We start from the raw sequence: 71,879 nt of genomic DNA, 5'->3' as shown, positions 1-71,879 counted from the left end.
TAAGTACGCCACCCCGGCAAATCTTCAGAGTTCGACTCCTACAGCCAGCACCGTGGATCAGATCAGCACGATCCTGAGGGACCAGTTCGGCATGGTGCCGAAAAGAAGGACGATCGGCTATTCCAAGCCGTATCCCGACGACTACGAATTGGTCCCACTACCACCTAAGTATCGGCTCCCTGATTTCTCCAAATTCAGTGGAACGGATGGCTCTAGCTCCATCGAGCATGTAAGCCGATACTTGGCGCAGCTTGGAACGGCTTCAGTGTCGGATCCACTACGCGTGAGGTACTTCTCACAGTCCCTCACGGGATCGGCTTTCGGGTGGTACACCTCGTTGCCACCGAACTCGATCCAGACTTGGAAGCAGTTGGAAGAACAGTTCCACATGCAGTATCACTCAGACGCTGCCGAGTCTGGCCTAGCCGATCTAGCACAAGTACGTCAGAAGCGTGGAGAAACCGTGGCAGAGTACATCCAGCGCTTCAGAAATCTGAGGAACCGATGTTATTCGGTTCGTGTGACTGAAAAGGAAGCGGTCGAGTTGGCAGCAGCGGGCCTTGCCTCACAAATCAAGGACATGGCCTCCCAAGCAGAATATCCTTCGCTGGCACACATGGTTCAGAAACTGTCAGCATATGAACAGCGCCACCCGGACCTGTACCAGGACAAATTCAAGCGTGCAGTGGTCCTGGTCGATGCAGAGGAAGACGTGGTTTCTGCGGGAGATCAAGAGGTAGCAGTGGCTGAATGGACTCGGGGGGCAACCCCCGTGTCCTGCAAATGGGTAAAGCCACCAGGCCCGCCCCGGGGGTTTGATTTCGACGTGACCAAGACTGAACAAATCTTCGACCTGTTACTCAAGGAGAAGCAGTTGAAGATACCTGAAGGTCTCAAATTCCCCACGGTACAGGAGCTGAATGGAAAGCCATACTGCAAATGGCATAATTCGCTCTCCCATGCCACCAACGACTGCAGGGTGTGGCGTCAGCAGATCCAAATGGCGATAGAACAAGGACGGCTGATTTTCAACCAGTACGCCATGAAGGTCGACACTCACCCCTTCCCCGCCATCAACATGGTGGGATGTTCTTACCCTGAAGATTGCCAGCCAGGACCCTCATTCAGCATCAACATGGTAGGACCTGGGAACCACTCTGGCAAAGATGGAGATGAGGGCAGCAGCTCTCATAGCAAGGACGCAGAGGAGGCCACTCCACGCGATCGGCTCCGTCATGATGGCAAGCGCTACGTTACGGAGGGAGAAGTGAAGAATATAAGATATCAACGACCCCTCTCTGATCACCTCCTCAACAAATATGTAAGTCAGTATGACCAACGCCGACGGTCCAGCTATGATTATGAAGAAGCTCGTCTGGCTAGAGAAGCTAGAAGATATCGTCGGCATGATCACGATGAGGAGGAGCACGAGCGCCGTGCCATAGGAAAATCAAGGGAGCAAGACGACAACGACAGGCACTGGGACTGCCCCTTCTTCAGACACTGCTGGGATTCAGGAATGAGCCGATTGCCCACAATCGGCAACTGCCCAGAATGCAACCAGAAGAAGGAGGAGGCAGCCAACGTGTCTGTGTTCAAACGCCTAGGGCCTCTCCCGCCACAAAGCAAACGCGCTGAGTCACCTCGTTGGGCAGATCTTGAGGATTCAGAAGACGAGGAAGAAGAAGAGGACAGGTACCACCGTCCAAGGTGGTGCCCTGACGGACTCAGCCGTTCCCAGAAGCGTAGGGTTCAGCGATTGCGCGGCTTGGAGGAAGCCGAAAGGTTATACTTGCATACGCTAAGGAAGGCGCGACCTGATCTAGCTGCAAAAGTTCAACGAACCCTGGATGGAGAAGGTCGTCCACAAAGAATGGAGTGGCGTCCCAAGCAAAGGAAAGCCGACGGTGAAGCATCGGCTGGTACAAACATGGTGCTCGTCCTTCCAACGGAGCTTAGTGCTCCACGATTCTACGATGCACTCAAGGTGGACGACAGCAGGCGCATCAAGTCAGAGGTTGGGCTGGTTCTATCCACCAGCCTGACCGAGTAGCAAGGACAAACCAATGGGCAAACAAGGCGAGGCTGATCCTTGGGATCGGCCCCAAAAAATTATGAAGGGACGTTACAGAACCTTCACTGAGCGCTTCAATCAATGTGGAGGCCGATTCCAGTAATCGGCCAAAATTATCCTCACCACATGGTCTGAGTGTGTTCGTCCTTGGTCCTATCAGGAGCTGACGTACAAGTTACAGAGCCGATATCTGCCGTTCCCTGACAGATTCGGCTCGGGGGGCACCTAATCAGGAGAACATGTCCAGATGGAACATGTGCGATATATGCGCAGTACCATACATATTGGGGCCGATAAAAATCGGCCCGTAAAAAAAAATTTAGACCTACTGGCTATGGGCTCAAGGCTCACTTTTTCGCCAAGATGGTTTTCGGTTTGGTGTTCCTCTGCGACATCGACGTTCCTGAGATTGATTTGTGTTGCCGATGCATCCTCGCCGGTATTCTCGCCTTGATTAAGGCTCGGGGGGCAGCTCGCCCTAAAAAATCTTTGCCCTGAAGGGCCGATTTGGTCAGAATCGGCTGGTCCTGCGTTATAACTGGGAGGCCAATGGCAACTCATCCCGAAAGTTCTTGGCCCTGGAAACCCAATTTGGTCGGAGTCGGCTGGTTCTACATCGCAATTGCCCTGAAGAGTGGTGCTGTGATTACAGGAGTGCCAGTCTCAGCACCTAAGCTGATTCAGCAACAGTCCCGGGGTTTTCTTGCAGATCATCGTCAGGGACCGACGCGTTGCCGACAGTCCTCGAGCATTGGATAAACTAATGGTCGTCGAAGTCAGAGGAGGTATATCGACTTTCGAAGAAAGGAAGGTAATCGACTTTGGTGCATCCTTTTCTGACGAACTCGCCTCAAGTAAGGCTCGGGGGGCAGGCCTGTTGGATGCTCTATTCAGGAGCCGATTGGGGTACCATCGGCTAAACCTTCATTACAACCTTCTTCACAAAATGATGAGTGTTTGAGGAAGACTGTTGGGTCTGGTTGGAGGAATTCAAAGGCGTTCCGGGAGACTTTGTTTTGTCCACCAAATCTCAGGATCATCAGTGAAGAATTGATGGATAGTAAAATGTGGAGGCTAGTACATGAAACTGGCCAGTAGGAAAATTTTCTTTTGACGGAGCCGATGCACAGACATTGACTTTAGAGATTGCAAAGGTTGTGGTCAGATATCAAGTTACAGTTCGAGGAGTGTTTACCTGGATATCTGTCCGATTTGTGATTTGAGTTCGGCCTTATTAGCATGCGAGGGAGAAAAGCCGATACGTTGTTATCGGTTCTTAGTGCATTGACTTGTTTTGGCAGTCGGAAGATTTGAAATTGAACAAATGGAGAATCGCAGCAGAAGGATGATTTTCATTGATCGAAGAGGGATTCTTTACAAGAAAGAGCCGGTGGCTCTCAAAAGATCATCCGATGCCTAATGCACCACCACTACTACTAGCCCTATGCTACTCCCTAATCTAAGGGCCGTCGCTGCCCTCGTCGCCGTCATCGAAGCTGCCGGCGGCGCTGCTACCAGCAGGCTCCTCGTCGCTGCTGATGAAGCCGCTGGCAGGGGCTTCATCCTCCTCGTCGTCATCATCGTCATCCGACCCGGCCCAGCCACGGAAGCGCTTGGCCGGCGGGTATCCCGCGGAGGAGGATTCGTCCTCCGACTCCTTAGCCTCTTCTTCCTCCTCGTCGGAAGAGAGGACTGCCTCCCATGGGAAGAGGTCGTCATCACTCGCCGGTACCAATTCCCCGTCGACGAGGAACTGGAGATCCTCCTCCCCATCAGTGAGAGGTTCGTCGTCTTCCAGTTCGATGGAGAAGTCCCAGTCCCGCGCGTCCCAATACTCTGGGGCGCGGGCCTCGTAGATGGCCGTCAGATCGACCTCCTGCTCGAGATCGCTGGAGGAGGAGGACTGGAAGGACAGGCTGGAGGAGGAAGAGGAATCCATGGCGGCTGAGGAGGGTTTTTTGTTTGCCGATGGCTACTGCGGAGCTGGAGGATGAAGAAGTAAACCGCTTTGCGCGGTTAAAAATAAAAGGGGCGAGGAGATTTAATGCTGTGGTGATTTCCGAGGGGGTGGTGCCAGGACTGTCGAATCGTGCAGAGAAGTTGAGAAGGCAAGGTGTCATGATGAAAGCTGCTGCGACAGTTTTTGCTCTGCCACGACATGACCCGACGAAAGGAAAGCGTAATGATTTTGGAAATGTCATTTCCAAAACCAGGGGGGCATGTGTTATCACCGGAATTTGACCGAGTCAGAGGTGGGCCGCGATCAAGATGGACTTGAAGATTATGTATTGAAGAATATACGTGAATCGGCCTTGAATAGCAAGTTTGGGCTAGTTGGCCCTTGTATCTGTAACATAGTAGGATACGTGTCGGTTTTAGTTAGAGTTGGGCCCGTGCCCGGTTGGGACTTTTCCCACGTTAGAAAGTCTACGGACTATAAATATGTATCTAGGGTTTATGAAATAAACAACAACCAACGTTCAACCAACACAAATCAATCTCGGCGCATCGCCAACTCCTTCGTCTCAAGGGTTTCTACCGGTAAGCGACATGCTGCCTAGATCGCATCTTGCGATCTAGGCAGCACAAGCTCCACGTTGTTCATGCGTTGCTCGTACTGAAGCCTTTTTGATGGCGAGCAACGTAGTTATCATAGATGTGTTAGGGTTAGCATAGTTCTTCGTATCATATGCTTGCGTAGTGCAACCCCTAGCATATCTCGCCGCCCTTACACCTATCTTAGGTGTAGGGGCGGCACCCCGCTTGATCATAGTATAGTAGATTCGATCCGTTACGGTTGCTCCTTGATTCTTCAAGGATTAGTTTAATATCTGCAATAGTTAGGCCTTATAAGGGGCTGGAGGATCCAGCGGCACGTAGGGTGTCGTTCGCAAGTCCTAGACAGGACGTTCCGGGAATCAACCTCGTGTTGGTTTTTAGGCCTTGTCTAGGATCGGCTTACGATCACCGTGCGTGGCCGCGAGGCCCAATCCTGAGTAGGATGTTCCGATTATGCGGTGAAAACCCCAAATCGTCGTAGATCTTATCAGCTGTATCTTGATAAGCAGGACCACCATATATTCGTGCACCTCGTACGAATCATGGGTGGATCGGCTCCCATGAGCCGATTCACAGGATAACCTGAGAGCCGATCGAGGCTCGTATTTAATGTTTACGTGTATGCCATGCAGGAAACTAAGCGAGGCATCTCCATCACCTTCCTGACCAGGTATAGGTCAGGTGGCACGCCCTTGCATTCAGCATCGGACGTGTGACCAGAAAGCTTTGCGGGCCGTCGCTCGGAGGGACCAGGGCCAACCGAAGCCCTAAGTTGTTCCCGGCTCTACTGTGTTGCCCGTCGCTGCTCACCGGTGGGTTTCGACCGCAACATCACTAGCAAATTTAGTCACAATTTTCTCTTTCTTGCAATCTATAACAACTCCACAATTATTTAGAAAAGGTCTACCAAAAATGATAGGACAATACTTACTAGCAGAAGAACCAAGTACTAAAAAGTGTAGGGATTCGTTGCATAGAAAACAAAAAAATTCCAAGCCAAGATGCAATCTAGAAGACGGGAGCAACGAGGGGATGATCAAGACTCACCCTTGAAGATTTCCAAAGCCTACAAGAGTAGGCTCTTGTTGCTGCGGTAGATGTTCAATTGCCGCTTGCAAAAGCGCGTAGAAGATCTTGATCACGGTGCCACGATCGGGCAGCACCTCCGTACTCGGTCACACGTTCGGTGTTGATGAAGACGACGTCCTTCTCCCCGTTCCAGCGGGCAGAGGAAGTAGTAGCTCCTCCTTGAATCCGGCAGCACGACGGCGTGGTGGCGGTGGCGATGGAGATCTCGGGCAGAGCTTCGCTAAGCGTATGCGGGAGAAGTGGAGGAGAGGGGGCGGCTAGGGTTTGGGAGAGGGGGTGGTGGCCAGCCACTATAGGGGGTGCGGCCACAATGGCTTTGGTGTGGCCGGCCCCCTCCCCTTGGCCCTCATTATATAGGTGGAACACCCAAGAGTTGGTCTACAAGTCTTCGAATAAGACCCCAAACCAAAACCTTCCATATGGCATGAAACCTACCCAAGCTCGGACTCCCACTTGAGGTGGGATTCCCACTTTTCCTTGGGAGGGGGTGGCCGGCCACCTTGGTGGAGTCCACCTGGGACTCCACCCCTCTAGGGTTGGCCGGCCATGGTTGGTGGAGTCCCTTCGGGACTCCGCCTTCCAAAGTGATTTCTTCCGGACTTTTCTAGAACCTTCTAGAACCTTCCATAAATGCACCGGATCATTTCAAAACTTGGAATATGACTTCCTATATATGAATCTTATTCTCCGGACCATTCCGGGACTCCTCGTGATGTCCGGGATCTCATCCGAGACTTCGAACAATACTTCGAACTCCATTCCAAATTCAAGTTCTACTATTACAACATCAAACCTTAAGTGTGTCACCCTACGGTTCGCGAACTATGTGGACATGGGTGAGAACTCTTCTCCGACCGATAACCAATAGCGGGATCTGGAGATCCATAATGGCTCCCACATATTCAACGATGACTTTAGTGATCGAATGAACCATTCACATACGATACCAATTCCCTTTGTCACGCGATATTTTACTTGTCCGAGGTTTGATCATCGGTATCACTCTATACCTTGTTCAACCTCGTCTCCTGACAAGTACTCTTTACTCGTACCGTGGTATGTGGTCTCTTATGAACTTATTCATATGCTTGCAAGACATTAGACGACATTCCACCGAGAGGGCCCAGAGTATATCTATCCGTCATCGGGATGGACAAATCCTTTGTTGATTCATATGCCTCAACTCATACTTTCCGGATACTTAATCCCACCTTTATAACCACCCATTTACGCAGTGGCGTTTGATGTAATCAAAGTACCTTTCCGGTATAAGTGATTTACATGATCTCATGGTCATAAGGACTAGGTAACTATGTATCGAAAGCTTATAGCAAATAACTTAATGACGTGATCTTATGCTATGCTTAATTGGGTGTGTCCATTACATCATTCATACAATGATATAACCTTGTTATTAATAACATCCAATGTTCATGATTTATGAAACTAATCATCCATTAATCAACAAGCTAGTTAAGAGGCATACTAGGGACTCTTTGTTGTTTACATATCACACATGTATCAATGTTTCAGTTAATACAATTATAGCATGGTATATAAACATTTATCATAAACATAAAGATATATAATAACCACTTTTATTATTGCCTCTTGGGCATATCTCCAACAGTCTCCCACTTGCACTAGAGTCAATAATCTAGATTACATTGTAAGGTACCTAACACCCATGGCATTCTGGTGTTGGTCATGTTTTGCCCTAGGGAGAGCTTTAGTCAACGGATCTACTACATTCAGATCAGTGTGTACTTTGAAAATCTTTACTTCTCCATCTTCGATGTACTCGCGAATCGAGCCATAACGCAGCTTGATATGCTTCAGCCCCTTGTGTGACCTTGGTTCTTGTGCATTGGCGATGGCACCCATGTTGTCAGAGTAGATGACTAGTGGGTCCAATGCACTAGGAACCACACCGAGCTCTACGATGAACCTCTTCATCCATACCGCTTCTGATGAAGCCTCTGAAGCCGCTATGTACTCTGATTCTGTTGAAGACTTCGCCACCGTGCACTGCTTTGAGCTTGCCCAGCTTACTATAGCACCATTCAATATAAACACGTACCCAGACTAAGACTTAGAGTCATCAGGATCAGTGTTCCAACTTGCATCGGTGTAACTTGTTACAACGAGCTCTTGGTCACCTCCATAACAAAGAAACATATCCTTAGTTCTTTTCAAGTACTTCAGGATATTCTTGACCGATGTCCAGTGTTCCATCCCTGGATCACTTTGATATCTGCTAGTCAAACTAACAGCATGTGCTATATCCGGTCTAGTACATAGCATGGCATACATGATAGAGCCTACTGCCGAGGCATAGGGGATCTTACTCATCCTTTCTCTTTCTTCTGCCGTAGCCGGACCTTGAGTCTTACTCAAGACCTTGCCTGGTAACATAGGTAAGAATCCTTTCTTACTTTCGTCCATTCTAAACTTCTTTAGAATCTTGTCCAGGTATGTACTCTGTGATAGCCCTATTAGGCGTCTTGATCTATCTCTATAAATCTTGATGCCTAATATGTACGATGCTTCACCAAGGTCTTTCATTGAAAAACTATTATTCAAATAACCTTTTACACTGCTTAATAGTTCTATATCATTCCCAATCAATAATATGTCATCTACATATAATATCAGGAATGCTACAGAGCTCCCACTCACTTTCTTGTAAATACAGGCCTCTCCATGACACTGTATAAACCCGAAGTCTTTGATCACCTTATCAAAGCGTCGGTTCCAACTTCTTGATGCTTGCTTCAGTCCATAAATTGAACGCTGAAGTTTGCATACTTTGTTAGCATTTTTAGGATCGACAAAACCTTTGGGTTGTACCATATACAACTCTTCCTCAATGTCTCCATTAAAGGAACGCCGTTTTGACATCCATCTGCCAAATCTCATAATCGAAAAATGCAGCTATTGCTAACAAAATCCTCACAGATTTTAGCTTCGCTACAGGTGAGAAAGTCTCATCGTAGTCAACACCTTGAATTTATCGGAAACCCTTTGCGACAAGTCGAGATTTATAGACAGTAATATTACCATCAGCATCTGTTTTTCTCTTGAAGATCCATTTATTCTCGACAGCCTTGCGGCTATCAGGTAAGTCTACCAAAATCCATACTTTGTTATCATACATGGATCCCATTTCGGATTTCATGGCTTCTTGCCATTTGTTGGAATCTGGGCTCATCATCGCTTCTTCATACGTCACAGGGTCTTCATCATTGTTGTCCACAATCATGAAATTTAGACAAGGATCATACCAATCAGGACTGGTACGTTCCTTTGTCGATCTGCGAGGTTCAGTAGTTTCCTCGTTCGAAGTTTCATGATCATTATCATTAGCTTCCTCTGTTGCCGGTGTAGGCGGCACAGGAACAACTTCCGGTACTGCGCTACTCTGATCAACTAGTGAAGATTCATCAATCTCATTGAGTTCTACTTTTCTTCTAGTCACTTCTTTAGTGAGAAATTCTTTCTCAAGAAAGGTTCCGTTCTTAGCAACAAATATTTTGCCTTCGGATCTGTGATAGAAAGTGTACCCTATAGTTTCCTTAGGGTATCCTATGAAGACGCATTTCTCCGCTTTGGGTTCTAGCTTGTCCGGTTGTAACTTTTTTACATAGGCTTCGCAACCCCAAACTTTAAGGAACGACAGCTTAGGTTTCTTATTAAACCATAATTCATATGGTGTCGTTTCAACGGATTTTGATAGTGCTCTATTTAAAGTGAATGCGGCTGTCTCTAATGCATAACTCCAAAATGATAACGGTAAATCAGTAAGAGACATCATAGAACGAACCATATCTAAGAGAGTTCGATTACGACGTTCGGACACACCGTTTCGTTGAGGTGTTCCCGGTGGTGTCAATTGTGAAAGTGTTCCGCATTTCTTTAAATGCATGCTAAACTCATAACTCAGATATTCACCTCCGCGATCAGATCGTAGAAATTTAATCGTCTTGTTACGTTGATTTTCTACTTCACTTTGGAATTCCTTAAACTTCTCGAATGTTTCGGATTTATGTTTCATGAAATAGATATACCCATATCTACTCAGATCATCTGTGAAGGTTAGAACATAACGATATCCACCGCGCGATGCTACACTCATTGGTCCGCATACATCGGTATGTATGATTTCTAATAAGTCTATAGCTCGCTCCATTATACCAGAGAATGGAGTCTTAGTCATTTTTCCCATCAGACATGCTTCACATCTATCAAGTGACTCAAAGTCAAGTGATTCAAGTAATCCATCGGTATGGAGTTTCTTCATGCGTTTCACTCCAATATGACCAAGACAACAGTGCCACATATAAGTAGTATTATCATTCAATCTAATTCGTTTAGCATCAATGTTATGTATATGTGTATCACTACTATCAAGATCTAACAGAAATAAGCCATTCTTTTCAGGTGCTCGACCATAAAAGATATTATTCATAAAAACAGAACAACCATTATTCTCAGACTTGAATGAATAACCGTCTTGCATTAAACAAGATCCAGATATAATGTTCATGCTCAACGCGCGTACAAAATAACAATTATCTAGGCTTAAAACTAATCCCGAAGGTAGATGTAGAGGAAGTGTGCCGACAACGATCACATCGACTTTGGATCCATTTCCAACGCGCATCGTCACTTCATCCTTTAGTAGTCTTTGTTTATTCTTTAGTTCCTGTTTCGAGTTACAAATATGAGCAACCGAACCAGTATCAAATACCCAGGTACTAGTACGAGAACCAGTAAGATAAACATCTATAACATGTATATCAGATATACCTTCTTTCTTCTTCTTGACAAGGCCGCTCTTTAGATCCGCCAAATACTTGGAGCAATTACGCTTCCAGTGTCCCTTTTCCTTGCAGTAATAGCACTCAGCATCAGGCTTAGGGCCAGTCTTAGGTTTCACAGGAGGCGTGGCAGCTTTCTTGCCACCCTTCTTGAATTTGCCTTTAGACTTGCCCTGTTTCTTGAAACTGGTGGTCTTGTTGACCATCAACACTTGGTGCTCTTTCTTGATCTCAATCTCAGTAGCTTTAAGCATGGAGAAGAGTTCAGGTAACTCTTTGTTCATGTTCTGCATATTGTAGTTCATCACAAAGTTCTTGTAACTAGGTGGCAGTGATTGAAGGATAGGATTAATCCCCAGTCTGTTAGGAATAACTATTTCCAAGTCACTGAGTTTCTTCGCATGCCCGGTCATAACGAGCATGTGCTCACTAATGGAGCTACCCTCTTCCATCATGCAACTGAAGAAGTGTTTCGATGCTTCATAGCATTCCACAGCCGCATGAGTTCCAAAAATAGTCTTCAACTCTTTTATCAACTCATGTGGATCGTGGTGCTCAAAACATTTTTGAAGATCGACTTCCAGACTGCATAGGATGGCACACTAAACTTGAGAGTACCGATTTTTCCGAGTCGCGTAAACATTCTTTACTTCATCGGTTTCTGTTTCTGCAGGAGGGTCACCTAGCGGGGCATCAAGCACATATTGCAGATTTCCGCCAGCGAGGAAAATCCTCACATGACGGAACCAGTCGGTGAAGTTGCTACCGTTGCTCTTAAGCTTTTCTTTCTCTAGGAACTGGTTAAAATTGATTGGGGACGCCATATCTACAACATATATTTGCAATAGTTTAGACTAAGTTTATGACAAATTGAGTTCAAATTTTAATTAAACAAAATTAAAAACAAGGTGAACTCCCACTCAAAACAATATCCCTCGCATTGTCTTAGTGATCACACGAACCAAATCCACCACACCTAAGTCTGATCATCACGAGACTAGATGTAATTTCAATGGCGAACATTCAAAGTGTTCATCATATCAATCATATGATTCATGCTCTACCTTTCGGTATCACGTGTTCCGAGACCATGTCTGTACATGCTAGGCTCGTCAAGGCCACCTTAGTATCCGCATGTGCAAAACTGGCTTGCACCCGTTGTATGCACTTGTTGATTCTATCACACCCGATCATCACGAGATGCTTCGAAACGACAAGTCTTGGCAACAGTGCTACTAAGGATGAACACTTTATTATCTTGATATTTTAGTGAGAGGGATCATCTTATAATGCTACCGTCGCGATCTAGGCAAAATAAGATGCATAAAAGGATTAACATCACATGCAGTTCATATGTGATATGATATGGCCCTTTTGTCTTTGCGCCTTTGATCATCATCTCCAAAGCACGGACATGATCTCCATCATCCACGGGCATGATCTCCATCATCGTCGGCGTAGCGTCAAGGTCAATGGCGCCGTCTTCATGATTGTTCTCCCATGTAGCAACTATTACAACTACTTTGAAATACTACTCAACATGAAATTTAAAGACAACCATAAGGCTCCTGCCGGTTGCCACAGTACAATAATGATCATCTCATACATATTCATCATTACATTATGGCCATATCACATCACCAAACCCTGCAAAAACAAGTTAGACGTCTCTAATTTGGTTTGCATATTTTACGTGGTTTAGGGTTTTCGAGTGAGATCTAATCTACCTACGAACATGAACCACAACGGTGATACTAGTGTTGTCGAGAGAAGAGTAAATTGAATCTTCACTATAGTAGGAGAGACACACACCCGCAAAGCCACTTATGCAATACAAGTTGCATGTCGAGCGTGGAACAAATCTCATGAACGCGGTCATGTAAAGTTAGCCCGAGCCGCTTCATCCCACTATGCCATAACGATGCAAAGTACTCAAACTAAAGACAACATAAGCATCAACACCCACAAACCATTGTGTTCTACTCGTGCAACCATCTATGCATAGACACGGCTCTGATACCACTGTAGGGATTCGTTGCATAGAAAACAAAAATTTTCCTACCGCGAGAACGCAATCCAAGCCAAGATGCAATCTAGAAGACGGGAGCAACGAGGGGATGATCAAGACTCACCCTTGAAGATTTCCAAAGCCTACAAGAGTATGCTCTTGTTGGTGCGGTAGATGTTCACTTGCCGCTTGCAAAAGCGCGTAGAAGATCTTGATCACGGTGCCACGATCGGGCAGCACCTCCGTACTCGGTCACACGTTCGGTGTTGATGAAGACGACGTCCTTCTCCCCGTTCCAGCGGGCAGAGGAAGTAGTAGCTCCTCCTTGAATCCAGCAGCACGACGGCGTGGTGGCGGTGGCGATGGAGATCTCGGGCAGAGCTTCGCTAAGCGTATGCGGGAGAAGTGGAGGAGAGGGGGCGGCTAGGGTTTGGGAGAGGGGGTGGTGGCCGGCCACTATAGGGGGTGCGGCCACAATGGCTTTGGTGTGGCCGGCCCCCTCCCCTTGGCCCTCATTATATAGGTGGAACACCCAAGAGTTGGTCTACAAGTCTTCGAATAAGACCCCAAACCAAAACCTTCCATATGGCATGAAACCTACCCAAGCTAGGACTCCCACTTGAGGTGGGATTCCCACTTTTCCTTGGGAGGGGGTGGTCGGCCACCTTGGTGGAGTCCACCTGGGACTCCACCCCTCTAGGGTTGGCCAGCCATGGTTGGTGGAGTCCCTTCGGGACTCCGCCTTCCAAAGTGATTTCTTCCGGACTTTTCTGGAACCTTCTAGAACCTTCCATAAATGCACCGGATCATTTCAAAACTTGGAATATGACTTCGTATATATGAATCTTATTCTCCGGACCATTCCGGGACTCCTCGTGATGTCCGGGATCTCATCCGAGACTTCGAACAATACTTCGAACTCCATTCCAAATTCAAGTTCTACTATTACAACATCAAACCTTAAGTGTGTCACCCTACGGTTCGCGAACTATGTGGACATGGGTGAGAACTCTTCTCCGACCAATAACCAATAGCGGGATCTGGAGATCCATAATGGCTCCCACATATTCGACGATGACTTTAGTGATCGAATGAGCCATTCACATACGATACCAATTCCCTTTGTCACGCGATATTTTACTTGTCCGAGGTTTGATCATCGGTATCACTCCATACCTTGTTCAACCTCGTCTCCTGACAAGTACTCTTTACTCGTACCGTGGTATGTGGTCTCTTATGAACTTATTCATATGCTTGCAAGACATTAGACGACATTCCACCGAGAGGGCCCAGAGTATATCTATCCGTCATCGGGATGGACAAATCCCACTGTTGATCCATATGCCTCAACTCATACTTTCCGGATACTTAATCCCACCTTTATAACCACCCATTTACGCAGTGGCGTTTGATGTAATCAAAGTACCTTTCCGGTATAAGTGATTTACATGATCTCATGGCCATAAGGACTATGTAACTATGTATCGAAAGCTTATAGCAAATAACTTAATGACGTGATCTTATGCTACGCTTAATTGGGTGTGTCCATTACATCATTCATACAATGATATAACCTTGTTATTAATAACATCCAATGTTCATGATTTATCAAACTAATCATCCATTAATCAACAAGCTAGTTAAGAGGCATACTAGGGACTCTTTGTTGTTTACATATCACACATGTATCAATATTTCAGTTAATACAATTATAGCATGGTATATAAACATTTATCATAAACATAAAGATATATAATAACCACTTTTATTATTGCCTCTTGGGCATATCTCCAACAAAAAGTCAGCAGGATATTCTTACCACATAGAACTTCCACATCTCGAACATACCAATTGGAGAGATAGTCTCTCTATTAGCTAGCCGAATAACCACATCAATATCTTCAAGTTCACAAGAACCAATTTCATGCATGATCTCCGTGTAAAGCTCATAAGGAATAGCACTAATACTTGCACCAATATCGCATAAACCATAATAACAATGATCACCAATTCTAACAGAGAGCATAGGAACACTGGTTTTCCTAGACTTATTAGGATGCGAAACAATATTAGAAGCATCTTCACAGAAAATAATATGACTATCTTCCACATTTTCAGTCACAAGATCTTTAACTATTGCAATAGCAGGTTCAACTTTTATTTGCTCTTCAGGTTCTATAGGTTTCTTTGCACTTTTATTAACCGCACTATTTATAACAGAATACTCCTTCATTTTAGCAGGGAAAGGAGTTTTTTCAATATAAGCTTCAGGAAGAACATGATCAACAGTTTCAATTACAACACATTTATTTATAGATGAATCAATTTTATCTTTATACGGTTCATGATACTTATCAAAATTCTTCCTAGGCAATTCAAAATGAGAGGCAAAAGCTTTATAAAGATTTGCAACGACTTGAGAATCAAGACCATAAATAGTACTAATATTACGAAATTTATCAGTATCCATAAAAACTTCAATGCATTTATAATCATAGTTTATACCTGACTCTCTATCTTTGTCGTTCTCCCATCCTTCAGTATTCTCCTAAATCCGATCAAGAAGGTCCCTCTTAAACTCTTCTTTGTTGCGTGTAAATGATCCAGAACAAGAAGTATCCAGCAAGGTCTTATCTTGAAAAGAAAGTCTTGCATAGAAATTATCAATGATGATATTACCAGGAAGCTCATGAATGGGGCATTTGAGCATTAAAGACTTCAATCTCCCCCATGCTTGGGCAATACTCTCTCCATCATGAGGCCAAAAATTATATATGCGGTTCCGGTCTTTATGAATTTCACTTGGAGGATAGAATTTAGAATAAAATAGGGGCACAATATCATTCCATTCAAGAGAATCCCCATTCTTCAGTAATTTATACCAATGCGCTGCTTTACGAGACAGCGATATAGAGAATAGTTTCTTCCTAACTTCATCCATAGCAATACCTGCACACTTGAATAAACCGCATAACTCATGTAAGAACAGTAAATGATCTCCAGGATGGACAGTTCCATCCCCTTCATAGCGGTTATCCACAACACGTTCAATAATTTTCATAGGTATTTTGTATGGAACCTCTTTCTCACCTGGCGCCTCATCCACTACCTTTGCAGTAGTAGTAGATTTTCCAAATAGAAATTCAAGAGAAGATCTCTCCCAGCAGGCAGAAATAAAATCAGCACAAACAGTAAAAGTTTCCCTTACCAATTCCACTTACCAATAGCGCTTCACTCCCCGACAACGGCGCCAGAAAATAGTCTTGATGACCCACAAGTATAGGGGGTGTATCGTAGTATTTTCGATAAATAAGAGTGTCGAACCCAACGAGGAGCAGAAGGTGTTAACAAGCAGTTTCGATGAAGGATTCACTGTAAATGCTCACAGACAAGTATTCAGGGGGTTTTGATATAGCAGGTAAATAAAGTACGAGTAAGTAAAATGCGAGAGAAATAATTGCAGCGAGTGGCCCAATCCTTTTTAGCACAAAGGACAAGCCGGTTTGTTTACTTATAATGACCAAACGTTCTTGAGGACACACGGGAATTTAATCTAGTGCTTTCGCTTCATATAGATGATTAATCTTCATTGTTTTGATAAGTGTTGTGTGGGTGAACCTATGCAAATGCACCGCCCTCCTTGGACTAATACATACTTGTGATTATACCCCTTGCAAGCATCCGCAACTACAAGAAAGTAATTAAGATAAATCTAACCACAACCTTAAACTCTAAGATCCTGCTATCCCTCCTGCATCGATATACCAACGGGGGTTTAGGTTTCTGTCACTCCGGCAACCCCGCAGTTAGCAAACGAATACAAGATGTATTCCCCTAGGCCCATAAAGGTGAAGTGTCATGTAGTCGACGTTCACATGACACCACTAGAAGAATAACACCACAACTTAAATATCATAACATTGAATATTACCCAACATAATTCACTACTAACATTTAGACTTCACCCATGTCCTCAAGAACTAAACGAACTACTCACGAGACATCATATGGAACATGATCAGAGGTGATATGATGATGAATAACAATCTGAACATAAACCTTGGTTCAATGGTTTCACTCAATAGCATCAATAACAAGTAGAAATCAATACCGGGAGAGTTTCCCCTATCAAACAATCAAGATCCAACCCTAATTGTTACATCGGTGACGAGGTGCAGCGGTGGAGATGGCGGTGATGATGATGGAGATGATGGTGATGATGATCCCAATGATGTCCAGCTCGATGACGGTGACGATGGCGTCGATTTCCCCCTTTGGGAGGGAATTTCCCCGGCAGATTTCAGCCTGCCGGAGAGCTCTTTTCTCTCTGGTGTTTTCCGCCCCGCAGAGGCGGCTGTGACTCTTCGCGACTATCCTCTGGAGCTTAGGTTTTCGGGACGAAGAAGTACGCGAAGGAGAGGCGGAAGAAGGGGGCTGTGGGCCCCCTCCCCACAAGGCGGCGCGGCCAGGCCAGGCCCCGCGCCGGCCTATGGGGGGCCCATGGCGGCCCTCCTCGGTTCCTCCTTTTGGCTGGCTTCGTCTTCGGGAAAAATAAGATCTTCAGTGTAATTTCCGTCAATTGTTGATCTTCCGAAATATTGCATTCTGACGGTGCTTTTTCCAGCAGAATCCTGACTCCGGTGCGCGATTCTCCAATAATCATGAAACATGCAAAATAGATGAAATAACATAAGTATCATCTCTAAATATGAAATATATCAATGAATAACAGCAAATTATGATATAAAATAGTGGTGCAAAATGGATGTATCAAGGTTCCATACAAAATACCTATGAAAATTATTGAACGTGTTGTGGATAACCGCTATGAAGGGATGGAACTGTCCATCCTGGAGATCATTTACTGTTTTTACATGAATTATGCGGGTTATTCAAGTGTGCAGGTATTGCTATGGATGAAGTTAGGAAGAAACTATTCTCTATATCGCTGTCTGGTAAAGCGGCGCATTGGAATAAATTACTGAAGAATGGGGATTCTCTTGATTGGAAGGATATTGTGCCTCTATTTTATTCTAAATTCTATCCTCCAAGTGAAATTCACAAAGACCGGAACCGCATATATAATTTTTGGCCTCATGATGGAGAGAGTATTGCCCAAGCATGGGGGAGATTGAAGTCTTTAATGCTCAAATGCCCCATTCATGAGCTTCCTGGTAATATCATCATTGATAATTTCTATGCAAGACTTTCTTTTCAAGATAAAACCTTGCTGGATACTTCTTGTTCTGGATCATTTACACGCAACAAAGAAGAGTTTAAAAGGGACCTTCTCGATCGGATTCAGGAGAATACTGAAGGATGGGAGAATGACAAAGATAGACAGTCAGGTATAAATTATGATTATGAATGCATTGAAACTTTTATGGATACTGATAAATTTCGTAATATGAGTGCTACTTATGGTCTTGATTCTCAAGTCGTTGCAAATTTTTATAAAGCTTTTGCCTCTCATTTTGAATTGCCTAGGAAGAATTTTGATAAGTATCATGAACCGTATAAAGATAAAACTGATTCATCTATAAATAAATGTGTTGTAATTGAAACTGTTGATCATATTCTTCCTGAAGCTTATATTGAAAAAACTCCTTTCCCTGCTAAAATGAAGGAGTATTCTGTTATAAATAGTGCGGTTAATAAAAGTGCAAAGAAACCTATAGAACCTGAAGAGCAAATAAAGGTTGAACTTGCTATTGCAATAGTTAAAGATCTTGTGACTGAAAATGTAGAAGATGGTCATATTATTTTCTGTGAAGATGCTTCTAATATTGTTTCGCATCCTAATAAGTCTAGGAAACCCAGTGTTCCTATGCTCTCTGTTAGAATTGGTGATCATTGTTATTATAGTTTATGCGATATTGGTGCAAGTATTAGTGCTATTCCTTATGAGCTTTACACGGAGATCATGCATGAAATTGGTTCTTATGAACTTGAAGATATTTATGTGGTTATTCGGCTAGCTAATAGAGAAACTATCTCTCCTATTGGTATTGTTCGAGATGTGGAAGTTCTATGTGGTAAGATTAAATATCCTGCTGACTTTTTAGTACTTGGTTCTGCTGCTAGTAAGTCATGTCCTATTATTTTTGGTAGACCTTTTCTAAATACTTGTGGAGCTGTTATAGATTGCAAGAAAGAGAAAATTGTGACTAAATTTGCTGGTGGATCTTATGAGTTTAATTTCTCTAAATTTTCCAAAACTCCTTATAAAGCTGATTTTCCTAATAATGATTTTAGAGTTGAACAGTGTGCATCTATTGCTCTTGCTCCTAATAATCCTTTGCAGCAACATTTGGAGAATAGTGAGAGTGAAGTCTTTAGGGAAGAAAGGAATGATCTTGATGAAATTTTCCTTCGTCAACCTATTCTTAAACATGATTTACCGGTTGAAGATCTAGGTACAATACCACCACCAAAGGAAGATCCTGTTTTTGATTTAAAACCATTGCCTGATAATCTTAAGTATGCTCATATTGATGATAAAAAAATATATCCTGTTATTATTATTTCTAAGCTTTCAGAGTTTGTGGAAGAAAGGTTATTGGAAATATTGAAGAAACACCGAGGAGCTATTGGCTACACTCTTGATGACTTGAAGGGGATTTCTCCCTCTATTTGCCAACATGCCATTAATATGGAAGATGATGCAAAGCCTGTTGTTGAGCATCAGCGTCGTCTAATTCCTAAGATGAAGGATGTGGTAAGGAATGAGGTATTAAAACTTCTTGAAGTTGGTATTATATATCCTATTGCTGATAGTAGATGGGTTAGTCTTGTGCATTGTGTTCCTAAGAAAGGAGGAATAACTGTTGTGCCTAATGATAATGATTAGCTCATCCCTCAAAGAGTAGTTGTAGGGTATAGAATGTGCATTGATTATCGAAAAGTTAATAAAGTTACTAAGAAAGATCATTACCCTTTACCTTTTATTGATCAAATGTTAGAAAGGTTATCTAAAAATACTCATTTCTGCTTTCTTGATGGTTATTCTGGGTTTTCACAAATTGCCGTTAAAACTAAATATCAAGAGAAAACCACTTTCACTTGTCCCTATGGAACTTATGCTTATAGGCGTATGCCTTTTGGTTTATGTAATGCTCCTGCTACTTTTCAAAGATGCATGTCTGCCATTTTTCATGGCTTTTGTGAAAACATTGTAGAGGTATTCATGGATGATTTTTCTGTCTATGGGAATTCTTTTGATAATTGCTTGCGAAACCTTGATAAAGTTTTGCAGAGATGTGAAGAAACTAACCTTGTTCTTAATTGGGAGAAATGCCACTTTATGGTTGATGAAGGAATTGTATTGGGACATAAAATTTCTGAGAGAGGTATTGAAGTTGATAGAGCTAAAGTTGAAGCCATTGAGAAGATGCCCTATCCAAGGGATGTTAAAGGTATTCGTAGTGTTCTTGGTCATGCTGGGTTTTATAGGAGATTTATTAAAGACTTTTCTAAGATTTCAAAGCCTCTTACTAATCTTCTTCAAAAAGATGTACCTTTTGTTTTTGATGATGATTGTAAGGAAGCTTTTGAAACTCTAAAGAAAGCCTTAACAGTGCTCCTGTAGTTGAACCTCCTGATTGGAATTTACCTTTTGAGATTATGTGTGATGCTAGTGATTTTGCTGTAGGTGCTGTTCTTGGACAGCGAATAGATAAAAAATTGAATGTTATTCATTATGCTAGTAAAACTCTTGATGCTGCTCAAAGAAATTATGCTACAACTGAAAAAGAATTGTTAGCTGTGGTTTTTGCTTGTGACAAGTTTAGACCCTATATTGTTGATTCAAAAGTTACAATTCATACTGATCATGCTGCAATTAGATACCTTATGGAAAAGAAAGATGCTAAGCCAAGGCTTATTAGATGAGTGCTTCTTTTGCAAGAATTTGATTTGCATATTATAGATAGAAAAGGAGCTGATAATCCTGTTGCTGATAATTTGTCTAGATTGGAAAATATTGCTTATGATCCTGTTCCTGTTAATGATAGTTTTCCAAATGAACAATTGGCTGTAATAAAGGTGAGCTCGCGAGATAGTCCTTGGTATGCTGATTATGCTAACTTTATTGTTTCCAAGTACTTGCCTCCAACCTTTTCAGCTCAGCAAAGGAGGAAATTCTTTTATGATTTGAGGCATTATTTTTGGGATGACCCACACTTATATAAAGAAGGAGTGGATGGTATTATGCGAAGATGTGTTCCCGAATATGAACAACAAGAGATATTGAGTAAATGCCATGGTAGTGCTTATGGAGGACATCACGCCGGAGATAGAACCGCGCAAAAGGTTCTACAATCGGGTTTTTATTGGCCAACTCTCTTTAAAGATGCAAGGAAATTTATTTTATCTTGTGATGAATGCCAAAGGGTTGGTAATATCTCCAGACGCAATGAAATGCCTATGAATTATACTCTTGTTATTGAACCATTCAATTGTTGGGGATTTGACTTCATGGGTCCTTTCCCTTCTTCAGAAGGTAACACTCATATACTTGTCGTTGTTGATTATGTTACTAAATGGGTGGAAGCCATACCCACAAAAAATGCTGATGGTGAGACCTCTTTAAGAATGCTTTAAGATATTATTTTTCCTAGATTTGGAGTTCCTAGATATCTTATGACTGATGGAGGTTCTCATTTTATTCATGGTGGTTTTAGAAAAACTCTTGCTAAATATGGTATTAATCATAGGATTGCTTCCGCTTATCATCCTCAAACTAGTGGACAAGTAGAATTAACAAATAGAGAGATTAAATCTATTTTGCAAAAGACTGTTAATAAATCTAAAAGGAATTGGGCTAGTAAATTGAAGGAAGCACTATGGGCTTATAGAACTGCTTATAAAAATCCTATGGGGATGTCACCTTATAAAATGGTTTATGGGAAAGCTTGTCATTTACCTTTAGAACTAGAGCACAAAGCTTATTGGGCTGTAAGAGAACTAAATAAAGATCCTAAACTTGTCGGTAAGAAGAGATTGCTACAATTGAGTTCTCTAGATGAATGGATAAGTGAATCTTATGAAAATGCTAAACTCTTTAAAGAGAAAGTTAAGAAATGGCATGATAGAAGAATTATCAAAAGAGAATTCAATGTTGGGGATAAAGTCCTATTGTATCGGTCTCGTCTCAGATTTTTTGCAGGGAAATTCCTCTCAAAATGGGAAGGACCATATGTCATTGTGGAGGTGTATCGTTCAGGGGCAATTAAAATTAGTTCTCTGCAAGGCGATGCCACACAAGTGGTGAATGGACAAAGACTCAAGCATTATATTTCTGGAGATTCCCATAATGAAGATGTTGATGTTATTCAAGTGGTGACTCCGGAAGCTTTCATCAAAGGCCAAATTGACAGGTCTGCAGAGTTCGACTTTGAATAGGTAACAGTACTGGTAATAAAAAGTCCGCGTTTAACTTTCCGAACAATGTTTTTGCTGTTTTTGGAAAATATGAAAAGTTACGAGATCGAAACGGAGTGGAGGAGACGCACGAGGGCGTGCCCCCATAGGCCGGCGTGGGCCCCAGCCTGGCCGCGCCGCCCTATGAGGACGGCCCCTCGGTGTCCCTCTCCGACTCTAGTTCGACCTGGTACTTTCCTTCTGTCGTGAAAATTTCTGCTATATAATCCCCCGGACCCCTGGAGGTCCGTATATCGTTTTCTCGTCGTGTTTTGTTTCGAGCTATTTTCTGCCAGGATCTGTTTGATCTAGAGACACCATGTCTTCGTTGGGAACTCCGAAGGACAACTTCTTTGAGGACGTCGACAACCCGTACATGAACGAGCTGAAGATGCACCCTAAGGAATTGTTGCTCGTAGATGGAGAGTTGCAGATTGAAGATGTCCGGGGTCCTAAAGGAGAAGGAAGCTTGGAACACAGGATGGAGAAACTGGAACAAGAGGTCTTCAACTACAAGAAGATGGCTGAGCGTGAAGTGGACATCTTCCACAAGATTGTGTCTGAACTTATTGATGGACACAAGAAGGAGACTGCAAGGCTGTGGGATGACATCCTTTCGCTTCACGACACCACCAACAAACTCCAAGCTCAACTCTATGATGTTCAGAATCAAAACTGTGAGTATGAAAACAGGTTTAAACGCATAAGCTATGCTGCTAGTTTCAGGATTCCGGAGACCAAGATGTCGTTTGTTGATGGAGAACCTCTTCCTTGGAAGTCTGATGATGGGAAGAATTCATCACCACCGCCGAAGGAGTAATTCATCATTGGTATTGGCACCCCCTTTGGTTTGTTCCAAGCTTGGGGGGAGTGCCGCGGTATCACATCATCACTATCTTTTACCTTTTTATTATCAAGTAGTGTCATATCATGAGTAGGGAAGTTATCATATAAGATGGGTTGCAGTGTGGAAGTATCTCTCTTTTAGTTGGTTGTCTATGTATCCTTTGGTGTGAGTTTTTGTTATGGAATATTAATGAGAAGTATTATCATTTACACATTGCACATCTTATTTTAGTTTGCAATTTCTACTATATGATTGATCTTGTTGTTAGTATTGGTATCACTTTGGGAGCATTGAGTAAATCTACTTGGTTTTGGCAAACTTAGCATTGGTCAATAGCAACAACAACAATTTGAGTTTAAGTAGAAAAGAGAAATACATGTAGATATGTTGTTTCATTATCTTTCTTTCTTGTTAGCTCTTAGCTTATTATTCTGAAGTTAAAATTGTTTGTGCTTACAAGGAAGATGCATGATTGTTTCTATCACATGTGTATTTGTTTGTTTCCCTCAACTCTTATGCTTGCTAATCAACCTTGCTAGCCAAGGACCTGTACTGAGAGGGAATGCTTCTCGTGCATCCAAACCTTAACCCAAACCTATGCCATCAGTGTCCACCATAACTACCTACTATGTGGTATTTCCTGCCATTCCAAGTAAATACTTCATGTGCTACCTTTAAACAATTCAAAATTTATCATCCCTTATTTGTGTCAATGTTTTATAGCTCATGAGGAAGTATGTGGTGTTTTATCTTTCAATCTTGTTAGGTAGACTTTCACCAATGGACTAGTGGCACGTCCGCTTATCCAATAATTTTGCAAAAAGAGCTGGCAGCGGGTTTCCCAGCCCCCAATTAATTAACTTTCATTAATAATTCTCTTCACATGTTTTGCTCTGATTCATCAGTAAGCAACTTAATTTTGCAAATAGACACTCCTCCATGGTATGAGATTGTTGGAAGGCACCCGAGGATTCGGTTAGCCATGGCTTGTGAAAGAAAAGGTTGGGAGGAGTGTCACCCATAAATAAATAAAAACTAAAGTACATGTGTAAACAAAAGAGAAGAGGGATGATCTACCTTGCTGGTAGAGATAACGTCCTTCATGGGAGCCGCTCTTTGGAAGTCTGTTTGGCAAGGGGGTTAGAGTACCCACTACCATTCGTTGACAACAACAAACACCTCTCAAAACTTTACTTTTATGCTCTCTATATGATTTCAAAACTGAAAAAGCTCTAGCACATGATTTAATCACTGTTTCCCTCTGCGAAAGGCCTATCTTTTACTTTATGTTGAGTCAGTAAACCTATTTCCCTCCATCTTAAGCAAGCAATTGAGTTGTTGTGATCAAACCATTTATATTGTGATCTACTTAATCATGCCTTTTACTCTTCCTTGTTTAGTACAAGTTTTATCCGAATGAATATAGCTTTGAAAGTTATCAATGATTATGAGGAGATTATTATGATTGAGTATGCAAGTTGTGCCATATAAGCTTTAACATAAGAGCGCTGCTCGACAGATAAGTACAATCTGTTAATTGTTATCTGACCAAGAACGAAGTTTGCCATCACCAATTATGATTTCTTATGCACCTTTATTTGTGATTACCGTCTACTTGTTTCAAGTTGAATTATATGAGGAAGTTGTTCACTAGAATGTCTTGTGTGAATAATATGATGCTTCTTGTCCGTATTAGGTTTACCGACTCTTCACTCCATAAACATGTGGTCTTGTTTACTGAGTTCAGTTTCGCTTGGGGACAAGCGAAGTCTAAGCTTGGGGGGAGTTGATACGTCCATTTTGCATCACTATTTTATATCATAATTTACTGTTATTCATTGATATATTTCATATTTAGAGATGATACTTATGTTATTTCATCTATTTTGCATGTTTCATGATTATTGGAGAATCGCTCACCGGAGTCAGGATTCTGCTGGAAAAAGCACCGTCAGAATGCAATATTTCAGAAGATCAACAATTGACGGAAATTACACTGAAGATCTTATTTTTCCCGAAGACGAAGCCAGCCAAAAGGAGGAACCGAGGAGGGCCGCCATGGGCCCCCCATAGGCCAGCGCGGGGCCTAGCCTGGCCGCGCCGCCTTGTGGGGAGGGGGCCCACAGCCCCCTTCTGCCGCCTCTCCTTCGCGTACTTCTTCGTCCCGAAAACCTAAGCTCCAGAGGATAGTCGCGAAGAGTCACAGCCGCCTCTGCGGGGCGGAAAACACCAGAGAGAAAAGAGCTCTCCGGCAGGCTGAAATCTGCCGGGGAAATTCCCTCCCGGAGGGGGAAATCGACGCCATCGTCACCGTCATCGAGCTGGACATCATTGGGATCATCATCACCATCATCTCCATCATCATCACCGCCATCTTCACCGCTGCACCTCGTCACCGCTGTAACATCTAGGGTTGAATCTTGATTGTTTGATAGGGGAAACTCTCCCGGTATTGATTACTACTTGTTATTGGTGCTATTGAGTGAAATCATTGAACCAAGGTTTATGTTCAGATTGTTATTCATCATCATATCACCTATGATCATGTTCCATATGATGTCTCGTGAGTAGTTCATTTAATTCTTGAGGACATGGGTGAAGTCTAAATGTTAGTAGTGAATTATGTTGGGTAATATTCAATGGTTTGATATTTAAGTTGTGGTGTTATTCTTCTAGTGGTGTCATGTGAACGTCGACTACATGACACTTCACCTTTATGGGCCTAGGGGAATACATCTTGTATTCGTTTGCCAATTGCGGGGTTGCCGGAGTGACAGAAACCTGAACCCCCGTTGGTATATCGATGCAGGAGGGATAGCAGGATCTCAGAGTTTAAGGCTGTGGTTAGATTTATCTTAATTACTTTCTTGTAGTTGCGGATGCTTGCAAGGGGTATAATCACAAGTATGTATTAGTCCTAGGAAGGGCGGTGCATTAGCATAGGTTCACCCACACAACACTTATCAAAACAATGAAGATTAATCAGTTATATGAAGCGAAAGCACTAGACTAAATTCTCGTGTGTTCTCAAGAACGTTTGGTCATTATAAGTAAACAAACCGGCTTGTCCTTTGTGCTAAAAAGGATTGGGCCACTCGCTGTAATTATTTCTCTCGCATTTTAGTTACTCGTACTTTATTTATCTGCTATATCAAAACCCCCTGAGTACTTGTCTGTGAGCATTTACAGTGAATCCTTCATCGAAACTGCTTGTCAACACCTTCTGCTCCTCGTTGGGTTCGACACTTATTTATCGAAAGTACTACGATACATCCCCTATACTTGTGGGTCATCAGGGGTCTCCCTTCACCTTCTTGTTCCATTGATACACCATTATGCATGTTAAACTAATACCTGAGAATAATCATGTAGGCATGTATTAGTCCGATTACTCTAGCTACGGTGTCATTGTTACCAAAATAATGGATAAGGGTAAAATACCCTTACACTTCTCGTCCTCCTCCTCCCCTCTTCCTCCTCCCTACTCCTTCATATCCCTTCCTCCGGCGAGCACCTCCTCAAGCTACTCACCAGCGCCACCTCCTCTCACTCCGGCGACCACCCTTAGGCAAGCTTCTCCACGACCACCTTCTCTCACTCCGGCAACCACCCTCCGGAGAGCTTCTCCGCGACCATATCCTCTCACTCTGGCGACCACCTACTCTTTGTCCTACAACGGCGACGCCCACGGCCACGCAGATGACCACGGCGATGGAGGTCACGACCTAGAACTCGGCCTAGATCTAGATCAGCCTTTTTTTGAATCCTAGAAAATATACCGTAGGCGCACTAGGCTGGTGCACCGGCGATAAATCGAGTTACCGCCAGCGCACCAGAGGGTGCGCCGGCAATAAGCCGTTACCATCGGCCTGTATCAAAGAACAGGGTTATGTTTTGCAATTAGCATGTTGTAATTGTCCGTGGGGTATTAAGATGTTGACTATCTGTGATGAAGGACATCATTTTAGACACAATGTATGAATGCAGAAACACAAATGATGCAAGCTTCTTTTCTGCATACCAGATGATGGAAAAATTGCAAGAGAAATCATTTTTTAGTTATCTTTAATCAAATGTGCAAACATATATAGCAGAGACAACATAAATTTCTCATTGATGTATTTATTTGACACGTAAGTGGGAAGGAAACCCTGAAACAAATCATTTTCTATACAAATTGAGTGATTATTTCATAAATAAATTTTTAGTAAGAATGCATACACAATTTTCCAATCAAGATAATACTTTTAGCGCAAATGGTTGTTATGCTACGAACACACATCAAAATGGTTGTATTAGAAGAGGCACGGAGATGGCACAAACCAACCACAGAGATCAGCTCGGAACAAAAACAAAAGGAAAGAAAAGAAAAGGAAGAAAAAAGGAAAACTAACAGGTAAAAAGGGCCCAAAGAAGCGATAGAAGAATTACATTGAGTTTAGAAAAGGAAATACCAAATGCCACAAGAACTGATTTTTGTTTTGTTTTGCATCCAACACCATACTTAAAGCAAATTTTGTCCGTGCTACGAACATAAAAAGAAGGAAGGCAGCTAGACAAAGGCGAAGGAGGGTTTTGTTATGTTGATGTAGGGTTTTGTATCGATCAAAGGAAAGGTTCAACCGGAGCTCTGTTTTACGGGATGACAGAGGAGCTTTATTGCAACAAGTAACAACAATGTAGACAATACTTTTGATGCAGCTACGTGTGAGGCACTACCGGTAAGAGATGAGATCTACTTAGGGTGTGTTAGGTAGCCCGTATCAACCCAGAATTTCCCATCTCAGCTGAGATTTTTGGGCTTACCTATATTTTTTAGCCCGGTGAACACAGATGGGCTATGCCCACCTCATACGGAAAATGCCCCTCAACCAAACCCGGTTGTGAAGCTCAAATCGAGCTTCACAACCCAGCCAAGCTGCCAGCGCAACCCCCCCCCCCCCCCCCAGACCACAGCCCGGTCTCCTCATTTGCTCTGAAAGGAAATGAAATCACACACGCTCGCTCCCGTGCCCCTCCTCTGGCCGTCGGCCGCCACCCCCTCCCCTGGCTGCCCTAGACGCCGCTCGCCGCCCGCCGCTGCCCCTAGACGCCGGCTGCCGCCCCTGGATGTCACCCGCCGCTGCCCCTGGCCGCCCGCCACCCCGTGATGCCGTCTGGCTGCCACCACCCCTCCCCTAGAAGCCGTGGACATCTCTCGCCGGCCGCCGCCACCCCCTCCCCTGGCCGCCGGACGCCGCCCATCACCTCGGCGCACCACGGCCACAGGCGGTGCTGCTCGCTCTCGTACAGATCGAGATCGTGTGGAGATCGAGCTGGAGGCAGGCACATGAGGACCCGATTGGTTTTTTGTAATCGTTTAAGGGCCTATTTGCACAAAAGGTGTACCTTTTTGCAAAAAAAAAAACTACTAGTTAAATACAGAATAAAAAATGAGTGTGTATTTTATGGAATATTGAATTAATGTGTATTTTATAAAGTGTGTATTTTATACTTACATATAGTCTAACTTTATTTAAATACTGAATTAGTGCTAAAATCAATTGAGGTGGTATCCTCACTATCTCATCTCATACATGTGCTACCAAATAACATCTTATCTTATTTCAACTTGGTTAGGATCATCGTGTATGAGAAGAGATAGTTATTCTCGGTTCATCCGGGCTACTACCAAACACACCCTTAGCCAATCAGGTAGGCCGCAATAGATGGATTATTTAATCTGATTGTCTGGAGATTATTAACTCACTAAACGAGGGAGGTTCACGGTGACCATTGTTGCACCGATCTTTGAAGATATTTGCATCCAGGTAACATCTTTTTGTAGAGTGGAGTATATGTTTATGTTTCTACTAGGAACGCCAAATAGTGTAGCTCATTCTTTATTAGAAAAAAAACCTATGAAGCTCAACCGTGCGTTTGAAATGAGGGACAACCTAGTTTTATTGTACCTCTATTAATTGACGGTGTAAATGTGCTTTAATTAATAAAATCAACAACAGAGTCCTCTTGTTTCCCCTTTAAAAATGCATTTCCTACTCCCATCAACGAAGCCATCAATGAGGAACACTACAAAAGTTTGATCAAGGGAAAGGCCAAATTTTGAGTTCTTGCTCCAAAAATCACTCCACGACTTGAACACGGACGCTCTTCATGATATATCAAATTTTGCTGTCGAGGCCTCCCCATGATTTTCGGTTTAAAAAAGAGTAAAATATTGTATTTGTCGGCGTGGCTCAGAAACTATCATATACTAAAGTTTATACACTGTTACGGTCACTGAAGACGTCTATTGATGAATGTAGTCATTGTACGTCGGAGGCACGTTGTATCTACCGACATGGCACATGCAGGACCCACCTGTAGTTGTGGATCCCCGTTTGCCAGATCAAGAAAAATTCCAGCTATGCAATTATTTTGCAAAATACCCCACCACCTCTCTTTTCGGTCTTCTTCCTTTTCGCTCTCACCCAAATCCTCTCCCCTTCCCAATTACTCGTTGTCAGCCAGGCCGTCGCCGTCCTCACCCCATCATGCCACGCCTTCTACTTGTGCCGGCCATGTGGACTCGACCCCCTCCCTCTCCATGTCATCCCCATCTCCATCGTGGCACGGGGGTGCTGGCTTCTGCAGGGTGGAGGGACACGCTAACAACACCAAGAGCATCTCTAGCAAATACTCATCCCGTTCCGCATAGCATCTTTTTTACAGTTTTGGTCCAAAACTGAGCTCGGACGGACTGCATTTCGGCCCGCATTGCGTTTCGCGATGCAATTAACCCCATCGATGCCTGCAAAATCCGTATATAAGCGGAGTTGGTGGTTTGGATGCAGCACTACCACATCTATTTCTCCTCTCCCTCCTCCCGCCCCCGCCGCCTCCATCCGCCAAAACGAAATCACCGCCGCCAGTTGCATCCTCTGCCCCCTCTATCTCCTCCCTTGATGGCACCGCCCAATTCAGCGTGTGGCGGCAACACTAACTCGCCGCCGCGCACATCTCCAAGCAAGCACATCGACAGGATGGTAAAGCATCGGTGGCGCGGCGTAGCTTTTCTGCAAAACTAGGTAGAGTCCCTCGAGGGCTTGCCCATGTCGCTGCCTCGAATGGTCAAGTCTGGATTCGAGGCATATCTTGCTAAACAGAAAAGATAAAGACAGTTTTAGCAGCCGCAATGATAATATGCTAATTCATGACCTAGCTTCGTAACACAAGTGTTGCTGCGAGTATTCAGTATTTCACACAATCACACCAGCTATGGATCATACATCTCAAGAACATAGTTTGGATGTGTTATACACAGCATCACCTCCTCTCAAAACTAAAATCCTCAACAAGCTGTGGTTCGTTTCAGCTAAAATCTAATTTATTGACAAGGCCTTGTAAGAGAGCATTCACACATGGGCTCTTATCCGTGTTAACTGAGCAGCTTGAAAGGGCCTCCCTTTTGCCTTCTCATCGCCTGCGTCAATGACATGTGGGGCCTCGACCCATCTTCCAGTGGCACGATGAGGGGTCACAAAAAAATTCAGTGACAAGGAGATTTCCCAGTTGAAAAGGGAAAAGTATGTTTGGGACCAAAATTGTACGGTCAGCACTTGGTCGCAACTAGCTAGGACACCTTGTGCGAGATCTTTATGTAATTCATAAGCCTTCTCAGAGCATTACCACTGTCAATGGCTTCCCTTGCTCTGTCGAGCGCGGAGTTGATATCCTGAGCTCCGCTGCAGCCTAACAAGTGGTCAGCCATAGCTGCGTTAAGAACAATTCGGTCGTAAGCAGGCCCTTTGTCCCCACCCAGTGCCGACAAACCAAGCTCCAAGTTTTTCAGGACCTGATTCAGCGTGGAGAGACAGTAAGTTACACGGAAACACACTTCATGCCAATAGTTCTGGCTGACGCACAGACACACAAAGCGTTAACAGAGTTGAATGGATAATCAATGGCCATCCTTCATTGGACGCGATGCTGGAAATATTACGTGGAGATAGCAGCAAGGGCACACAGGGTAAAAGGACTTACTGATTTATCAGTTCTTGGAGTTTCAGTGGATTTGAAACCAAGTTCCTGAGCATTCACAGCAACACTGAAGCTTTCTCTAGAAATACCTGCAAGATAAACAAGACAAGCTCAGACTGGAATCATGTCATAACTAAGTTCTTGGGTATTCACAAATCACAACAAGGCTATCCCAGTCGTAGCGTTCTTTGTGCTCATCATTGTCGCCATAAATTTGTCTTTCTTTACATGACTGGAAGAGCAAGGTATCACAAATCTTGAATATGAGAAAATTCAATACATTCAACTGCGGACTGGCTTCAGAGCTGATGCATCACGCATGATCAATCTTGTGTCTCTGCAATCAAGCTTCAGAGACCATGGAGCACATCTTGATGAGCCACCCATTCTCCAGGCACGTCTGGACTGAGGTCCTGTCTTGGACTGAGGTCCTGTCTTGGACTGAGGTCCTATCTTGGACCAGGTCCCCTTTAGGCTCCCTCACCCTGAAACTCCCCTGGCGGATTGGTGGCTTACGGCTATAGGCCATGTCCAGAAGGATCGATGAAAGAGCGCTGGCTCCCTTGTTCTGCTCACTGCCCGGATGTTTTGGAAGCACCAAAACACGTATGATCGATGGTGCTCAGGCAAACATTGTGACGCTCCTCTCTCAGATCAAAAAGAGGAAGCTATTCTCTGGTCCCGAGCTGGTGCTTTAGGTCTTAGAAGTAGCCTACCCACAGCCTGGGATGTCCACTAATTTGCACCATCGTGCTGGTGTTGTGTGTGTCCCTAGGCCTGTAAACTTATCCTACCTTTTCAATATATTAAAATGTAAGCTTTGCGTTTTCTCGAGAGATTTTTTTCCATAGAGATATTCTTTGCCACTGAAGTGGTAACAGTTAAAAAGCCCCCTCGCATCCAGCATACATGACAGTGACCACTCTAAACCAAGCATGAATGATCAATAACAAGGGTAACAGGTTTCATGTTTGTACCATCAGTCTCGGAGAAATTTGCGCTGTTTGGTGTCCGGAACCCTGAGCAATGGTTCACTGGAAGCCCTTTTGATGCATTAGCCGACCTTTCCTTGGTTGTCAAAGAAAGTGCACCCTCCTCACCCTAAAGTGGGTACCATAAAATTTTCTTAGCAGGAGTAACAACCAATAAATTGATTAAGGAAGAGTATATAACGATCAGATTCACATCCTGATAAGTACACAAAGGTAAAGAACTGTACTGGATCCAATTAATACAGAACATATCCTATCCATGAGAAACGACACTTGAATGATACTGATACAAGCAGCCCAAGTTTTCCACAAATAAGTTATAACCACAAATTTTGACTAAGTAGAGGAAACAAATAACAGTGCTCCCTCCATACCGGTTTATTAGGCCGACACGTTGTTCAAGAAAAAAAGCAACATGTCGGTCTAATAAACCGGTATGGAGGCAGTAACAGTAAGTTCAAGCCATCAAGATGGCACGAGACAAAAAATTGTACTTACCTTAACAACTAATCCAGCATGAACAGTTCTCCTCCTCATAAGCATAAGCAATGGATCTTCATAGCCCACATGATAAAACCCAGCAACCATTGATTCTCTTCCTCGCGCCTGTGATAAAAATAAAGACCAATAATCCTTTTAACAATAAACTAGAAGTATTAAGTGAAGCAGCATTTGCAATATTTGCAACAGAACAATATACGAACAAAGTCAAGTAACAAAAAGACATCTCGTTCCTTCTCAACAGATACACCATAACCCCATAAAGTGGTGATATATATAAATAATGTCTAATACTCCCTCCGGTCGAATTAAATTGACGTGGAGGAGAGCCAAACTTAGCCTATCCCGTGTGTAAACCCGCGTCAATTAAATAAGACCAGAGGTAGTACCTTCGATGACATGGAATTGGATAATTACAAAGAAATAACTTCCTGCGGTCAAACATAAGCTCTTAATCTGGCACTCAATTTAATATCAAAGGGACACACTAGATGGTGCTGAATATTTATATTTAGAGTTTAAGGCCTAGCAGCTGTGAAATTGTGAATACTATCTGCGCATGGTATTGGTAAGGAAAAAAACGATGATAGAATGTAAATGTAGCATACTACAAAGAATTGAGCAATTGTGTGCTCTCATGCTACCAGTTCTTAACTTTTCACACACCATGAGAAGAGTTACTCACTCTCACAAATTGTTGAACTTTCTCAGAGGTAGCCAAGGGTGGTCTTTTCTTAATATGCTCCCTAAGCCCGATAATAGAATACCTACAATAACACTGAGTTAGTGAACACCTTCACATGCAAAATGACAAACTTAGCTGAGAAAATAATCTATTTAACACAAGTCAAATCAAATGAGATATTTTTTTCACCAAAAGAATAAATGTTTCTTGATATTTCTAATATGCAAAGCTAGTGATTCTGTCCTAAAAAGAATATTTGCAGAAACATTCACTCAACAATGCCTTGGGTCGTTTGTGCATAAAGTTGGCGAGGAAATGTCAAACTTACAATGACGGGCAAGCTTCTTGGAGATGTAGATATGCAAAACCAGTATTCTCATCCTGAAAGCAACCACACAGTTCATGTGGTCAGATGCAGTCAGCAGTCAGCACTCAGCAGCGGAAAAATAGGTTGCAGGTTAGCACACACACACCTCTAATAGTCGTTTGGCCTGTGTAGGAGACAAGTGTGTGTTTGCACCCATGAATTTCAGCATCTGCCCTTCTGTTATGCCACCCTGAAAACCTTGATTATTAAGTAATAACAGAGGGTTTTTTGTAAATAAATTATAACAGAAGATAAATACTCGAACCACAAGATAAATACTCAAGTACTAAGAACACTCTTATGTACGATAACCGTTGCTGCATATGATCTGTACTTACCTTAGGTGGCATCCATTCAACGCCATGGAGGAGGCAAGTCTCACCATAGCAGGCTCTAACAGCTGCAACGAACAGAGTACTCCTAAAAAAGCGTGTATTCCCATCATAGGGCTCACCATAGTGTGTCAAAGAATCAACATCAGCAACTGGGGGAGGACCTGATAAAAAAAATTGGTGTCAATGACATTGTTGTTTCTTTCTACAGTTCACAAAAAATAAACCCACTTAGTGCTACCTAGTTCATCATCGAAGGCTAGACAGTATCCTTTGAGCTCACGATCGGTTTCCCTATTCATCCGCTGCCCAATCAAAAATGCTGCTAGCAGTGCTTCACTAACTGCTGTTGAGTCTACACTCGCCGACCCAACTGGTAGAACATCCTTTAGTACACATTGAACTTCCTCGTAACCTAAGTGGCCACCAGCAAGCACTTCCCTCAAAGCACCAACGAGTCTCATCTCCGCAGTTCCTTGACCGATATACCGAGGCCCTGTCAAACCGTTTGCTCCCATGATCGTCCCTTCGGGGTCTGCTATAAACTTCACCTCAGGAGGGAGGACATGGACAAGGCGTGGCCAGTACAGGCTCATGGCACGCCGCTCACCCTCGCTCCACTGGGTGGCCTCCGGGAAACAATTAGCTCTTATTGTCATGCCAGCAAAGAATGCACCCAGCTGAGCACTGGACACCGGCTCCTCTTTGAGTTCTCCCGTCGCTACACAAGAGTTTACACAGAAGATGTAGTGTGAATTTTATGTAAGACAATGAGAAAAAGGAATCAAAACCAGACCTATAGTGCCGCGCAAATAAGAGTTTACTAGCAAACTGAACAGTAATCCATCAGCAAAATATAAAATATGTAGCCTAGACAAACTAGGGGAGAATCAAAGAAAAGTGTGGTATATTATAAAATATCCCGACAAACTAACCACAATTCAGCATCAGGTATATGTTGTTGATTCATGAGATAAATGTTCCATGAAATAGCTGAACTCTAGAAAGTTACATATGAAGCCATTTTCGATCGCCGAGATAACGGAGTGGTTAATGGTTAGCCAAATGTTCAGTGCATATCAGCAGAGTGTAAGATTAGCACGAGGCTCGGAATCAACATGACAATATGAGAGAAATTATCACCCCACTCATTCTCTACTATATGATGAACATCAGCAGGTTTCCTAAATTGCAATCACTGGCAATCAATCACCACAGCAAACGGTGTCCAGAACGCAGAATCGGAGCAGGCCGACGAAGAGTAGGCGGAGCACTCACCGGAGCGGAGGATGGTGTCGAGGACGCGCATGGCCTGCTCCTCCCCGAGCGGGCGCGTCTGCTCGGGCCCGGTGCACACCCGCCCCTGCGCCTCCAGCACCGTGCCGTTGGGCCGGGGCAGCCCCGCCGGCCGGTACGACTCCGATAGCGCCGGGTTCCGCCGCGCCGCCTCCTCCAGCACCGCCGTCCCCGCCTCCTCCATCCACGCCGCCGCAACGCCGCCGCGCCGGCATCTCCGGTCGCCGGCCCACACTAGCGCACCTGGCCGCCTCGGAGCCGGCCGGGAGGCCCTGCCGGCCAGGCTCCCGCTCGTGGCCGGGCTCGGGAGCGGCCTGAGGAGTAGAGAGTGCATGGCGAAGCTAGGCTGAGGTCAACGCCGTCGAGGCGAGTAGGGAGACCAGTTTAGCAGCCTAGGAAGCACCGAGGCGAGCGGGTTGGATCGAACCCAGCGGAAGGATGGACCCGGCCCACCGTACACCGGGGATGCTGGATCTACAAACTGCGAACATAAATGTTCAAATCATAGAAATAATTACTGAAACATGGAATAATAATCTACCTTCTTGGCCCTGCCGCACCATCATCACTACGACGCTTCTTGCTCGTCACCTCTTCAGACGAGTCGGTCGCCTTCGATGAGCATGTCTCCCTCTCACCCTCCGACGAGTCATCCTTCCAATCATCCTCCTCCTCCATCCACTCGTCGTCGGTGAACACCGCCTGCACCTCTTCCTTCACTCGGGATTTCACCTTTTTGTTCTTCTTCGCCGCCTCCAGTCGTGCACACCTGGCATCTTCATCCTATTCTTCCTCCTCCTCCTCCTCATGGTCGTCGATGATGGCGTCTCCCTCCTCCTGATCGTCGCATATGGCGTCGTGCGCCTCCTGCTCATCGGCATTGGCATCGCTCGGTGAGGAGCTTGAGCTACTCGGTGTTCGTGACCTTTCCCACCAATGTCGCCATCTTGGTGACTTGCCCTGGTTGTCGGAGTTGGATGACAAGGAAAGGTTGCTTATGGCACCGGCCTATCAGAGTCGGATGGCCAGGAAAATCGCATAGATGATGGCAGCGGCCCGTGGGAGATTGGCAGCACATATGGCACTTACGGCTTTTATATTGACGCACCCGCAAGCTGATAAGGCGTCGTAAAAATTGAAGAGGGTGGCGGTTTCTCTTCCGCGGCGGTACCTGTGCTTGGGAAGGTGCCTCGATCGTCGCGGTGTTACCATTCCGACGGTTGCTCTTCCGCTATGGTTGAGCTTGGCCTGGGACTTGGGCCGCGTTGGTGTGAAAACGAAATTGAAGCGACCGCAAATGAACGTGTTCAATTTGTGGTCCCTCACGTGCGGGATCGCCCCGTGCAGACGTATTCGCGGCGCAATTTTGGACCGCGTTTGCATCCCACGGATAGCTCGGTCATTTTGCGTCGAACGCTAGGCTAGGGTACAGATCCATTTTTCGTATGCACGTCTCTTTGCATCGGAGCGCTGAAGATGACCTTAGCGATAGTGATCTTGTAAAAATCATCAATTCGTGGTGGTAAAATTAGGAATCAAATAGGGTAAAAATCATTACTTTCTGCCTCGGAGGCGATCCGACAGTACTAACCCGTTAGGACACACCGGCGGCTAGTAGGCCACGTGACTGCGAGTAACCCTGCTTTAGTAGACCACGCGACATCGAGTATGTATAACCATGGTAGTATAGATTAACTCGTCTAACCATCTCTATTAAGATGGTTATTTTGGTCAAGTAATATTGATGAAAGCTGTTAGCTTTAGCTGACCGCGCAGCGTCTTCGCGGTGCAAATTTAGGCCACCCGTGAATAGGCCTGTCATTTTGCGTCGGATTGCTCGGCTATGCAGACACATTTTTGGAGATGCCCTAAGAGCATCAATAACAGAGTCCGTAAATTCCGTCGGAACTGAATTTTTTCGGCGGATTTACGGGTTTGGGCCGAAAGTGGCGCAGAACAACACTCGAATCGGTGGGCCGGCCCGTATCGGAAGTTCCCCGAGAAACTGGACCGTCGACCCGTATATATACAGGCCGCGGAGGGGAGTTGCGTTCCAAAACCCTACTCCCTCCGCCGCCCCCGCCCCCTCCGCCGCACGCACGGTTGGACTTCCGGCGAGCAATCGCGGAGCCACCGCCGCCGCTTCTCCTCTCTTTCCACCACCACCGCGACCGCATGGCCGGGGCGAACAGCGGAGGTAGGGGCGCGGGCGGATTGGCGGGAGCAACTCTCCGCCGCGCCCCCCGTCTTCCAGTCGGAGGCCGAGCGGCGCAAATGGAACCGCAGCGAAGGCGCTCGGAAGCGGAGCGCGCGGTGCTGGACCAACTTGGGTCTAACGCCGTCGGGGAAGCTCGCCCGCTATGCAAATAGCGGCGAGGGGTCGTCCTCGGCCGCGTCCGGCCGTGCGCTGTGGCGGCCCGCCTCCGACAGCAGCGACGAGGAGGAGGAGCAGGAGGAGGAGGAGGTGCCGGTGCGCACCCTCCAGCTGCAGTCCGGGGACTTCGTCCTCAACGACGACGAGGAGGCGACGGCGGTGCAGTAGGTGTCCGTCATCTCCGCCGCCGAGGCGCGCGCGCTCCTGCCGCGAGGAAGCGGAAGCCGTCCGTGCCGTGCAGGAGTACGAGGCCGCGCAGAAGGAGGCGGCCGTCCGCCGCGTGAAGTAGGAGGTCGTCGACCTCGACTCCGAGTAGGCCGCCGACGGCGTAGTCTGCCGCGGCGCGTATAGTAGCTCGCCGCCGGCGAAATTAGTTAGTTTTGGAGGTGGTCGCCGACGACCACCTCAGATGCAATGTATCTATCGATCGTAGCACCCGAAATATGTTTGAATTTCAGTTCTACTGCTTGTTTGCGATGATCACTTTGCCGACAATTTTTGAAATCGACGTTTTTCGGTTCCAAATACGGGTGTTGTTCTGCGCCACGCTAAAAATCGCTCATTTTTTGTTTTTCGGAAGATTGAACTCAGTTTTTTCGGTTCGGAAAAATAAGAGCTCTGCTAGAGATGCTCTAAGCTCCCCTACCGTACACCTGAGGCCAGCATATGCACTGGGGGTGTCACTAGTAGATTAGTGATCTTGTGAAAAACATCAGCTTGTGGCAGTAAAATTAGGAATCGAAAAGGGTAAAAATCATCAGTTTTGTGTCATCGTGATCTTGTATTGAAAAAGAAGAGAGGAAGTAGTCATAGCAACTCAATGCCTTCCAAATGAGAGAAAATGCAACATCAATATAAAGAAGAGAATGAATAGAGGATGCCAGACGATTTATGGGTATACATCGTTCAAATATTAAGAGAATTTTACTACTAACAAAAATTGAAATCAACGTAGATATGGTCGCCGAAGCTATGACAGTTAGGCAGGCGCTGAGAGTAGCGGCTGATAGGGGACTCCAAGCATGTACGCTACATTGTTGTTTTCTACAACACATACTACAAGATTTTAATCGTCCATAACTTGTCATTGCCCAGTAGATAAACAAAACTTAAATAAAATGTGGAGCTTCAGCAAAAGTAGTCGCTAGCCCCATTACGACAGGACTGCCCCCACTTTGTCAATACCAATATAAAAAAAAAAACCCAGAGGACAGCAGATTCATAAAACCCTAGCCATCCGACAAGTATCTAAGGCTTGAAGTACTTTCCGTCACTAACCCTAAAACACTGCGGAACGGACAAAGCCGCCTCCCCCGGCGCCAGATTCATGCTCCATTGCTCCTCCAAGTCCGCCCGCTCCTCGACGACAAGCTCCTCCAAGGTTGTGTTCAACTCTGTGATTCAAACTTTACCACATTCGAGCTGAGATGATGCCTATTGATCAGGGCTTCGTTCACGGTAGGGGTTTCCTATTGATCAGGGCTAATTCAAACTTTACCACATACTATGTGTCAAAAAATTATTGTGTTTTTTTTTCATGTCCTTGTTTCTGGGCAAACAGACTCACCAAAGAAGCAGGCAAGGTGCATTGTCGTTGCTTTTGGATGGTCAATGTTGATTCCTATCCAAGATCTCATTATTTCTTTTCAACTTCTTGCAGAAGGGTGAGCAGATTAGTCGCCGATTAGTAGTACACTTCCTGTTTTTGATTAAATTTTCTACGTTCTGCTGCATGTGAACTGTAAGGTATTTATGTTATGGGATGAATTTCTGCAGCGTTACAAGATTCAGATATAGCATACATACATTCCTTTGTTCCTCTGCTTTGGCACAATTGACTTTTACAACAAATGAGTTCACAGCCTCGCCTCAAGAGTTGGTTTTCTCTTGTACATTCAGACTATGATCATTCAGGTATTAGTGCATGTTGTTCATAGAATGCTCCAGTTCAGTATTGTAATTCTTACACTTCAATTCATGGATTAGTGCTATGAACATGATAATAACACGAGTTCTATCAAATCTCGAGGACAACAAAGAGAATAAAATTGTTAACACTACAAAAGAGTTAATCAGTTAAAGATTCTCACTGACATTAGTGTCATATCAATAGAACAAACCAAGCAGAAGGAAGCTGTGACATGACTTCAGCGTGCTAGCAGTAGTACCTAGAATGAAGCTGGAAGATGTGGCAGGAAGAAGTACTTTTATGTAACGATTTCCTGGCTTTCTTCCTCAGCTGTTCTTGTCTGCACTTCTTGTTCCTTGCCTTTGTGCCCTGAGCCTAATGAAACTACTTCATGATCTTCCTCTGTATCCACTGGCCCTACTAAATAAACAAAGGAATGCAAACAACAGGAGGAAATAAATACGACAAATTAGTAGACAGAGAAATCAAAAACAAATTAAGATGTCGGAGCACTTGTGTTAGTTCACCTGCCGATTCGGATGACCTGCTCATCAAGTGTTGCGACAGCATATCCCTTGCTCTGACAGCGTCCTCATTTGCTATCTGGCGCACTTCCTCGCAGTAACTCCTCTCCTTAACTCTTGGCATGGCTGCATCATCCTCCATATCTACAACTATGTTATGCAACATGCAGCAGACATATATTACCTTATCTAGACTGTCTAGACTGACCGGGCACGATGTCTCTCCCTGCAGGTACTTCCAAGTGTCTTTGAACCTTGCCAGCACCTTTGTTATGCAGGTTGTGACCGCAGAATGTCTCCTATTGAACTCTGTCTTGGAGTTTAAGAGGCCTAATTCCTGGTAGGGTGTGAGTAGCCAGGGCAGAAGAGGGTATCCTGCATCACCGATAAAGTATTCCCCGATTTCTGATCCATCTAAAGCTACCTTTAGCTTGCTGCCATTCAGCAAAGTACCCTTCTCACACTCCTTGAAGAGTTCAGAGTCCTGCAAAAGGCCCGATTGGCTCATGCTACCTGACGATGCCAACCAAATGGTTGTGAACCGCATCTGTGGATCAATGACGGCTTGCAGTAGAAAGCAGTCATTCATCTCATGGTCGCAGTTTGGTCGAAATGGAATGTGAGTTGTACATATAACACCGCAGCAATTATGCATACTGTGGATCTTGTCAAACATGGATTTGATCTTATTCATCTCACTAGAGTCTGGCCAGCACAAGTGCTTCCTTGCTCGCTTGTACACAGCATCAACGAACCTCTCAGTTACCATCAAGACGGTTGACTCGTTCACACCAACAGAGGATCCTAAATTCTCCGGTGGCTCACCAGAGTACAACCATCTCAGAGCAATGGCTACTCGATCTTCTAAAGACAATACCCTCCCATCAACAAAGGTGTACACCTTCTTATCTTCCAATGACACCACCTTCACCAAGCTGCAGATGTAGCTAAAGGTTTTTCTTGTCATTTTGAAGACAGACTCAAATCTTTGCGTGTACTCAAAAGAAGATAAAGATTCTGCATTACATGAAAATGTGAAAAGGTTACACAATCGATAACTTGCAAGGTTTAAGGTCAACTGTGACAATGTTAACATAGAGAGATCCAGAAACCACTTATGATCTCTAATTATTAAGTATGTCCCCCTTCAAATTTGATCTCGAGGTTCCCCAGTGAGAGCAACAGATATTTAGCAACATGAGGGAGTGCAGCCAAATTGGAAATTAGCATTGGTCAACATGTAGCCATTGCAAAACGATAAAAAAAACCCCGCCTATTTCTTTACAAAAAAAGATTGCAGTGTCTGTTGACGTATTCAGGGGAATGAGCATATAGGGAACATATACAAACTCCAACAAATGGATGAAAGAAGAAAACAAATCAATAAAGCTACCAGACAAATTAAGATGAACAAGCACTGCCAATTTACCTCTACACATGAAAGCAGAGCAGCTGACATTTGTCTCCAAGTTGTAGGGGTTAGTTGTGTACAAGACATACCATTTCCTTGGATTATCTCCTTCACGTGCATATGCCTTGACATGCTCAACATGGCAGAACTTGTCCCACTCGGGGCCAGATTGTGCAGCAGCTATGAAAGCGAGCAGCCCTAGGCTGCAGTGGAGCTCCAAACGCCTTGGGTTTAAACCTGCCATGTATTCTGGGAGTATCTCCATAGTGCCATCCTTGATCATGAGCCTCTGTAGTGCAGGAACACCCTCCAGCACCTTCAACTTTGGGCAGTGGGTAATGGTTAGCTTCTGCAGTCTGGGGAGATTAGTGATCCTCTCCAAGTCAAGGCTTTCAATCACTTGCAGCTCGATCAGGGCAGAAAAGTTCTCTACAGAGGTAAGACCCATGACCTGTTGTATAGATAACACATTCAAAGCCCTTGCCTGTGAGGCAAGGCCAGGAGGAAGACACCTCAATTTGCACTCAGATAGAATAAGCTCCTTCAAGGCGGGAAAGGCTTGCACTTGTTCTTCCCACTTCCACTCATCCCATCCCACCATGCCCAGTAACTTCATCGTGTGCAATCTCGGAAATGCAGCCACCGCCCCGGAAGGATGAGGATTATGGAGGTGATAGGACTGCAGGATTTCATGTCCAACACGCTTGATGGCCGGAGCGCGGTCGATTTGAATGAATTCCAAACAGGGGAGTTGACACAAGCCATCAGGAAGTTGTGTGCACGAAGCCAGGTCTTCAGCCATCAGAATCCTCAAGCTCTTGAGGGGCACATCTGATGATGACATCATCCACCCTGGGAGCCGTCGACCAAAATACCCTTCTATGGCAAGAAAATTTAAGCTGGGGGGAGGGCAGAGCTCGTCAAATACCTTCTCGATTCGTTGGTTCTCTTCCTCAGAGGCCATATCTTCAATCAGCCCATCATTCCCAAATCTAGTACCGCATGTTAAGCATAGGTTGGTAAGATGCACCTTCTCAAGAAGCTTTGCCTTTGCTGCGAATGAGGAGGCAGTTACATTTTCCAATCCCTGTATTTCAAGATACTTGAGACAAGAAAGGGGGGCCAACTCTTCTAAGCTGCACCAATCACCATCCACCAGGGCTGGAAATCCATTTACTTTCCTCAAATTTGTCAGAACACAGAATCCCTTAGGTACGCCATTTATACTTGTATTCTGAAAGTTAAGGTACCTTAGTTGCCCTAACTTTACAATGCTATGTGGAAGTTCTACAAATTGCTGGCATCCTCTAAGGCTAATGTACTGCAAAAATTTCATTTTCCCAATGCTTTCTGGCAGACTACATATATCAGATCGTTCTAAGGACAAGTACCTCAGGTGCTTGAATTCATGCAAAGATTCCACCAACGCAACATGTGCAGACTCTATATGTAGAGTCCGTAAACATGGAAAACGAACCAATGAATCACTGAGCTTCATATTCATATGGCCAACTGATATGAGTGTTCTCAATGCGCTATGTGCTTGTAAAGAACTCCAGCCTAACCCATCTAATTCTGATGCTTTGCCTTCTAGAGATAACCGAATAAGCTTTTGTGCACTAAGTTTACTAACGAAACTAGTTTCTCCACTGTGAGCTTCTAGTGCCTCATCTCTAGCAACAAATTGAGCAAACGAGCGAATGACATCATGCATGTTACAAAATGATTGATCAATGTACTCTGAATCTAGCTCTATGAGGTTCCGCTGTATCATCTCCTTATAGTACTTTCTTCCTAAGTCTTCTAAGTCGTCTGAGGGTCCATGAAGAAATCCTTCACTAATCCACATGCCAATTATGTCGTCTCTTAGGAACATTGCAGTTTTAGGGAGAAGGGAGTAGTATAGAAGACATTGCTTGATGCCAGAAGGTAAATCTTCATAGCTTAAATATACTGCATGGTTTAGCTCTTCGGGCAGACCAGATACTGACCATATAGAATCATCCAGAACCATCTTCCACTCAAGGTGCTGATTATCCTTTTGACACAAGAGTCCTCCCATTACTTTGACAGCAAGAGGCAAACCATCACATTTTGCTACAATTTGCAAGCCAATATCCTTTAGCATCTCAATGTCACGGGCATCTGTCTCACTTGAGATTATCTGTAAGAAGTTTTACATAAATCAATTTAGTAGGGAGCGGTTTGTCTTAGCGGTCTGTTAGCAACTAGTGCCGATTCAGTTTTAGTTAATCCAGGATACCTAACAGGCTAACACGTGTGCGGGTCATATCATAACATGATACATTCTCACTTAAGTGAGATGCTAAGCTTTTCTCTTTTCCTTTTAATTAACTGGATGCTTAGTTTATATAACCTTTCATAAACAGTAATAAACCAAAGTCTGCAGTTAATTATGTGGTGGATATTACAATAAATATATATTAATCTAAACTTGCCAAATAAGTGGAATTACTGAAGATGCATGGAGTTTGAGAAGGCACCTGTTTCTTGAGCAATGACCAGGCATCCTCCTCCTCTAATTTGTCGACATGGTGGTAGGGAAGCACTGCTTTCATCCCTCGAGCAACTCTTTCGTCTCTAGTAGTGAGGAGGACTCGGCTACCTTTAGCCACAACATTAGCCAAGGGTATCTCAAGTACATCACCCCATGCTCCTTGGCTCCAGACATCATCTAGCACCAGCAATAGCTTCTTCCCAGTCAAGGCAGTGGTAAGGATTGGCTGAAGCACAGCCAATGCCTTTTCACCATTGTGCTTTCCCCCAGCGAGCGTGATGATTGTCCTGAGCAGCTCAACCTTGTCGAAGTCCTGGTTGATGCTCAACCATATCGTCTTATCAAACTCAGCCTTCATGGTTTCATCATTAAAGACCTTCTGAGCGAGAGTGGTCTTACCGATCCCGCCAACGCCAACAATGGCAAAAACCATGATGTTGGAATTGCCTTTTTTTTCAGTCAGCATGATCTCGACCAGCGATCTTGTGTCTTCTTTGATCTTCTCCCCAATCAAACCTGATCGGTCGAACTCCCATGACGTCTCACGGCTGGGATTACCAGAACGAGATGCGTGCACCTTTCTGCTACGACCCTCATAGGAACCGAGATTGATAAAGCTGAAAGAAGTGCTGCGCTCCCTGATGATGTCGAGTGTCTGGTTGAGCACCTTGATGCGGCTACCAATTACATGTGCATGGAGGGGATTACGCAGGCAAAAGAGCAAGGGGTTAAAGCACCCCACATCTACAGTGGACGGACCGTGCTCCATGGCCTTGAGTTGGCAGAGGTCAAGGATGTCAACAGCTTCATACATGGTGCGCTTGAGCTGCCCCACCCACTCTTGCACGCTACTGTCAGTGATATTTCTCCTATCAGCATCAGCGAGGAAGTTCTTGAGGTCCCTAAGCTTGGCATCCATCTTGTCGATCTCGTCTCCAACTCCAAGCAGCATGTGCACCTCTTCGGTCACCAACTCCCTCAGCATATTTTGCATGTAAGATGCAAAAGCATCCAGAACCATCGCCATTTTTGCTGTGTTTTGCTGCAACAAAGAAGATAAATCAACATATCATCTCCACCACTCGTTGTGGCTAAAACTTACCAGCAAAAAAGGTGGAAAAAAACAGCACTGGAATGCTTAGATTATCACTGAGGAACGAGTTATAAATTACAAGCATATAGGCAAAAGCTACTTAGATCAATTGATGAAAGCAAGGCCAGCTAAAGAGAGGGATCCGCAATTACCTTCAAGATGGATGGATGTTGGGCCCACTCACCTCCTCTGGAGAAAATAGGCGAAGGGCTAAAAACTGATGGGGTGCTGTATATGTAAGCCAAATGGAAACTAATTAGTTTTTAGCTAACTCTATCATGTTACTATGTGATATGCAACTTGCACGCGTACCTCTGGGTCCTATGTTTGGTAGCCTGTCTTTGTCACCATTATAATATGCTAACTTCCAAGTTTGTGATCAACCGATCAACCACATGCATCGTATTTCCACACATGACATGTTTACTTTTGTTTGGATGTGATCAGCAGAACCATCAGCCACACTAGCTTTATTCAAGTATAAATCAACAGGATCCCCAGGCATGTTTGGCAGCTAGATAGCTGGTAAACGGTACAATAAAGTCGATATCGCCTCCAAAAATTGAGAAAGCAGTCACCAGCTGGTAGAATCAGCTAGTCTACCCGGTCTAGGACGGAGATTATAGGGGAAGGAGGGGGCGGTGTGCGTGCGGAGGCGCGGTCGCCGGCGGCAAGGCGCCGCCGCGCGAGCTTGAAGAAGGCGGCGGCGGCTGAGCAGAGGCGGCGGCTAGGGTTTGTAAGTCCGACTCCTTGAGGAGTCTGCAACAAATATATGTTATTGCTTAATTTCAGAAATCCTATTACAACTCTTATTTATAATGGAAATAGATAATTGGGCTAAGCCCCTAACTAGGCCTGGCCGGTGGGCCCCCTCCGGTGGTAGACCAGGCCGGTCATAACATCTCTCCCCGCCTGCGCAAACAGCTTGTCCTCGAGCTGGTAGTCTGGATAATGCTGCTGGAACTCATCACACGGTTCCCAAGTCGCCTCTTCGGCCGGAAGACCCTCCCACTGCACCAACAAGTACCAAACATCACGACGCAACTGGGCCCGCAGCACCTTGGCCGGGCTAGGAAGCAAACGTCCATCTGCAGTCGGCGGAAGTGGTGGCGTGACGTCCGGTGGCATGCCACGGTAGGGCTTGAGCAGCCCCACGTGGAAGACGTCGTGAATGCGCGCCCCGGCGGGCAGCTGAAGCCGATATGCCAGAGTCCCAATACGCTCCAAGATGATGAAGGGCCCCGCGTAGCGAGGACCATGCTTACGCTTCGCCCGTGGGTCTAGGGACTGGTGGGAGCGGTGCAGTAGACGCAACCACACCCAGTCGCCCACCGCGTACTCCACCTCACGGTGTCGGCCGTCATAGTGAGATGCTGCCGCACCTCGGCGAGCATCTCGTCGCGGGTACGGATGAGCTCGCCTGCAGCCTCCGTCCGTGCCGTCGCCGGGTCCACCGGCAGAATGGGCGGAGGTGGCCTACCGTAGACCACCTCGAAAGGCGTGGCGCGCAGGGCAGAGTGGTATGAAGTGTTGTAGCAGTACTCCGCCCACGCAAGCCAATCCACCCAAGCACGAGGACGATCACCTGTAACACAGCGCAAATACATGGCGATCACCTTATTGACCACCTCGGACTGGCCGTCCGTCTGGGGATGGAACGCCGTGCTGAACCGGAGTTTGACCCCCGCCATGCGGAAGAGATCCCGCCACACATGCCCCGTGAACACCGGGTCCCGATCATAGACGATCGACGAGGGGAACCCGTGTAGGCGGACGATGCCGTCAAAGAAGGCGCGGGCCACCGACGCGGCCGTGTAGGGATGGCCGAGCGAGATGAAGTGGGCGTACTTGGAGAAGCGGTCGACCACCGTGAGGATGACGGACTTGCCCCCCACCCTAGGGAGGCCCTCAATGAAGTCCATGGAGATGTCCGCCCACACCTGCGAAGGCACGTCGAGGGGCTGCAACACGCCGGCTGGTCGCAAAGTCTCCGTCTTGTTGCGCTGGCACGTCTCACACGAACGCACCCAGTCCTCGACCATGACCCGATCACCAGGAACGTAGAAGTCGGCGCGGAGGCGGTGGAGGGTCTTCTGGACACCCTCATGACCCGTGGAGTGAGCCAGCAGCAGCACCTGATGACGGAGGTCGTCGTGGTCGGGCACGAACACCCGGCGCCCATGGAGGAGAAGACCATCGACGAAGCGCCATGGGTCGTCCAGCTCACCCGCGTCAAGCTGCTATCGTAGAAGCTGAGCATCCGGTGCGGTCGTGGTAGCCTGACGGATGAGGTCGAAGAGGGCGAAGGAGGGCCCCGAGCAGATGCATAGCAGCCGCCCCTTCGAAGCGGCCTCGGCACTGTCAGGCTCGGCATCGCGGCGAGACAGGGCATCGGCCACGGTGTTGAGGCGCCCAGGGCGGTACTCCACCGTGAAGTCGAAGCCGAAGAGCTTGCTGATCCACTGATGCTGGGGCACCGTCGACAGCCGCTGGTCGAGGAGGAACTTAAGGTTGTAATGGTCTATGCGCACCCGGAACGAGCGCCCCCATAGGTAGGGTCGCCAGTGGCGCACGGCCTGCACCAAGCCAATGAGTTCCTGCTCGTATGCCGCGAGCTTGAGGTGACGTGCAGCGAACGGTCAGCTGAAGTAGGCGAGCGGCTTGTCGCCCTGGTGTAGGACGGCACCGAACCCCGCTCTCAAGGTGTCGCAGTCGATGATAAACGGCCTGTCGAAGTCCGGCATCTGGAGCACGGGACCCATCGTGAGAGCCCCCTTCAGGGCCTCGAAGGCAGCGGTAGCCTCGTCGTCCCAAGCGAAGGCATCGCGGCACAGCAGGCGCGTGAGCGGTGAGGCGATGAGGCCAAAATCCCGAATGAACTTTCGGTAGTACCCGACGAGGCCCAGGAACCCACGCAGGGTGCGCGGCGAGTGCGGCATCGGCCAGGCGGTGTCGGCTGCCACCTTGTCCGCATCCATCGCCACCCCGTCGGCGGAGATGACGTGGCCGAGGTAGGCCACCGAAGTCGTCCCGAACGAGCACTTCGAGCGCTTGAGGTGGAGGTGATGCGCTCGAAGCTCGTTGAAGACGATGGCGATATGCTGGAGGTGCTCCGCCCAAGATGTGCTGTAGATTAGTATGTCATAAAAAAAACCAGCACAAACCGGCGTAAGTATGGGCGGAGGACGTCGTTCATCAGGGCCTGAAAAGTTGCCAGGGCATTGGTGAGGCCGAAGGGCATCACCAGGAACTCGAAGTGGCCATGATGGGTCCGAAACAACGTTTTGGCGATGTCCTCCGGATGCATGCGCACCTGATGATAGCCCGACCGAAGGTCGAGCTTGCTGAAGAACCGCGCCCCGTGGAGCTCATCAAAAAGCTTGTCGACCACCGGAATCGGGAACTTGTCTGAAAGAGCAAAGTCTAAATCCCGTGTTTTGTGTGTTTGATGACAACACTTGAGTTATCTCACCGTGCGCCTTGAGTATCATTGCTAGATTTGCAAGTGCACAGTGACCTCGTTGGACACGTCAAGATCGGAGGACTGAAGCGTAGTTATGGGTAGCTGTAGGTTTTCTGGTTTTGTGTGTGTTCCGCGAGGTGACATGGCTGGAGAGAAAAAGGGAAGAAAACTAGTTTTAGCCAGGCCGGTACTACCGGTACCTGTAGCGGTAGTACCGCTACCCCTATAGGTACCGCCTCACGGTACCGCTCTGAGTTCTGTGCTGGATTTGTCCCTCAGTACGAGTTACGGTACCTCTGCGGTACCTGGAGCGATAGTACCGCTCACGAGCGGTAGTACCGCCCATGGTACCGCCCAGGTACCGTAACTAGTTACGGCAGTACCGCTCTGGTACCGCTCCGGTACCGCTTTGGGTCCAGTAAGGTTGGAACCCCATTGCGGTACCTGTAGCGGTAGTACCGCTCTGCGTTCACGTGGACCAGATCTGGGGAATTCGAGCTCAGAGCAGTAGTACCGCTTAGGCAAAAACTGGACATAACGGTTGGATTTGGAGGAGCCTATTTAAGGGCTCCTTCTTCCCCAATTCGTTTTATCTCTTCCCTCTCTCTCTCCCCTCCATTGTTGCTGAGCTTAATCCTTGAGGATCTCCCCAACCATCCAACCAATCTTGCTCAAATTTTGAGGAGTGGTGGAGGAGACCTCGATCTATAGTTCTACCAAGAGAGATTTCACCAATACTTGCTACTCCTTAGTGGATCTTGGTGTTAGGGTTCCTATTGTGGGACTTTGGAGAAAGTGCATCCATGGAGGCTAGCTTGGTGTTGTACTAGCTCCATGGATTGTTGGGAGCCTCCTTGTGGTGTGGAGCTCGCCCCAACCTTGTGAAGGAATCACCGCCTCGACCGGTGCCTTAGTGGAGAAGGGGGAGCACCTTTGTGGAGCTCTCTCGAGGAAGAAGGTGAGGCCTTCCTTCGTGGTGTGGCCGCCTAGTCTCTTGTGTGAGACTAGCACCTCCTCAACGCAGACGTACTCCCTTTTGTGGGAGGAACTGCGGGAAACGAACCTCGCCTCGTCTCCGCGCCCTCCGGTTGTCCCGCTCCTTACTCTTACTATCTTGTGATTGTTCCTTTGCTTGTTGCACTTGTTCTAGGATCATTGTAGGATCACCAACACCACTAAAGCAATCACCTTTATCTTCCGTTGCACTAAAATTGAAAAAGACTAAAACTTGATGTAGCAACCATTCACCCCCCCCCCTCTTGTTCGCTACGATCCATTCAATTGGTATCAGAGCAAGGTTTTCTTGCTCGGGCTTTACCGCCTAAGAAATGGCCGAACAAGATGCGGGTGTGGCGAATGGGTCACCTTCCCTTGTGCCACCCGCTCCATCATCTCCCGTCGATACCACAACGGTTACGTTGGATGACCTCAAGAAATTGGAGTCATCCATCGTTAAACCAAATGAAGGCAATGATGATGGAGTTGGTTGCTCAAAAACCAAACCCTAGTGTTGATCCTCAAGCAAGTGCCGACAACCCCCCACCAAAAGCTAACCCCTTTCCTCTTGTTGATTTTGTCGCGCAAGCGACAAAAGATCCACAAAAGGAAGGGCTTGGGGAGACCGACACTTCAACAAAGGGGAAGGATGAGACACCGGTTGCGGAACGTCTAGGGGGTTATCATGAGGTGCCACCACCAAGTGATTACACCATAAACGTTCCAATACCTATGCCACATATCTTGACGCATGGTTCACCACCGTTACTTGAGTCAAATAACTTTGAAAATTGGCAATTCTTGATGAAATCTCATGTGCGCAGCGCGTCTACCGAGCTTTGGCGCATCATTGAGGAAGGCTACTCACCACGAGATCCAAAGAACTTGACAAGAAGAGATGTGGTGGATGACCAACTCAACGCCACCGCCATCAACATGATTCACATGGCCGTCACGCCAAAGGACCGCGCTCATATCCGCTCGCTCAAGACCGCCAAGGAAGCATGGGATAAACTCGACAAGCTCTTCCTCGGAAATGCGAGCATCCAAAGCTCTCGCTTCGATGAAGTGAACAATATGGCCGACAATTTCGTCATGATCGAAGGAGAGACCCCCGATGAAATGTACCGGCGCCTCATCGCTCTCGCCGTACAAATGCAAGATCTTGGAGCGACGTTCGTGGATGACCATTGGATCAAGCGCAAGTTCTACAACGCTCTCCTCCCTTATGAGGAAGTGAAGTTGACGGCCATCCGTCAAAATGCCTCCTTCCGTGCTATGACCTCCGATGAAGTTCTTAGCGAAGTCATCGCTTTGGACATCTCCAAGAAGAATGCGGAGGATCTTGTTGCTTGCGCCCACAACTCACGCAAGCCCAACCTTGCATTGAAGATGAAGATACATGAGGCTAGTGATAGTGATGAGGATCCTATTGAGTGGGGACCGGATGACCTCAAGATCAATTATCATGAGCACATGGCTCTAGCCGCCAAGAAATTTTGGGATGGAAACAAGTCCCGAAACACAAGACCAAGAAGATCACGTGACTCTCCAAGAAGCTTCTCCAAGAGCCCAAGGGAGGGGCAAAAGGCAAGAACTTGCTACAATTGCGGCGACAAGAGTCATTTTGTCGCGGATTGTATGTTTGAGAGAAGAGAAGATCATGGTGGAAGACTTATCCGCAAGGAAAGGTTCAAGTCACTCTCAAAAGGATTCTCCAAGTTCTCCCCCAAGTCCGATGACGACAAGGTCTCCTTCACCAAGAATCCTAGAGCCTTCATTATTCGAGAAGAGTACTCCTCCGATGAGGATGAGGAACGTGGGGACAAGAGCTCCAACAAGGAGAGGGAGTGGCCGCCATCGCCATTACCACTCCCTCTATCTCCCTCTTCGACTCTCCAAATGAGAACCTCGCCACCAACAATGCTCGTTGCCTTATGGCAAAGGCATCCTCGGAGGTAAAATCCCCCTCCAAACCATCATCCTTGACTAATGTTCTATATATTGATGATGCCACTAGTCTCACCGTGAAACGTGAGATTATGGGTTTGGATACTTTTCTCACTAACATGCAAGGGGATACCAAGACTCATGTTGGGGCTCTCTTGAGCCAACTTGGTGCGGCACAAGACCTCATAGAGGAGAAGGAAAGGTTGGAAAGGGAAGCGGCAAATGAGATTGCCTCACTCAAAGAGGAGCTTGATGATGAACTAAATTTGCGCATGTCTCTTGAAGCTAGTGTGATTGTCCTCGAAGACACCAACAAGGCTATTGTCTCCCAACTCACCAAAGACCGAGATCACACTCTTGGTTTGATGGGTGAGCTCAAAAAGAAGGTGCTCTCTCTCGAGGAAGCTAACAAAGTGAAAGATGATGAAGACCCCAACTCTTGCCATGACGAGCTTGTTGATCAAGTTGCTTCTTTGAGAAAGCACAATGCTCTTCTCTTGGAAGTCAATGCTCTTCAAGAAGAAGCCTTGGATGAATACTACCGCTTGTGTAAAGAGAAGACCTCATGTTGCAACCATGAAGAAGAAATTGCCGCTCTTGAGACCACCAAGGCCAAGCTATCAAGTTTGAGTAGCATGCAAGAAGAGTCCTTGAAGGAATGTCTCCGTATGAGCAAGGAGAAGGCCACTTGTTGTGATCATGAGGAGGAAATAGCCACCTTGAAGAGGAGGGAAGCCAAGCTCATGGAGGTCAATACCATGCAAGAGGAAGCTTTGAAGGAGTACTTTCCTTTGAGCAAGGACCGTGTGTGTTGCACTCATGAGAGAGACGTTGCCAAGATGGAGAGAGACAACCGCATGCTCATGAAGATGAACGCTCTCCAAGAAGAAGCTTTGATGGAACACTTCCGGGTGAACAAGGCAAAGGAAGTACACGTGTTTGCTATTTGCCATCCTCACCCGAAGCATGAAGATGAAGTCAACCGTTTGAAGGCCAAAGTTGATAGACTCCAAGTTCAAGCCAAGTACTTGGAAGGAGTCATTGGAGCCAAAGAGGGCTCTTGCAATGAAGGAGGAGTGGCTACCAAGCCAAAGAGGAAGAGGAATAAGAGGACCAAGAAGAAGAAGAATAAGGAGAACATGGGGATCAACCTTGAAGAGAGCAATGCTAGCTCAAGAAGGGATGGAGTACCCAACTCCGCCTCGACGGGTTCCGCCGGCTCTAACAACCCTTCTCTTGTTCTTTTTATTGATTACTATGGACATGTTCGTGCTCTCTTTATTGGTCCTCAAAAGGACAATGTTGATTGGACTATTTGGGTTCCCAGACCCCTTGTTACTAACATGCTAGGACCCATTGAAAAATGGGTACCTAAATCCAAGACTTGATTCCTTGTAGGACTATGCTTCCGGTGGCGCTAAATGGGTGGTTGATAGTGGAGCCACAAGTCATATGACCGGAAGCAAGAATATTGTTGTCGACCTCGAGCCTTCTCACTCTACCGTATCATATGGTGACAACACGTGCTCTAAGGTATTGGGTCTTGGCAAGGTGGTGGTAACACCCGACATCTCACTTGTGAATGTCCTCCTTGTCGAGACCCTTGGTTACAACTTACTCTCCGTTCATCAAATTGCTCGCATGGGTCTATGTACTTTCTTTGATGAACATATGGTGGTCCTCTTGTGGAGCAAGACACTCCATGTAGCTTTTGTTGGATATGTAGAGAACGGATTGTATGTTGTTGACTTCTCCGGAAAGACAACATCCTCCGCTCTTTGCCTATTCGCCAAAGGTGACAAGGGTTGGTTATGGCATCGCCGACTAGCCCATGTCAACATGAGGACTTTGCAAAGTCTCCACAAGGGTGGCCACATTCTCGGACTAAAAGAAGATGTCTCTTTTTGCAAGGACCGTGTTTGTAGGGCTTGCGTACAAGGAAAAATGCATGGAGCTCCTCACAAGGCCAAGACTATCATCTCTACCACAAGATGCTTGGAGCTCCTACATGTTGATCTCTTCGGTCCACCGTCTCATGAAAGTCTTGGAGGAAAGAAATATTTCCTCGTCATTGTCGATGACTATTCACGCTACTGTTGGGTATTCTTCTTCAAGTACAAGAGTGAGACTCAACGGACCATGATGGAGTTTGCCAATCAAGTTCAACGCAAGTACGACAACAAGATCCTCGCAATAAGGAGCGACAATGGAACGGAGTTCAAGAACTATACTTTGGATGACTTCCTCGGCGAAGAAGGAATCCAACACCAATACTCCACGCCATATACTCCCCAACAAAATGGGGTCGCCGAAAGGAAGAATCGAACCTTGATCAAAGCCGCTCGAACCATGATGATGGAATACAAGTCCAACTACAATTTTTGGGCGGAAGCTATCTCTACCGCATGCCATGCTACTAATCGTCTCTACTTCCGCAAAGGCCTAGAGAAGACACCATATGAGATTCTCACCGGAAACAAGCCCAATGTGTCATACTTCAAGGTCTTCGGATGCAAGTGCTATGTGCTTGTCAAAGACACCCGTCTATCCAAGTTTGATTCAAGAGCTCAAGAAGGAATTTTCGTTGGCTATGCTACGGATTCTCACGCTTATAGAGTCTTCAACAAGTCAAATGGGCGGGTTGTAGAATCTTGTGACGTAACATTCGATGAAGATGATAGATCTTTGGAGGAGCGAAGTGCTTCTTGTGAGAAAGGAGATGCAATTCCCCCGGAGGCCATAGGAAGGATGGGTGTTGGCATTCGCCGACCCCAAGAGCTACCTTCTATGAGTACCGGGGAAGGACCAAGTTCCACCCAAGTGGAGCCATCTACACCACAAGGCCAAGCTTCTTCCATTGATCTTACATATGCAAGCCAACCTCTACCACAACCTCAAGTTCAACCTCAACATCTACAACAACAATCAAGTACGAGCTCTCTTCAACAAGCTCAAGAACAACATCTACCACAAGCTCAAGAAGAACATCTACCACAAGCTCATCTACAACAACAACCGACATCAAGTGACCAAGGCCAAGCTTCAAGTTCTTCTCCGAATGGTTCGGGGATGATCTATATGGACAATACCATTCCTAGTACCCCCGAGTCATCCGGATCTCATGATGATGATGCCCACTTCAACAACAATGAAGGTCAAGGCGGGGACCTAAACCGTGAAGAAAGCCAAGAGGACCAACATGAATCTACTCCTCTAGCCGTCACTCGCCGTGAAGATCCTATTGCAAGACACTTGCGCCTCAAGTCCCATTCTTTGAGTAACATCATCGGTGATCTAAAGGGCAAAGTAACTACCCGAAGACAACTAGCAAGCTTTTGTGAGCACCACGCCTTTGTCTCTATGGCGGAACCACTCAAAGTTGATGAAGCTCTTAAAGATCCGGATTGGTTGAATGCGATGCAAGAGGAACTCAACAACTTCAAGAGGAATGACGTGTGGACTCTCATGAAGCGACCCGATCATTGCCGCAATGTTATCGGCACAAAGTGGATCTTCAAGAACAAGCAAGATGAACATGGCATGGTCATACGCAACAAAGTAAGATTGGTGGCACAAGGCTATTCTCAAGTCGAAGGCGTGGACTTTGGTGAAACCTTTGCACCCGTTGCAAGGCTCGAGTCCATCCGTATCCTTTTGGCCTTTGCCTCTCATCATGGCTTCAGGTTGCAATAAATGGATGTTAAGAGTGCTTTTCTTAATGGTCCTCTACATGAGGAGGTGTATGTGAAGCAACCCCCGGGTTTCGAGGATCCCCATTTCCCGGACCATGTCTTCAAGCTCAAAAAGGCCCTATATGGACTCAAACAAGCTCCTAGAGCTTGGTATGAGCATCTAAAGGAGCTGCTTGAAGACCGTGGTTTCGAAGTGGGGAAAATTGATCCCACTCTTTTTACTAAGAAAGTCAATGGGGAGCTTTTCATATGCCAACTCTATGTAGATGACATCATATTTGGCTCAACTAACACAAAATTCAATGATGAGTTTGCTATGTTAATGACAAATAGGTTTGAGATGTCAATGATGGGCGAACTCAAGTACTTCCTCGGGTTTGAGATCAAGCAAATGGAACATGGCATCTTCATCAATCAAGCGAAGTATCTCCAAGACATGCTCAACCGCTTCGACATGAAGGGCGCCAAGGGAATTGGAACTCCAATGCATCTCAAGTGTCAACTCTCCCTTGACGAGGCCGGCAAAGCGGTGGATCCCAAGCTCTACCGTTCGATGATAGGTTCGCTTCTTTACCTTTGTGCCTCTCGCCCGGATATAATGTTAAGCGTTGGTATGTGTGCACGGTTTCAAGCAAGTCCGAAGGAAAGCCACGTTGTGGCGGTCAAGAGGATCTTTCGATATTTAGTTGATACCCCACACTTCGGACTATGGTACCCAAGGGACACGGACTTTGATTTGGTGGGCTTCACCGACTCCGATTGGGCGGGAGACAAGGTTGATAGGAAGTCTACATCCGGAGCGTGTCACTTTCTTGGAAGATCTTTGGTGTGTTGGTCCTCGAAGAAGCAAAATTGTGTCTCCATCTCCACCGCGGAAGCCGAATATATTGCCGCGGCAAGTAGTTGTGCGCAAATCTTATGGATGAGGCAAACCTTGCGAGACTACGGACTCGAGTATAGCAAGGTCCCTATATTGTGCGACAATGAGAGCGCCATCAAGATCGCCTACAACCCGGTTCTTCATGGGAAGACGAAGCATATTGAGATAAGGAACCACTTCATTCGAGATCACATTGCACGTGGAGACATTGTTCTATCCTTCATTGGCACCAAGGAGCAATTGGCGGACATCTTCACAAAGCCCTTGGACGAGAAGCGTTTCATTGAGTTGAGGCATGAGCTAAATATCATTGATCCATCGAACTTTGCTTGACCGTCGTGCACACATACCACTCTCAAACTATATATCTAGATGAAAGGCACGCATGAACATAGGGGGAGTGCGGTTTAAATATATTGAGCTATCCCTCCCCCCATAATGCATAAAGAAATCCAAAACATATGCTATTTGTCAATTGAGTGACTTATGAGCTTCATGTTGAGTTGTAGTCCGTGAGTCCTAGATACATCTACGCGACCTCACACTATTACACTCTTACACGGTGGTTTCGGCCACCAACATCCTCCTTGAGGAGTCTTTCGGTTCTTTGTGTTTCGTTGTGATCTTTTTTTGTCCTTCTTCTTTTCTTTCTTTTTCTTTATGTTTTGGAACATCACAATCTCGCTTGTTTTCCCTTTCGGTTTTTGCAAGCTTGGTTGTATGTTCTTGGTTCTCCATCCTCCTAGTTTCTCTACTCTCCTTTTTGGTGTTCTGATGCCAAAGGGGGAGAAGTTCCTATGTGGGTGGGGACCTTTGTTGTTTGTAGCCTTGGGGTCCTAGTTGCTTATCTTGTCTTATGGCTACATCAACAACTCTATGGAGGTATCTTATGGTAAGTTTGGGTATTCTCAAGGCTATGGTATGATAACTTCACCCAAATCTTCCTACATGATCTTATGTTACCTCCATATTGTGCATATGCTATTTGAACATGATCTTGTATCCTTGTTACATATGTGCTTGGTTTGTGAAATCTAGGGGGAGTTATGCCTCTAAGACGTGTGTATTTGTATTCCAATACATATTCAAAGTATGCACACGTTTAGGGGGAGCTCCGTCGAGCTTTTGCAAATCTAAGAATCTCATCATAATATCATATGCCTTTGAAAAGTCTTGTGTTGTCATCAAACACCAAAAAGGGGGAGATTGAAAGAGCAAAGTCTAAATCCCGTGTTTTGTGTGTTTGATGACAACACTTGAGTTATCTCACTGTGCGCCTTGAGTATCATTACTAGATTTGCAAGTGCACAGTGACCTCGTTGGACACGTCAAGATCGGAGGACTGAAGCGTAGTTATGGGTAGCTGTAGGTTTTCTGGTTTTGTGTGTGTTCCGCGAGGTGACATGGCTAGAGAGAAAAAGGGAAGAAAACTAGTTTTAGCCAGGCCGGTACTACCGGTACCTGTAGCGGTAGTACCGCTACCCCTATAGGTACCGCCTCACGGTACCGCTCTGAGTTCTGTGCTGGATTTGTCCCTCAGTACGAGTTACGGTACCTTTGCGGTACCTGGAGCGGTAGTACCGCTCACGAGCGGTAGTACCACCCATGGTACCGCCCAGGTACCGTAACTAGTTACGGCAGTACCGCTCTGGTACCGCTCCGGTACCGCTTTGGATCCAGTAAGGTTGGAACCCCATTGCGGTACCTCAAGCGGTACCTGTAGCGGTAGTACCGCTCTGCGTCCACGTGGACCAGATCTGGGGAATTCGAGCTCAGAGCGGTAGTACCGCTTCCCAGAAGCGGTAGTACCGCTTAGGCAAAAACTGGACATAACGGTTGGATTTGGAGGAGCCTATTTAAGGGCTCCTTCTTCCCCAATTCGTTTTATCTCTTCCGTCTCTCTCTCCTCCATTGTTGCTGAGCTTAATCCTTGAGGATCTCCCCAACCATCCAACCAATCTTGCTCAAATTTTGAGGAGTGGTGGAGGAGACCTCGATCTATAGTTCTACCAAGAGAGATTTCACCAATACTTGCTACTCCTTAGTGGATCTTGGTGTTAGGGTTCCTATTGTGGGACTTTGGAGAAAGTGCATCCATGGAGGCTAGCTTGGTGTTGTACTAGCTCCATGGATTGTTGGGAGCCTCCTTGTGGTGTGGAGCTCGCCCCAACCTTGTGAAGGAATCACCGCCTCGACCGGTGCCTTAGTGGAGAAGGGGGAGCACCTTTATGGAGCTCTCTCGAGGAAGAAGGTGAGGCCTTCCTTTGTGGTGTGGCCGCCTAGTCTCTTGTGTGAGACTAGCACCTCCTCAACGCAGACGTACTCCCTTTTGTGGGAGGAACTGCGGGAAACAAACCTCGCCTCGTCTCCGCGCCCTCCGGTTGTCCCGCTCCTTACTCTTACTATCTTGTGATTGTTCCTTTGCTTGTTGCACTTGTTCTAGGATCATTGTAGGATCACCAACACCACTAAAGCAATCACCTTTATCTTCCGTTGCACTAAAATTGAAAAAGACTAAAACTTGACGTAGCAACCATTCACCCCCCCCCCCTCTTGTTCGCTACGATCCATTCATTGTCCTTGAGTGTCAGGGCGTTGAGGGCGCGGTAGTCGATGCAGAAACGCCACGTGCCATCCGACTTGCACACGAGAAGCACCGGCGCCGAGAACGGTGACGTGGAGATCCGGATGATGCCCGCGGCAAGCATGAGCGCGCACTAACGCTCTAGCTCGTCCTTCTGCAGCTGCGGGTAGCGGTACGGTCGCACCGCCACCGGTGTCGACCCCGGCAGGAGGTGGATCCGGTGGTCACACCCCCGTGGGGGCGGTAGGGCCTGCGGCTCCTCGAAGATGGCACCGTTCTGCTGCAGGAGGTGGGTCAGCAGGGGGTGCTCGGCGTCGTCGTCCCCGGTGACGAGCTGAAGCTGAGGGGCGGGAGGGACTCCCCCGAGGCCCTCCCAACGGATGTGACGGCCCTGGCGCCAGAACATCATCGTCAGGGCGTCGAAGTCCCATAGGATGGGACCGAGCGTCCGCAGAAAGTCGACGCCAAGGATGAAGTCAAAGCAGCCCAAGTCGATGCCGGCGCACGTGATGGTGAAGTGCTCGTCGCCGATGGTGAGGGGCACATGCTGGGCCAAGCCGTGGCAGTGTAGGCGGTCACCGTTGGCCACGGTCACGCGAAGGTGATCTCCACCCATCGGCTGTAGATCGAGACGGCGCATGGTGGCGGCGGGCAGGAAGTTATGCGTGGAGCCCGTGTCCAACAACGCCACCAGTGTCTCGCCGTGGATCGTGACCGGCAGTAGCATCGTGCGCTCGTGGCGGATGCCTGCAAGCGCGTGCAGGGATACGACGAAGGCCTTGGCGGCTGCAGCCGGCGATGCGGCCGGCTCGGATGGAGCCGCCTCGTCGGCTGTCTCGGGTGTCACGTCCGCCTCGTCCGCGTCGACCGTCTCCAGGTGGAAGAGGCGCGGGCACACGTGGTCAGGCGCGTAGGGCTCGTCACAGTTGAAGCAGAGCCCAAGGCGACGACGTTCGACCTGCTCCGCCGGGGTCAGTCGGCGGAAAGTGCGAGTAGCCGCTAGTGCAGGACTTGCCGGCCCGGTCGGGGTGGGGCGGTTGGCGGCCGCGGTCGGCGGTGTAGGACGAGTGGTGCGCCCTCCACGGGCCGGGGGCTCCTGCTGCACCGCCTGGGCACGCCGCTCATAAGCGCGCGCGTAGTGCATCGCCGTCTAGAGGTCCTGCGGGGCCTGGAGTTCCACGTCCACACGGATGTGGTCGGGGAGGCCGCCAATGAAGAGCTCGGCGCGCTGCGGTCCTGTCACCCCGGGAGCGTGGCACGCGAGAGCTTGGAAGCGGTCGGCGAAGTCCTGCACCGTGGTGGTGAAGGCCAAGCGCCCGAGTTCCGCTAAGCGACAGCCGCGAATCGGAGGGCCGAAGCGTAGAAGGCAGAGCTCGCGGAAACGGTCCCATGGGGGCATGCTGCCCTCGTCCTGCTCGAGGGAGTAGTACCATGTCTGGGCGGCGCCGCGGAGGTGGTACGAGGCGAGCCAGGTGCGGCCGAGGCGAGGGTGCACTGCCCGCGGAAGAACTGCTCGCATTGGTTGAGCCAGTTGAGGGGGTCCTCGACGCCGTCGTACGTGGCGAAGTCGAGCTTGGCGTAGCGCGGAGGGTTTGGTGCGGCGGTGCCCTGTCCGGGGTACTCCGCGCGGCCGGCGTAGGGCTCCGCAAAGCGCGAGTAGGCCAGCTCCGGGAAGGAGGGCCTCAGAGGGTCCCCTGCGGTCGTGTAGACGGGCGGGGGCGCCGGCGCGGTCGGGTAGACGGGCGGGGGCGCCGTTGCGGTCACCCAAGCCGGGAGTTGTGAGGGCGATGGCGGGAACGGCACCTGCTGGATGGGTACGCCCTGGGGAAGTGAGGCGGGCCCGGCACTGGGGACCGGCGGCCCCGGCGACCATGGCGCTGGGGGCGGTGCGGCCGGGGCCGGGGCGGGCACGCCCTGGAAGGGCGGAAACGCCGACGCGGCCGAGAAGGCGGAGATGGCCGGGGGTAGCGGCGGCGTGGTCATCCCCTGGGTGCCGATCAGGTACAGGCGGATGCCCTGGACCGCGGTGGCGAGGTCGCGGATGGCCGTCAAGAGCTCCTGCTGCGAGAGGAGGGGAGCGACGTCGGAGGCCTCCGCCATGGATGTCGCGGCTCCCGTGCGAGAGCGGCGGTGCGGGAGGCGACGGGTTGGGCGGCGCGGAGGTGGTGGTGGTGGTGGCCGGCGAAGACGACATGACCGAACGAGGACAATCTGATACCAAATTGGTAGAATCGGCTAGTCTACCCGGTCTAGGACGGAGATTATAGGGGAAGGAGGGGGTGGTGTGCGTGCGGAGGCGCGGTCGCCGGCGGCAAGGCGCCGTCGCGCGAGCTTGAAGGAGGCGGCAGCGGCTGAGCAGAGGCGGCGGCTAGGGTTTGTAAGTCCGACTCCTTGAGCAGTCGGCAACAAATATATGTTATTGCTTAATTTCAGAAATCCTATTACAACTCTTATTTATAATGGAAATAGATAATTGGGCTAAGCCCCTAACTAGGCCTGGCCGGTGGGCCCCCTCCGGCGGTAGACCAGGCCGGTCATAACACCAGCCAGTTAATATAGAAATATGCATGATAAAGCTAGGCATATTTCGTCCCACTGGACATAGGGAATTAAGTTGAGGCCTTCACCAAAAAATTGTCGCATGTAGGTTATTACTATTCTTAATTAGCCGTACCTAGATATATTCTTTAGGATTCAGTATTCACATGAGTCAAGTTTAAACTTTTATGGCTTTTTTTGAGTGAGTCACCCGCCCCATCAGTAACCAAGAGTTTCGTCATTTAAAGTTTTACTGAAATTTCTCTTCAGCAATTTAGGACTTTAGGAATCTTAGTTTAGGACTTTAGGACTCTTAGTTTAGGACTTAAGAACTCATTTTCCAGATATGAGAGTTGATGGCACTTGAGACAGCTACAGAAATTGCTGAAACAGATATAGAGATTATTTTACAATAAATATAAAAATCACACAATGCCCAATATGCTTTATTAGCATATGGATGTACTAAATTATTCATGGTGTCTGTCAACTCCTAGGTGCTGTACTCTGAAATTTTCTGTTGGCTCGGAAGCTAGCGATAATTAAAAGACTCTCGATTAGGTTGATAGTTTCACACTAGACTAGCTTTCTGCACGATACCTTACTATAACAAAGGATTCCCTGGTGGGCACCCGTTAATTAGCACTAATTGTAACCATCTTCTAGCTCCCCCCACCTCCCACTTGGAGGAGCAAGAGAAGGTAGTACCTGCGCCTGCATCCCAATTGGAGGAGTAGAAGGTGGTATATAGATTGCACAAAAGGGTATTCCTTTTTACAAACATAGAATATGAAATGAAACTGAGAAAATAACTAGACATAAATGATAATTTAAAAAAGGATGCTAGAGAGAAATGACCACTAGATAAACACTAGCTATAGAGCCCATGGTATTTGTGGCAATAATGCCTTGGTGAGATAAGAGAAAAGCTGGCAGGCATGAAATTAAAGGAACCCTGTAAATTGCAAAATTCAGGTAACTTCCTGCTAATATACATGTCACAGTCTCATCGAGTACAACGAACTTGCCTGAAGTTATGAGATTTTGGCTCCCAGAAGTTCTTGAGCCGTTTTAGAAAGTAATCCTGGCGCTCCTGCAATTGCTTTGGCCATGGATCATCAGGCACTGTCATCATTGGGAATCCAAATGAGTTATGCATGACTATGGTTGCCATACTTATAACTTTCAAACAGTAGTGATGGTGGACCTGGACCTAATGGTTGTTGTTGCTTAAAATATTCAGAGATCTCAGTGTTGCATTCTACTAACAGTAATTTGAGTACTTTTAAATACATTATGCTACTGGAATAAAAGATGTAAACACAAACTCAGACACTCCAGATTTATTTCATAGCCAGCAAATCTGATGTACCGGAAAATGCACAAATTCGTATTCAAAAAATTCAGGATCAAAGGGAGAGCAGAATGTGCCTGGGCCCCGATGTGGCCATGGACATACACGGATTCGGTCGGCTTGGGTGACCACGGTGGCTCGGGGGTCGGGGCCGGTGCAGATGCCAGCGGCGTGTTGCAAGGCCTGCCCATACAACTCACCGCGTAGGTACTCCTCAATGCCAGAGCTCTGCCACCTGCTGGGCGCCAGCGTTGCCGCCGCGGCTGGAGCATGGTGGCGGCGGTTTGCGGGCTGCCTGTCTGGACCCGTCGAAGCGACGGAGGTGCCGGCCGCGCCGGTCCAGGATGTACACTGACTGGGGCGGCACCGATTGACGATGGAAAAGATACCGACGCCCCACCACCTCACGGCGGACCCTGTTGTCGCTGCGGCATGGCGGCGCCCCCGCATAAGTGTCACCAGAGTCGCTCCGTCGGCGCCGTCTTGTCGGGGCAACCCCCGGCTGCTTCAGGCCCACCGCCTAGATGGAAATGGGCTGGGTTGGCCCGCTAGGCCACTGACCCGGCTCGAAAGTTTCACTCTATTAGTCCCTACTTTGGTAAAAATCTTAAAACTAATATTTAGAAGATGAATAGGGTGATATTGTTGAATTTGAATGGAGTTTTCTTTCTTAGGTAATAGAATAATCATCTCAAAATTCAAATAAAATAGAGGTAAATCGCCATTTTGAAAGCTAACAAACATAGACACGATATCCTGCTTGATAACCTCACAGAGATATCCCCGCTCCCCCGCTCCCGTCGCCCCCCCCCCCCCCCCCCCCGAGGGCGGACGGGGCGCCGCCGCCCCACGCCCGCGCGCCCCTCCCCCTCCCCTTCCCTCGTCGCCGCCGTCGGTGGGAGCCGCGGGGCAAAGCCACGGCGGTGCCGGCGGCGGTGGCCTCCCTCTCTCCCGCGCGCAGGGACGCACCGTCGGGGCGGCCTCGTTTCTGTGGCGGAGGAAGGCGCCGGTCCTGGCCCCGGCTGCTGCGGGCTCCCGCCATGGTGTAGCTCGTGCCTGGGCGCGGTGGTGGAGCCTCTGGCCGCCACCGCCGGTGTTGCAGGGGGTGCTCGTGGGGGCGGCCAGATCTTGGCCCGCGGGCCTAGATCTGGGCTTGGTAGGCCCGGTCGCCCTCACACCCTTGCCTTCCCCATCGTGGCCTCCCGTGCATGTTGTTGTCGCGCGGCTGGGGTTGATGGTGTCGGCTGAGCAACGAGTTGACCGTCCTGCGCGGTGGCCGGGGTCCGGCGGTCCTGCTCAGCTGTGTTGGGACCATGGGGGTTTCTGACTGTTTCGTTGCCGCTGTGGGCGACATTCTTGCAGGCCATCCAGGAGTGGGTCCTTAGACCGCGCGTGCTCGCCGGGGTAGGCAGCATGCTCGCTGCTACAGCTGCTCTCGCGGCTTTGGTACGCTTCCCCTCCGACCAATTTGGTCACGCTCGCGCAGGTGGTGACGCTCTAGGGATGGTGGGGTCATCGGGTTGCCGCCGATCTAGCGTCGGGTCTGGCCGGGCATTGCCAGCCAGTCTGCGTGCACCCTGCGCTCGAGTCTAGTTGGGGCTAGTGCTTAGTGCGGCTTCGGTTGGGGGCGTGGCAGTGATTTCTACTTTGTTTGCTCTACGCCCTCGCGATGGTGTCAAGAACTTTGATCGGGTTTTTGGACCTCAGCGAAAGCTGCACATGGCAGTGGCCTGTGCCGGTGATGGCGGCACCTGCGGGTGTCGCTCCCTTGTTGAAGGCGTCGCGATGATGTCTCTCCTGTTCAAAGTGATGGGCTCCGTCCCTCCGCCTCAATCTGCTCTCTTTGGGGGCCTCGCTTTGGGCATGCCTCTCTGGTAGTGTATTGTGGATCACCTTGTGACCTCTTGCTGGTGTTGCAGCCCTCTCACAACGTCGGCTTGGCTGTTTTTGCACGGCTTGCTGCGGTAGCTGATGTCCTCCCTAGCGCCTTGGGGGGCTTTGCTAGGTCGGCGTCTGGTCGTAGCCCTTGCCGGTGTGCTTATCCCAATGCCAGGGGATGATGTTGTGTTCCAGGTCTGGACCTAGCTCGAGCTCCAGGGGTGGTGGCTCTAGGGTCTGGGTGAAAACTTTGCAGGACCTTCTATCTCTGCCGGTGATGATGGCGCACTCTAGCGCCATTCACCTTCTTGGAGGCGTCCCCGCAAGACCCCCCCTCCTTTGGCTCCTCAAGCTCTGTTAGGTGGTCGGCCCGTCGTTGAGTTCCCCGTGGATTGCAGTCTTGGTGCGGTGGAGGTTTGTTGGTGCGGACATGGCTGTGATTGCTCCGGTGCTGCAGAAGACAAAGCTCCCTTTTCATGGTTCAAGTTGGCGTTCCGGCGGGCTTGACGTTACTTGTGTTGTCTTCTGTTTTGTGTTTCGGTTTGCGCTTTGTGCGTGTGTGTTGTAACTTCTGGTGTAACTCCTAGCCGGTTGATGGCTTCGTTAATTCAAAGCCGGGCTCACTTCGAGCCTTCCGTCTAAAAAATAACCTCCCGGAAAGTTTGGTAAAATTCTGTGGGAAACCCATCTAACCCTGGGGTTTTATTTCTTTCCATTTGAGATAGAGCCTGAAAGATTTCTTCCTCGGTAAAATTTGTCGTTAAAATGTTATTTTTTTCTGCTGAAATTTGTTTAATATCATGTGTAATTGTCTCATTCATAGTACAAGAAGTAGGATCAGAGGGGCCAAACATAGATTTATAGTAATTTGAATGTAATTTATTAGGTTCTCTTGATCTAATATTATCCATTCATCTTGCTCTAACTGAAAATACGTTTTTGGCGATGTTTCCCATTTGCAATAAGATGAAAGTATTTGGTATTGTCACCCCTTCCTGAATATGCCTAACTTTGGCTCTTTGGGCCCATTTAGCCTCCTCATCACGGCGTAATTTGGCAATCTTAAGTTTGGCTTCCCGCTAAGTTATTTCTCTCTGTCTCATCTAAAGGAGTTGTTTCTGCTTTACCGTCAAACAAATCAATAATATTTAGCCACTTTTCCTTTTCAATCTTGTTTATATTACTCAAATTTTTTGCCCATCCTCTTAAGATACTGTCTAATATGTCGTATTTTATTTGTCCAACGTTCTCAGGCATTTGTTCTAGAATTAACCGAAGCCCACTCTTGCCACCGTATCGAAGAACCCATCTTCCTTCACCCAAGCAAGCTCAAAAGAGAAATGGAACTTATATCCCTTAAACGATTGAGCACCCGAATAGAAAATATATAAGAGGTGTATGATTAGATCCGTTCGAGTTAACGCTCTCACTGAAACGAGCGGATACTTTTATTCTCATTCAACACTAGCCAAAATGTGATCCAATTTCTCATAAGTTGGATTATCCTTCTGTTAGCCCATGTATATTGTCTGCCCGAGAGAGATATTTTTCTTAGATCAAGACTCTCATTAATAGCATTGAAAATAAAAGACCAACAAATATTAAAATTTTCATTATCTTTTTCTCTTTTCGCCTCATAATATTAAAGTCTCTCCCCACAAGCAGAGGAAGGGGTTCATCCTCACATATCCTAACTAGTTCACCTAGATACACCTCACTAGTTCACCAACATAGTACGAATTGTCTTAGGTTTCATGGCTACAACAACAACAATAGAGGCGGATGTTGAGAATGAGCAACTAGTATTGACTGTGGGCCAAAGGCCAGTACATGTACATGTGATACAATATGCAGGGAAGCCCCTCATACACTGGGAATATACAGTAAAGAGGTCTATACATCACTAAGACCCCCCACCCCCCCCCCACCCCGCAAACTCATGGTGGATCAACAACACTGAGTTTGGAGAGAAAGAACCCATGTTGTGCGCTAGTCTGGGCCTTCGTGAAGAAGTCAGCAAGCTGTAGCTCGGAAGGCACATAATGAAGAGCCATAACCAGATATTGAACAACATTACGCACATAGAAGGCATCAACACCAATGTGTTTGGTGACCTCGTGCTTCACCGGATGATACGTCTCAAACGTATCTATAATTTCTTATGTTCCATGCTTGTTTTATGACAATACCTACATGTTTTGTTCACACTTTATATCGTTTTGATGCGTTTTCCGAAACTAACCTATTGACAAGATGCCGAAGGGCCAGTTGCTGTTTTCTGCTGTTTTTGGTTTCAGAAATCCTAGTAAGGAAATATTCTCGGAATCGGACGAAATCAATGCCCAGCATCCTATTTTTCCACGAAGCTTCCAGAACACCCGAGAGCCGCCAGAGGGGAGCCCTGGGGGGCCCACACACCAAGGCGGCGCGGCCAAGGAGCCAGGCGCGCCGCCCTATTGTGTGGTGGCCCCGTCAGCCCTCCGACTCCGCCTCTTCGCCTATTTAAAGGTCCCTGACCTAAATCTTCGAGACGGAAAGCCACGGTACGAGAAACCTTCCAGAGCCGCCGCCATCGCGAAGCCAAGATTCGGGGGACAGGAGTCTCTGTTCCGGCACGCCGCCGGGACGGGGAAGTGCCCCCGGAAGGCTTCTCCATCAACACCACCGCCATCTTCATCAACGCTGTTGTCTCCCATGAGGAGGGAGTAGTTCTCCATCGAGGCTAAGGGCTGTACCGGTAGCTATGTGGTTAATCTCTCTCCTATGTACTTCAATACAATGATCTCATGAGCTGCCTTACATGATTGAGATTCATATGAGCTTTGTATCACTATAGTCTATGTGCTACTCTTGTGATGTTATTAAAGTAGTCTATTCCTCCTTCACGGTGTAATGGTGACAGTGTGTGCATCGTGTAGTACTTGGCGTAGGCTATGATCATAATCTCTTGTAGGTTATGGAGTTAATTATTACTATGATAGTATTGATGTGATTTATTCCCCTTCGTAGTGTGATGGTGACAGTGTGCATGCTATGTTAGTACTCGGTTTAAATTGCAAAGATCTATTATGCTCTAAAGGTTACTTAAATATGAATGCCGAATGTTGTGGAGCTTGTTAACTCCGGCATTGAGGTGCTATTGTAGCCCTACACAACGAATGGTGTTCATCATCAAACAAGAGTATATGTAGCACAAAGGAAGAGAACTTATTTATTTATGTGATCAATGTTGAGAGTGTCCACTAGTGAAAGTATGATCCCTAGGCCTTGTTTCCAAATATTGCAATCATCGCTTGTTTACTGTTTTACTGCATCTTTACTTCCTACAATATTACTACCATCAACTGCACGCCAGCAAGCACTTTTCTGGCGCCATTACTACTGCTCATATTCATCCATACTACTTGTATTTCACTATCTCTTCGCCGAACTAGTGCACCTATACATCTGACAAGTGTATTAGGTGTGTTGGGGACACAAGAGACTTCTTGTATCGTGATTGCAGGGTTGCTTGAGAGGGATATCTTTGACCTCTTCCTCCCTGAGTTCGATAAACCTTGGGTGATCCACTTAAGGGAAACTTGCTGCTGCTCTACAAACCTCTGCTCTTGGAGGCCCAACACTGTCTACAAGAATAGAAGCACCCGTAGACATCACCGGATCACACGCAATGTTGATGGCACCAGTACTGTCCGATAAAAGAGGAGTCGGTGCGGCAGCAGAAACACCAAAGTCCTCAAGTAACCAACGTAACCAAGTTACATCTGTCGTCAAGAGAGCCATCGCTCGCACCTCAACACTCGAACGAGAGACTGCAACCTGCTTCTTGGTCTTCCAAGCAATGAGAGAACCACCAAGAAAGACATAGTAGACAGAAAGAGACTTGCGATCCGATGGATCACTAGCCCAGGTAGCATCTGAGTAAGTCTGGAGCTATAAGGAGCTGGAGAGAGGAAAGAAAAGACGACAGGAGACAGTGCCACGAAGATAGCGGAGGACACGAAGGAGATGACTATAGTGGACACTAGTGGGAGCAGACATGAACTGACTCAGAATGTGGACCGGGTAGGAGATGTCAGGACGGGTGACAGCAAGGTAAACAAGGCTCCCAACCAAGGGACGATAGCGAGTCGGGTCCGGAAGAGGATCACCATCAGTGGCACGGAGACGGACATTGAGCTCCATAGGAGTCTCGACAGTGCGCTCATCACCAAGAGCGGAACGAGTGCGAAGGTCCTGAATATACTTCTCCTGAGAGATATAGAAGCCATCGGAGGTAGAGGAAACCTCAAGTCCAAGAAAGTAGCGAAGAGGACGAAGATCAATCATGAGAAACTGATCACGAAGACGGGCCTTGAAAAGGGAATGTACTTAGGATCATCACCTCTGATGATCATGTCATCGACATAAATAAGGAGGAGAATCCGACCGCGAGAAGATGTGTGGACAAAGAGCGCAGGGTCATGTGCGCTAGGGACAAAACCAACAGAGGTCACCACAGAGGTGAAACGCTGAAACCAGGCGCGAGGGGCTTGCTTAAGGCCATAGAGAGAGTGCTGGAGATGACAGACCATGCCATCGCGAAGAGAGTAGCCAGGAGGAAGTTGCATGTATACCTCCTCGATCACGTAACTCACCATTAAGAAAAACATTCTGCACATCAAGCTGAGAGACAAACCAGTGACGAACAGAAGCAACGGCAAGAAGAGTACGAACAGTGGTCATGTGAGCCACTGGAGCAAAGGTCTCGTCATAGTCACGGCAATGCTCCTGCTGAAAGCCGCGAGCGACAAGACGATCCTAGCTTGTAGCGCTCAAGAGAACTATCAGAGCGAGTCTTGATCTTGTAGACCCACTTGCAGATGATGGGACGAACAGAGCGAGGAGGAGTGACAATATCCCAGGTGCCAGTACGCTCGAGATAAGCAATCTCCTCAGCCATCGCTAGCTGCCATTCGGGATAAGCAAGATGTAAGGGTATATTTCCCCTATGTGTGGTTTTGGTAGTTAATGACAACCCCTATGGACTAATGTTTTCATTGAGTTTATATGAAGGAATATTCCATAGGTACTACTTGTAGTCCATGTGTTGGATTCAAGTATGGATGCCATGAAGATAAAGATATACCTTGAGTATTAGCATCAAGATCATCGATTTGAAGACATATATGTGATATGATCAAGAAGAAGAAATGAAGATGGAGTTCCTATGTGGAACTCAATATTACCCATGCTCTAGCTTATGTGATAAGCAATGAATGATCAAGATCTTGAGTTCTTGATTCCAAGTGAAGAATTCAAGTTATGGCTCTAAGTCGGTGTCATGATAGTCTCATCAGTTGAGCTATGGTTGACTAAGATTTAGAGCATGCAAACAAATGAAGAATTCTTTATACACCTCAAGATAGTATGTTAGAGCATGAGAAGATACAGGGTTGACCAATACAAAGAGTGAAGAATAGATTCAAGTTTGGTCAACACATGAAGCATGAAGAATGTGCCACGTGAAGTCATGTGGTATGGTAAGCCTTGTCAATTATGCTTTATGAACTAACCCATCATATATGTGCCCTTGTGTTGTCTATGTGGGTTAGGTATCTTTCCATGGGCATGCATCAAAAGGGAGATCTCATATATCCCATGATAGGATGACATCAAGTTGTGATTGTCATCAAGGTTGAGTTGGGCAAGTTCAAGTTGAGCATCTTAAGAGGATCTTATGCTTGAAGCTTGCCGTCCATTTGGTGATAATGGACATGTGAAGATGTGCATCAACGAAGCTATCCCATCATGGTGTATGGGGGAGCATTTGTGAGTCTTCACGAAGCAACAATGATCAAGTGAGGCATTCCGGCTTGAATGAAGAATGAAGCATCATCATAAAGATCAAGCGGAATGCGCAAGGCAAATGTACGGCCTTGCTAGGTTTTCCTTTTACCGGTCTCAATGTGGTTGTTGGGAGACCGGATTATAGGATAGATAGCCGCACTATCAAGAGGGGCTTTCGGTTGGGTAACTTGATCACATCATCTTAGGGAGCTCAATCATTTGCATACTTTGCATATCCCTATTGCTTCTTGGTGTTTCTCTGTGTGAGGTTCTTGAGCTTGTCGCTAGCTTTACAACAAGCCCAAGTTCATCGAAAATGGAATCCACATGCATCTTCTATTGCGTTTTCGAGTTTGGACGTCTTCACCGGGTGTGGTGCCGACCGGCCCAGCCTCCTGGTCAGCCCGGCCTCTGGCCCGGCCTGCCGGGTGCTGCTGCCGGGCATTTCGGCAGTCAGCCCGGCCAACCGGGTGCTGCTGCCGGGCAGCCCGACCAACCGGGTGCTGCTACCGGGCAGCCCGGCCAACCGGGTGCTGCTGCCAGGCAGCCCGGTATGTGGCCCGGTACCATCGGGTCAGCTGCCGGGTTGCTTGACTCTGCCTCAAACGACTAGTTTTCTCAGCCTGACTTTTTCCCCAATGGTTAGATTTCGGCTTGGGCTATAAATAGCCCTTCTCTTCCACCTTGGGCAAGTGAAGTTCTTCCACTCTCTCTCCTCCATTGTTGTCTTTGAAGAACTTGCCCTATCTCTTAATTCCCCCCATGATTCTTGCTCATTCTTGAGGGATCTAAGAGAGGAGATCTAGATCTACAACTCCACCAATCCATTCTTCCTCTTTGTGAGGGGAACTCTTGGGATCTAGATCTTGGAGTCATTTGTTGATTTCCTCTTTGTTCTTCCTCTCTAATCTCATCGTAGCATTTGTTGCTTTGGTGGGATTTGAGTGTGAATGATTTGAACACCTCTAGTGTTCTTGTTTTGCATCATTGCATAGTGTTGAGCTATCCACCACGATTTGTTCGAGTGAGAGACCGTGAGCTTGTTACTTTTCGAGGGAGACCTCCTAGTTGGCTTGGTGGTTGGTGCTCCGGTGATCTCTTCAAGGAAGATTGTGAAGAGGCCTGGGCTTCTCCTTCGTGGAGCTTGTGAAGTGGTTGTGGAGCTTGCCATCTCCGGAGTGGAGGAAAAGCTAACCATAAGGAAAGGGCCATTATCCTTCGTGCGTTTGGCTCGGAGAATAGGGTGAGCCTTCGTGGCATTGGGAAATCCTTCATGGGACCTCCACCCCTCCAAACGTGACGTACCTTCTTGCAAAGGAAGGGAACACGAGAATACATCCTCGTCTCCACGTGCCTCGGTTATTTCTATACCCGAGCTTACTTTCCTTGTGATAGCCATCGTGCTTGAAGTACATATATCTTGCTATCACTTGTGCTACATATATCTTGTGCCTATCTTGCTTAGCTCTTGACAAGGTATCAACTTCTCAATGCCTATGGATTGTAGGCTAGGGTTTAGTTGGAAGTAGAGGGTAAGTAGATCTCGAAGGTTTCAGCCGAAAAGTACTCGACGATTATGAAAACTAAGGTTTGTAGACAATGATTCGATCCTTTCTTCGTCCCTCGACTCCCCCTTTATATAGGAGGTGGAGCCGAGGGATTCGTGCCATACAAGTTACAGAGTCCGGGACGGTTTCTAACTCATCCCGCCAGATTACAAATAACACTTCCTATTACAACTCTTGACTTTCCTTGATATATCTTGGGCTCCCGAATCTTCTTATTCTTCGGGTAGTGGGCCTTCAGTAAACCCCGGGTACTATCTTCGGCAGGCCCATTTGGGATGCCTATGTCAGTAGCCCCCGAGATTTTGCTTG

At 47.0% G+C, this 71,879-nt stretch overlaps 2 protein-coding genes and 1 pseudogene across 3 annotated transcripts; all 3 read right to left on the bottom strand.

Annotated features, from left to right (window-relative positions):
* Window positions 1-29,977: 29,977 nt before the first annotated feature.
* On the bottom strand, window positions 29,978-35,420 carry LOC127308551 (uncharacterized). Its single transcript, XM_051339419.2, has 10 exons — window positions 34,992-35,420; window positions 33,955-34,434; window positions 33,720-33,877; window positions 33,488-33,571; window positions 33,343-33,395; window positions 33,015-33,096; window positions 32,327-32,434; window positions 31,814-31,937; window positions 30,840-30,925; window positions 29,978-30,651 (listed from the first exon to the last, which is right to left on the bottom strand). The coding sequence occupies exons 1-10, from the start codon at window positions 35,341-35,343 to the stop codon at window positions 30,430-30,432; spliced, it is 1,749 nt and encodes a 582-aa protein (XP_051195379.1). The 5' UTR covers window positions 35,344-35,420; the 3' UTR covers window positions 29,978-30,429.
* A 3,945-nt stretch (window positions 35,421-39,365) lies between these two features.
* LOC127308552 (disease resistance protein RGA2) lies at window positions 39,366-45,110 on the bottom strand. 2 transcript variants are annotated; one of them, XM_051339420.1, is made up of 5 exons: window positions 44,991-45,110; window positions 43,732-44,787; window positions 41,246-43,391; window positions 39,820-40,833; window positions 39,366-39,712 (listed from the first exon to the last, which is right to left on the bottom strand). In XM_051339420.1, exons 2-5 carry the CDS (start codon window positions 44,770-44,772, stop codon window positions 39,591-39,593), a joined length of 4,323 nt encoding a protein of 1,440 aa, XP_051195380.1. In that variant the 5' UTR covers window positions 44,773-44,787; window positions 44,991-45,110; the 3' UTR covers window positions 39,366-39,590. The 2 variants fall into 2 exon arrangements, with proteins under 2 accessions (XP_051195380.1, XP_051195381.1); XM_051339421.1 differs by having other exon boundaries at window positions 39,366-39,709.
* Window positions 45,111-47,524: 2,414 nt separating this feature from the next.
* Window positions 47,525-60,503, bottom strand: LOC139832323 (uncharacterized; annotated as a pseudogene).
* Window positions 60,504-71,879: the final 11,376 nt, after the last annotated feature.

Source organism: Lolium perenne, chromosome 6 (assembly GCF_019359855.2).
Source record: "Lolium perenne isolate Kyuss_39 chromosome 6, Kyuss_2.0, whole genome shotgun sequence".
In the NCBI taxonomy this organism is placed as follows: Eukaryota; Viridiplantae; Streptophyta; class Magnoliopsida; order Poales; family Poaceae; genus Lolium; species Lolium perenne.
Note: the sequence above shows the minus strand (reverse complement) of the source record. Positions and strands in the feature narration are given on the sequence as shown.

Coding starts and splice junctions, on each gene's coding strand:
- LOC127308551 (XM_051339419.2), bottom strand. CDS start 35,343: ATGCACTCTCTACTCCTCAGGCCGCTCCCGAGCCCGGCCACGAGCGGG. Junction 33,396..33,487: donor AGGCCAAACGACTATTAGAG/GTGTGTGTGTGC, acceptor GGTTGCTTTCAG/GATGAGAATACTGGTTTTGC. Junction 32,435..33,014: donor AAGTTCAACAATTTGTGAGA/GTGAGTAACTCT, acceptor TTTTTATCACAG/GCGCGAGGAAGAGAATCAAT.
- LOC127308552 (XM_051339420.1), bottom strand. CDS start 44,772: ATGGCGATGGTTCTGGATGCTTTTGCATCTTACATGCAAAATATGCTG. Junction 40,834..41,245: donor CTCTGCTTTCATGTGTAGAG/GTAAATTGGCAG, acceptor CATGTAATGCAG/AATCTTTATCTTCTTTTGAG. Junction 39,713..39,819: donor CAGGTCATCCGAATCGGCAG/GTGAACTAACAC, acceptor TTGTTTATTTAG/TAGGGCCAGTGGATACAGAG.